The following is a 56,433-nucleotide window of genomic DNA, read 5'->3' as shown; positions in this document are numbered from 1 at the left end:
TCGTTATTCTCTACTAATAGTTAATTAAAGACTGTATATTATGGCTATTTTGCACATCCCTTTCAAGATTTTCAAAGGTTTATTGACATATCATACACAACTACGGTGTAGTTATGCAATGAATGAAAAACTTGGGTCACAGGTTCCTCAACAGTGCATTACAAGACATCTATCAATATGTGTGTACCTCCACCATTAAACTGTCATATTCTGCACATTTCTTATTCTATCTACATAAGAGTATAATTAATGTGTATAATATCAGTTAAAATAAGTGCTTCAACATAGTTAACATTGCAGGAAAGCAATATATTAGACGTTAATTACTTTGTCAGGCTTAATATTTAATATGTAATGTTTAAATAAAGGTTAATCCGTTTTTCTGTTTTGCACCTCCTCCTATTAATATCTGTGTACATCCTGCACTAAACTGTTTTATTGTAGAGATAACTTATAGTATCTTCTTGATTTTTTATATTCTATATTTATACTTTCCCCCTATGAAAGTATGTACTCTTAATATTTTTTTAATCAAATATAACACATAAAACAATAATTCAATAACGTGCTTTAACCACTAGGAGGTACACACGAGGTGCACACAGCCATAATAACTTTGTATTATTAGTGTGTATGTACAACATCTGAAGATGTATAGTTTTATGCATGCTTTCACATCATTTTACAGCATATTGCTATACTATTTCAGACTCAGTATTTACATTCTTACATTCAAAGAAAATCAGTAATATCTTTGGAAACTACAGTCCTTTTCTCTCAGCTGTGCACCGTTATGGTGTAAATATAACCTATCTATGAATTAGATCAAATATAAAAGTCAGCCGAATTAGTGTAGATACTGCAAGGAGACGTATTGTGTGAAGAGAAATTGAAGATGTTGTTTAATTGTTGATATATTTATGATCCACGTCAAGTATTCAGTTTCGGCGCCATTTCTTCCAGTTTTTCCAAAGGTCTTCTCATCAGGGCACTATAAATAAATAAAGTTCTACGGCAGATCTGTAATATGTAATGCAGCCGAACCGTGTGTTACAATGCCGTTAAGTGATGACTTTCAAAGAGAAAAGCAAGAGCACTCGGAATTAGGTATTATTTTATACTTTTAAAATGTTTTCCGGATTTCATATAATATAAACACCAAATCCCAGCATGCATTGCAGCTAACACATCCAATCAACGAGCTTAAAACCATAGCTGAGGATCTTGGGTAATCGCTCGAAATGCCTACGTCTGTTTCCGGTTATATTTATTTTGAAATTCAGTTCCTGACGGACGCCAAAAAAGCCCGAGATTATGGAATTAAACCAATAAATAAAAGCAAGGATAATTGAGTGTTATTGGTGAGTAAATAAAAGTGTGTTATTTTGAAAAGAACAACAAATTAGAAGGAAAACAAGATTTAAAAAATACAGATTTCAGTATCCTGAGGCTCTGAGCCCCATTTATTTTCCTCACAGACAACAAAAGTCCGAAATTATACGATTTAAAATAAAAGCAATAACTGTGGCTTGATATTGAGTAAGAACATGTTTTTATGAACCACACAGCTTCCGGTCTTCCACGACCCGACCGGAGAAAAAGACGTGCTGCAGCCTGCAGGCACGAAACACGTTACCAGTAGAAATACATTGCTTTTAAAATCGTCCTGTGCAACACGAAAAAAAGGGGCAAATCGTGATGGTGAACACGAATCAATAGATTAAAAATCGTGTTGGTGAACGCGAAATGCCGTGAGACTGGGTTGGTTAGTAACATGTAAACTAGTTGTTCACACTAATCCTAATATTATCACTTAATATTAGCAAATTCGATTTTATTTTTGAAAACATATTGATGTAAATACATACACATATCGATTTGTTGTATAAATATTGCAAATCAAAACCTTTATTCACTAATAATTACCAAAAATCGTAGTTCTATCTCCTGTTATCAATGCATTCACATTGCCCGCCATGAACTTCCGGGGAACGATCCCTCGTCTACATGAACCACGTGACGATAACCGTTTTTGGACTTCCGGTGTCGTAACTCTTCTATTAAATAGCTCTGGCCTGGCGTATGTTAGTACCTAGCGCCACTTGTTTTGATGTACGTTTTTGTGGATAACCTCGCGAGTTTGTATCTTTCAGTGTTGAGGTGGGCACCGTTAGATTCTGTGTCTCCTTGCGATCATAAACGATGTGTTGGATGTGCGGCTAGGATAAGTAATAAGGGAGCTATCGGTGCAGTAATAGGTTAGCATTTTCGCTCGGGGCTAATTCAGAGGCTCACTGTTAGCATTGTGTTTTTTAAATTTTTTTATTCCGGATCGTATGCTACTCTATTCGACCGAATCGGTTCATAAGCATAGGCCATGGGATGCCTGGTAACTGTAGATGCTTCCACATCAATGTCATCTCCCGACGAATAGTCAAATTCATCGTTCAAAACGTCGATCTCATTGCAAAATTCCTCCATCGCTGCCATATCTGCTACGTTGTGTTGACTTTCGGTGGAGCGAAAACACAGCCAGTGACGTCACCATTTGGGACTCCCCTAATGGCGGCGGCCTGGTCCCGGAATTCCCCACCCGGCCGGCGGATAATTAATTTTCTTTTGGCGAGTAATATCATATACATTGTAAAATGAATAAACTACCGGAATATTATAACTGTAATTGGTGTTTCCTTTCCCCTTTAAACAGAGGAACAAAGTAAGCAATTCTTCGAGCTATACAAACAACGTTAAGAAAGCATTAAAAACGTTTTAGCATGAGGCAATCTTTCTGTCGTAGAAAACGTAGGAAATCTAAAAAAATTAAATGTAAGGAAATAATGTGCATTAAAAGTATTTAAGATTGAATTAACGACAAATGCTGTACGAAGTTATTATGACACCATTGTTCATTTCATTTCCGGTTGATGCCCTTTGGACGTGCAAACAAGCTGGAGAGAAGCATCCTTTCTCCCTGAGGCGCAGAGCGCTCAGAGTCTGAGACCTGACCAACTGAAGCTGCTGTGAGACGTGCTGGAGCAACACACTCTCACTCCCTAAGCGTCCAATAACGACGTTTGGTCAGGGTCCCGAGGCGTCCAGTTGTGACGCTCCTAGGCTCCTTCAGCGTCATAAAGGGACGCAAATAGCTTTCAACTGATTGCAATGTATTCCCATCTGCGTCGGGATTTGACGCTCATGGAAGCACGGCATTCGTTTATGTCGGCTGCCCTTAAAGGTAATGTGAGCGTCCATTCCCAGGAGTAAAGGATGGCAGAAGACACTACACTACCCAGAATCCCCAGCTATCGTTTGGACTACACCATGTGCTCTGTTTGACAAACCCCGTGATAGTCCTCAAGCTCTGTGATTGGAGAGTGTGCTCCGAGGGTTAAGCCGATTCTCGAACAGCACTTGAAATGGGATGGAACCACGGCAGACTGTCCAAAACTGGATTTGAACGGGTCCACCGCGTCCCCCCTCCCCCACCCCGTCCCCAGAACTACACATGCTGGCTATTCTGTTTCGCAACATGTTCTCTATGGCACGTCTCAACTGGGAGTTGTAGTTTTAAAAGACGTTTTCGTATTTCCCATAATAAGAAGTTGCCAGTATTAAACTGTGTACATCCCTGGAGGTTTAGGGGACAGGAAACACTCACATTTAAAACATATAATTAATAAATGGGTGAAAATTGCTTGTGCCCATTATGGGCAGTATTAATATATATACCCACACGCCAGCTAAGGTCAGAAGAGCTTTATTTAACAGCTGGTCTTATGTGTGTGACCCCTGTGATAACATTACATTACATTAATTGATAATCCTGAAACATGCACTTGTCAAGGTTCAGAGGCACATTTTGCAAATATGGCAGTAGCCATCGATCAGCTTAAGATAAGATATACTTTATTGATCCCAAGTTGGAACATTTGCGTTACATCAGCATGTGTAACAGTTAAATATGCAGTTGTGTTTATTTGAAAATCATTTAGTATAATCACACAAATTCTGTGTTTTATATTCAACAATTCTGTGTTCTTTATTTATTGATTGTTCAATACCTGACAAGGCCGGAGATGAAATATCTACATACATCTTATAAGAGTATAATACATATGTATAATATCAGTTAAAATAAGTGCTTCAACATAGTTAACATTGCTGGAGGTATGCACACATATTGATAGATGTCTTGTAATGCACTATTGAGGAACCTGCAACCCAAGTTTTTCATTCAGTGCAGAACTACACCACAGTTGTGTAGACCTATATGATATGTCAATAAACCTTAGAAAATCATGAAATCTTGAAAGGGATGTGCAAAATAGTCATTACATACAGTCTTTAATTAACTATTAGTAGAGAATAACGAGTAATGAATATACTTTATAGGGATCGTATTAATATCTAATAATAAAAATAATTAAATTCAATAACATGCTTTAACCACCAGGTGTCCCTTTATATCAGCTGTGCACCTTTATGGTGTAAATACAGCCTATCTACCAATTGGATCAAATATAAAAGTGAGCCGAATTAGTGTTGATATTGCAAGGAGACGTATTATGTGAAAAGAAATGTAAGATGTTGTTTAATGGCTGATATATTTATGATCCACGTCACGTTTTCAGTTCCTCATGTTTGTCTTCTCATCAGGGCTCTATAAATACAGAACTACGGCAGATATGTAATATGTAATGCAGCCGAACCGTGTATTACAATGCCGTTATGTGATGACTTTCAAAGAGAAAAGCAAGCACACTCAGAATAAAGTATTATTATTATTTTTTTTAAATGTTTTCGGTCTGTTAATGACGATGTGCTGTGAGATGTGAGACTGGAATTGCACAGGGGGGAAATAACGTAGGCTATCTTTAGATGCGGATTTTGTTAAACTAATATGTTTAGGCTGTGGACCAACACTATACATTGATGGGGAAGGGGTAGCAATAAAGATAACACCATTAAACAGTTACACAACATAACAGAAATAATATCGATAGCAGCGTCCCTAGCAACCACCTTGGTAACAATGAAAACGTCGCGATTTCCTGAAGTAATCTTCGTAATAACTAGCAAACTAAAGATCATGTACATCCACTGCACACATAATCTGAAATAACAACTCATATTTCTCGCATCAAATGACATCAAAACGCATTTTAATGGCCAAACAAACTTTAAAATAGGCATTTTCTACCAAGAATAAAACGAATTTCGGCCATGTTTTCTTTTTCTGCAGGGAGAAATGTGAAGATCATGTGACATAGACGCTGGGGATTCTGGGTAGTGTAGTGTCTTCTGCCATCCTTTACTCAGAAAAAATATTTGTTTCTCCGAATCGAAGGGGAAAAATACAAAAGCATTGCACACAATTTAAACCAATCAATGTTGTGTAATTAACAAGGATAATCTGGTGTTTTTTAGTCGATGAGTAGTGCAGATATCACTGTAAAATCAATCGACAGTAAGAGGAATACTTACTTCCGGGTGTACAATTCTCCGTTATCCAATGGGAATGGACGCTCACATTGCCTTTAAGGGCAGCTGGCATAAACGAATGCCGTGCTTCCATGAGCGTCAAATCCCGACGCAGATGGGAATACATTGCAATCAGTTGAAAGCTATTTGCGTCCCTTTATGACGCTGAAGGAGCCTAGGAGCGTCACAATTGGACGCCACGGACACTGACCAAACGTCGCTATTGGACGCTTAGGGAGTGAGAGTGTGTTGGCTGGAGTGAAGCATCCTTTCTCCCTGAGGCTCAGAGCGCTCAGAGTCTGAGACCTGACCAACTGAAGCTGCTGTGAGACGTGCTGGAGAGAAGCATCCTTTCTCCCTGAGGCTCAGAGCGCTCAGAGTCTGAGACCTGACCAACTGAAGCTGCTGTGAGACGTGCTGGAGAGAAGCATCCTTTCTCCCTGAGGCTCAGAGCGCTCAGAGTCTGAGACCTGACCAACTGAAGCTGCTGTGAGACGTGCTGGAGAGAAGCATCCTTTCTCCCTGAGGCTCAGAGCACTCAGAGTCTGAGACCTGACCAACTGAAGCTGCTGTGAGACAGCTGGAGAGAAGCAAACCATATTCTTCCAAACTCCCTGCTGTAGTCTGACCACCAGCAGACTAATGATGTGTGTGGTGAGTTTGGTAGAAATATACTGTATAATAGTGAAGTGATTGAATATTATTGAATATTATTGTATTCTCTTTTTTGGGAGTTGCACTTTGCAGACGGTCCCTGAGCACTCGTTTCTTCTCCGGCTGCAGATAGAGCGCCCTTCTCACTTCTCTTATTTTTCATTTCCTCGCTCCTCGGTCTCACCGGAAGTTGATTTGTCTGCGCCATCTTGAGTAGCGTCCCATGGCTCTTAGGCCCATTCCCAAACCGCCCCCTACACCCTACCCCTACCCTACACCCACCCTACCCCTCCGTTTGCGCGTTCACGCGGAGGGTCCGCCATATAGAGAGGCGAAGTCCCTCCCTTTCCGGGAGCCTCCATGGGACCCCGGAAGCGTACAATTATACATTGAAGTCAATGGAGAGAGAAAGGTTATCTTTTGATCCCGTTTGAATTGTGCCACGAATGACACATATGATGTTTGTCAATTTAAAAGAACATTTTGAAAGTCAAAAAAATAAAAATGTGTCGTAAAACTGTGAAGTTACACATTTTTTTGTGTGAAACTGCTCAGTGAACTACAGGTCTCTGGTCTCGCACAATACGCGTCACCATCACAAAGACGGCCGTCACGTTAGAACATTTCACCTGTTTCTTTCAGAATGAGGCGTAAAGTATAAAATGAGGTGAACATCACTACAAGTCTGGACACGTTATGAGCTGTACATACACGAAAGGGAGTTGGTTCTGTAAGAGCAGCGGGACCGGCTTTACAAGATGTTGGTGAGTAACATGAGTGCAATGTGTAACGTTAATGTCAGCTAGCTAACATTAGCTAACAAGGTACACTAACGTGTTTTGTTTCAGGAACTAGTTTTCTCCTTAAGAACTTCGTGGTCTCTGTGTATGCTGTGGATAACATTAGTGTTCACAAGAACAAGGTACACTCCCGTGTTTTGTTTTAGTTGCTCTTCAGATTGAAGCGGCCAGTTTTATATCGACTATACTGTATGTGTGATCTCCTTTTACCTCTCGTTGTGTCATTTGAGTTTATTTGCTGTGTGTAGATTCAAGGGTTTTGGTTATCTTGTCAATTTGTTTGGTTATCCAGGCACAGCTGTGTGTGACTCCCTCGGGTACACTGGTATGTGTTTTCCTAATGTAGAGAGCATTGATTAATTAATAAACTACACACTGAGTCTCGATCCTGCTCATCGTTTTTTATTGTTGATCAAATGTTTTTCAAAAATGTATTCATACACATTTAGAAAAATACAATGTACAATCACAACCAGTACAACACAAATTACAAAAAATACAGAAAAAACAAACAATAACAACAATCAGACAAGAGGACAAAACTATGGAAAAATAACCCCTCCCACCCCCAGATCCGGACCATCCTTGTATTATTGCTCATTCAATCTATTATAGCATGCTAACAAACATGGTACTTACTTTATTTGTACAGATCTGCATGGGAGACGATGGCGCGATGCAGAGCGCTGTCTGTGATTGTGCACGGGGGATGTACAAATGCAGCCACGCTGCAGCATTGGCAATATGTGCCATGTGGCAGATCAGCTCCACAGATGTGGAGTGCCAGTGGAGGAAGCCTGGCACTTCCAAAGTAGTCCAGCCGGTGTCTCAACTTTACCAACAGTGAGAGGAGACATACAACCCACTGGCCAGAGACATCGCCACTCAGGATGTAGACTGGTTCAGGTCTGCACTGAGGGGCGCACAGTGTGGCATGGCATGGCTTTTGTCACCTGAGCCAGAGCCGCGGCCTCAACATCAGGCCATTGTCACCGTGCCGGAGCTGGTGGAGGGGCATGGGGGTCGGGGGCTTGATTTATTCTTTATGAAAATAGTTGACTGTTGGAGAAATGAATCCAAATGAAACGTTGGACTGAACTACAACTACGCCTTTAAATCTCTACGGACTGTTCATCAGTGGGATGGCAAGTTCCTATCTTTAAACATTTAATAGTTTTTTCTCAGAACAGATTTGATTTTCTGAAGTTAATTTAACTTAACCATGTAAGGTCATTATTAAAAAGGTACAATCAATTTGTTTAGGGTTGACTAAAATAAGGATAAACATTTCATTTGGATAATTTACTGACAGAATAAGAAACTCAATGATGCTCTACTCACCTGTTCCTTTTTATAAAGTGAAACCGTTGAAACGATAGATTTTAGTAAACTTAAAAACAACCTTCTCCAAAAGCTATCAAGTAATATACCGAATACTTATTTTAGAACTTTATTACATATTATTTGTATATAGTTTGAATGATCCATAATTGACAGAAGCTTGTGTTTACACTGACCTGTTACTCATATATTAATCAGTAATGGTTCCACTCCTATTCATCATTTACCTCCTCCCACTAGGCACAATCCTCCGTCACCATGGCATCCACTTTCACTTCTATGCTGACGACACGCAAGTCTATATCTCAACCAAACCCAACACCGCCCTCCCGCCCACCTCCCTCACCACCTGCCTCCAGGATATCAGGAGCTGGATGAGCAGGAACTTTCCTGAAGCTAAATGGTAGTAAAACTGAGGCCCTGCTCATCGGCTCAAAAAACACCCTCTCCAAAATCCTAACCACCCCACCCCCAAGCATCATGATCGACGGCTTCCCTGTATCCTTCACCAGCCAAGTCAAAAGCCTTGGCGTCATCCTGGACAGCACCCTTTCGTTTGCACCCCACATAAAAAACATCACCCGGACTGCCTTCTTCCATATCCGCAACATTTCCAGACTCCGCCCATCCCTTTCACAATCCAGCACCGAAATCCTGGTTAAGGCATTTGTCACATCCCGGATTGACCACTGTAATGCTATCCTCTCTGGCCTACCCACACAACTACTCAACAGCCTCCAAATCATTCAAAACTCGGCTGCCCGGATCATTACCTGTACCAAATCGTCTGACCACATCACCCCCACCCTCATCCAGCTCCACTGGCTCCCTGTTCAGCACCGGATTGACTACAAAAACCTTCTGCTTACATACAAAGCCCTCAACAACCTCACCCCCACCTATCTCTCAAACCTCCTCCAGGAATACACCCCCTCCCGCTCCCTGCGCTCATCCTCAGCCGGACTCCTGACTGTCCCCACCTCCCGCCTTAGCACCATGGGAGCCAGGGCTTTTAGCTGCACCGCACCCAGGCTCTGGAACTCTCTGCCTCCACACATCAAAGAGTCTGACTCCATCACGACATTCAAAACCCACCTGTTTAAACTGGCCTCCTCACTCTAAAACACATCCAACCTGCTATCACAGATCCCCCTCTCACTCCGTCACTCCACTCTCGTGTCCTGCCTGTTTTATGCTTTTATGCTGCTGTACTGCCTTGTCGGTTCGATTCAATTGTGTTCCGTTTTTGTTTTAGCTGTTTTAACACTTTTAAATGCACTGTAAGGCGACCTTGGGTGTCCTGAAAGGCCCCTCGAAATAAAATATATTATTATTATTATATATTAATGTCTTTGTAACTTCTTTAAACCACTACCTCACTCATTTCTTTCATTCATCACGGTTCAGTAAACTAAGTGATACATGAACCAGTTTAATCATTATAATAACGTAGGATTGCAACTCTTTGAAACTGTAGGTGGCTCTTAAAAGAGCTGTTGTGTTTGGGTGTGCTGGTCTCAGGTCAGTCTAAGCCCTCTCTCCGGATGCAGCGGGCCAGCTGGATGTCCTTGGGCATGATGGTGACCCTCTTTGCTTGGTTCATCTTACTGGGGGCAGCTACATGGATGTCGGTGCAGTCCACAGTCATTGTGCAGTTGAAGGCAGAATTAATTTATTATTGACTCCGAATGAAGCACAACTTCATGTCTTACAATACATTGACTTCATTTGTAATTGTGTAAAAACATATGAGCATTGATTAGCAAGCAGGACCTGCAGGAACAGAGCACGGTGATGGATGGAGCTGGGAAGAGAGAAGAATAAAGAAAACCGATCAACTTTATTATCGGATATTAAAAATTCAATTTCAAAACAAGTTGCCGCTCCTACAGTTTTCTAGTGTGTAAAGATGATTTCACATGACCTATGCAAAATATCACACAATACATGTGTGTCTCTGGGGGGTGCATTGTGCCTTTGATGTATATACATAATATACCATAACAAAATACTATTACGTACAGTGGAAATCAGGTTGCCAGGTCAGTCCAGTGTGCATGTTCCTCAGGGTCTCAGCAGTTACAGGTGAGGGAAAGGAAATAAAAGAGAAAAAGGTCAGTAACAACACTTTAAAGCAGGGGTGGGGAACCTTTTTCCTCTCAAGGGCCATTTCAATGTTTTCAACATCCTCCGAGGGCCGTACAAATTATTGACCTCTGCTTAAAAATACTAAAATCACAGCCCATTCAATTCGCCTTTCTTTCATGTTGTGCAAAGAAAAAGCAACCTCTTAATCCAGATATCTTACCATGACTCGCGTATGCATGCACGTGCACGGTTGTGGCATGACCACCAAAACAGAAAGATATGGACACAAGATGTGTGCAAATGTATTTAGTTTCCTATCCATGTGAACATGATTTAAGTGGGGGGGACCTAACCTTCTCTAGGAGGGTCCGGGGGCATGCTCCCCCCGGAAAGATTTTTTTTTTTAAATGTTGAAGTTAAAAGCATCAATCTGGTGCACTTTGAGAGCAACATTAGATCTACGTATGGATACATCTCTCAACACCCATATGAAACATAACTGTAAGCAGATTTTCTTTTTCTTTATGGATATTTTACAAATCACTCCCCTTTCAAACTGTATTCTTGTTTATTAATAACAACTTTTTTTTACTGTCATATAGTATTTTATACCTGTTTACTTTATTCTCTTATTTTTTTATAACTATAATGATCATATAAAGATGTGCCTTTACCTCACTGGTTGTAGAAAAAGCTTCTTATATTCGTTAGCATAGCTAGCTAACCACATGCTAATAACAACAAAGTTATTGACTGTATGATCAGTATGACAGATCGCCACTGGGTTTACAACTAAGACACAGCCACGCAAAAACTGCAGCATGTGTACGGCTCCTTATGGGTACTGCAATTTTTGGAAGTGCCGGAGCGGAGCTGCGTTCTGGTGCTCACTGCTCCCCGTCAGAACTACACCCCTGTCAGACGACATATATACCACGTGATGACACGTTAGGCTTGTGTTGTGTTCAAGGACCCTGACCGTGGCCAGGAAAAACAGGCACTCACTTGTTTAATTATTTTGCGGTCTAGATTTCTTTAATTTTTTTCTTTTTTGCGTGTGTTTATAAATTACCTCGAGGGCCACACCAAATGGTCTCGCATACGGCCCGGGGGCCGGAGGTTCCCCACCCCTGCTTTAAAGTAACAACACTTTGAATAATTATCTCTTCTAATAATTTTCTCTCAGTAATCACTCAACTACTGTCTTTCCAACAACCAGATTGACTCACCCTTACTGTCATCACAATGAAACACGTCCAGAAGAATCTGTCATGCAAAGCTCCCTGCCTGCCTGCCTTCGACTCCCTGACTGCTTCCATAGCACCCGGTGGATGGCGCAGTAGGCTACTCTTCAAATGTTTCACGAAATACTTACCATCATGACTGTTTAAAATGTTGGTTTACTTCATGTAATAAAATAATAACTTCATGGTAAGGCTACAAAAAGTGACAAGGCTAAGTAATGTAATGCTAACTAACGTGCTCGCTACTAGCTAGGTAGCTAACTTGACTATATATGTTCCATGCACAACATGTATATTACCTGATATGTCTGATCCAGCGACTCCTGGTCCTTTCATCAGACGGCAATCGATAGAACGAGCAAGTGGTATGATCACTTATGTGATTACAACCTGGTACAAAGCACACAGGCATCTTGTAAAAGTGAATTTATTTTTAGCAATCTCTTATTTATTGGAGGGAATAAATCAGTTATGAGATCTTCTTCTTCTTCTTCGCTTTAATTACGAGTCGCAACCACTTGGAGCATTATCGCCTGTGACATCACTTACGCGAGCCAGAATGGGATTTGGGATTTGGGATTTGTAGTCTTTGTAGTCGCGTATTTTTCATAGTCTTATATTTCAACAGTTTTACGACAAAATGTGACTTTTTTGACATGGAACTTATTGTTTAAGATTGACAAACATCATATGTGTAGTTCGTGGCACAATTCAAACGGGATCAAAAGATATGTTTTCTCTCTCCATTGAATTCAATGTAAATTTTTCGCTTCCGGGGTCCCATGGGCCGGAAGTAGATGGGCGTGACTTCGCCTCTCTATAGAGGGCTGTTCCAAAGCAACGAGTGTGGAGGGGGAGTGGGCTATCAAGCCCTCAAACAGCGAGTCTGCAGCGGTGCTGACTTGAGACCGGTCTCTACCTGACCGGAGTCACGCTGTGTGTGTCCTCAGGAAACACGCTGTTTACAAGTAGTTCCAGCAAACATCCACTGATAAACTGCGATGTTAACGACCTCATGATGACCTCATATGTTTTTAACTTAGGATCAAACCTGTGTTTAGTCTAGAAAAAGGTAAATGCGTGCATTTTATTATAAAGTTGTGTATATTTACAGACCGTTGCAAAAACTAAGAAGCTTATAAACATCAGGTTTAAAACTAAAAGAGCTTTGAAACACAATGAAAGATGTTTGGAGTTTTATTTGAGTTATTAATTTACATTTTTTGTCTAAGAGATGCTGATTTGAAACCGTTGTTACATACAGTTACGGCACTTCCTGTTTCTGCCGGAGAGAGGGGAGGCCGTCCCAAAGCTTGCTGCTGTGTTTACTCCCTCCATCTGACAGGAGGGAGCCTCGTTGAGCTGCGAGTGTGGCTACAGACGGAGTTCACTCCATCACGGAGGGGTAGGGTCGAGGGAGTGGTTTGGGATTGGGCCTTATTTTTGCCGGAGGAGCGAGGAGCGATAATAGAGGAGCTATAATCGAGGAACCACCAGATGAAATCCTCAGACACTCGCTCCGTGAGATCCACTCGCCCCGCCCCCTTACTGTGTATCGCTCACTGATTGGACGATGCAGTGCATGCACTGATCTGCTTCTTGACATGAGAGCAGGGGGGTATACTGCGAAGCAGGATTTTCGCTTAGCCGGCTAAATTCAGGGAAAACTCCGGCTTTCCGGTCATCCGAAGCTGGTTCTCTTTTTAGCAGGCTAGATCTCCATGGTAATATATGCTAAGCAGCTAACCTGGTCGGGACCAGGTTAGGTTGCAGGCTAAGAGATCAACTCAGTGAAAGCACCGCCTGCTGACCAATCAGAGCTCAGTGTGCGGAGTTTAAAGCGATCAAGTCATATTACAGGAGAAAGGAAATACAGAAAAACTGCCGTCGCAGGAAAGACGGCCGGCAAAAATCACCGACTGTGTGAACGTGAACATGAATAGAATATCACCTCCCATCTTCAGAGCAGTCTGACTATTATAACATTAGCGTTAAGAAAGCTTACTTAAATATCTGCCACAACATAAGTAACCGGATCAGAGTACATTAAGTACAGTCCGCGGCATATCACTTCATAATGTATCATATATCTCCTTATCTGAGTCAGCTGAGCCGTATCTGGCCGTGCAGCACTCACAGTGTCACATACTGGATGCAGAAGTATTATTTTAAGCAACACATTAAGTTGACGAAACACTCGAGACAAATGTAATTGAAGTCAGATCGTGTTTTAGACGGGGCAGTGATATCATAAACCTGTTAATGTACGCATTCAAACACTTTTTCTGTTCCCAGCTGTGTTCACCTTGCAGGTGCAGCTATGTGGCTTTTATCCTGGATAAAGTGTTTAAGTCATGGATGTTTAAAGTTTAACTTCTTCATTTTTGACTAGTATTAAAGTTCACTTTTCATTCAGGAAGTATGACGCTGCGCTGTCAGTGCGCTTGTCCATGTTTGTGATTGGTCGAATGCTCCAAAATACCACCCCTCTCATGTGAACGCGCACCTAACTAGATAGGACACGGCTGGCTTGAGCGATCCACTTGATAACCAGCGTCGTAGGACCGTTTAGCGAGAGCGCGTATGTTTTGGATTAAGCCAACCGGCTAACTCAAACATATCCAGGTTAGGTTGCACCAGGTTCGCATAGGCCCCAGTTTCCCAGCAGAGTGAAGAAAACACATGAACCTCACGGGACTCACTCCTCAGTTTATACCGTGTTTTGTTTCAATTAATGTTTCATTTAGTTACAAACATGTGATACATCTGAACAACAAAGTGGTCAACAATCATTTTATTCATTTGTTGGAAACATTTTCATGATCGCTTTTTTCGTTTTACATTTTCATTTATTGTCATTTCCATTCAGTCAGTCATTAAGTGCTATTAACATGTTAATGTGCTACATATCCACACAAACAAACAAAGTGTGCAATCCAATGAAAGTTGATCTAACTGGTTTTGATAGATAACATCTCTCTTTTTCTTCTCTCAATTATTTTATTTCTATTGTGCACTCTAATCAATATAAATCAAACTATTGTTCGTTTATACATTTTAAGAATGGCGTTTATCTTTTTTGAGAATGAGTTCTTATTTTATTTATTTGGGTCTACAACAGATGATACAAATATTTGTGTCGGTAAATGTGTACTAACAGAGGCGGGGGTGTTTGTGAACACAACGGGGACAGAGCTGCTGTCAGACGATCAGCTGTGCAGCGTCATCACAAACGGACGTCGCTTCACGTGACGCTCCGGAGGAAAGGACGTCCACTTGCTCTTAAAACTCATTTCCCTGCTTCTCGTGGTTTCCTTAGAGGCTTCTCAATTCTTAAATGTCTCCTCCTCGACTCCCCTCCTCGACTTCCCCTCCTCGAGACTTAGTCCCGCCCACAGGAGATGCGAGCGGAGGACCGAGGAGAGAGGAGGGGAAGCAGCAGACGTTTAAAGAAATGAGAACTCCTCTCCTCTGAGCGGTCATATTAAAGCGACGTCCGTTCATTATTACGTGGCAACAGCTGCATCAGCTGTCGAGTGTTTTGTCATATTTTATAATCTCTGTTAGATCAGCTGAACATTGTTCCCCCACATATTTACTTTGAATTCATTGAGAGTGCGGTATGATGAGACAATAACAGGCTACAGATGCGGACACACACACACACACACACACACACACACACACACACACACACACACACACACACACACACACACACACACACACACACACACACACACACACACACACACACACACACACACACACACACACACACACACACACACACACACACACACACACACACACACACACACACACACACACATATATTTATATAAGTATATGCAATTTAAAGTATGAGAGCACTCTCATAATAACGTAACACAATCAGAGACTGGATATACCCCCCCCCCCCCCTCTCTCTCTGGTCGCTGAAATGGGGAATTGAAATTACGGGCCAAAAGTTGTATTTGCAAGTATTAAAAGTAAGGACATCAAACCAACTGAGACCCGTCTGTCCGCGGCATCTGCGCACTGTACAACACACACCTACATACTGTACAACACGCACCTACACACTGTACAACACACACACCTACACACTGTACCACACACACACCTACACACTGTACCACACACACCTACAGCTCCTAAAGCATAATCAGCCATTGTGTATTTTATTATGTGAAGCACTAAATGGTTTTAGAAAAATATCGACTCTTTGTTTGTAGATATCTACTAAACTACAGCAAATAAAGAGAATAATGTAGGCCTGTTATACTGAGTACACTGCTCTGCTTTCTGCACGACCTCACAGCTGTTCTCACTGTAAACATCGCGTCACGATGAGAGCAGGGCTGAAGTCGAATAGTCCATTTAGCTTAGGAACCTTCCTAAAGGAGTGAAATGACCCGGAAGTCCCTCAGTGGCAGCCATGATAAGTGCCGTTCGAATTCTCTAGAATGATGAGAATGATAGGAAAGGAGGTTTCAAACTTCCTTTATAACCTCCTTTAGCTTAGGAACCACTGGACCTCCCTAACCGACAGGAGAAGCGAAAATGCTGCCCCACAATGCCTTGCAGCCGCAGCATTTGCCGTCACTCAACAGTCGGCCGTTCACGGAAACAACCGATTATGACCGAGAAATGATATCATGAGAGTTACGGTGCTTATTAAGCTTTTTAAAACATAGGTGGTAAGTTGCCAAAGTGCTTTGTTTTGAACGTTCATCAGTATTATACTCAAAAAGAGAAATATGAACGTTAGTTTTCACTGAAATTATCAAATAAAGTCAACATTTCAGTCTTTACTGAGCTGTGTGGGGTTTGTTCAACTTTTAAAAGATGCTTGAATGGTGATATACACAGTGATAGATGTTAAGGACTAACGTTTATAATAAATACATCTGTATTGATTTTTAGATCTTTAGTTCATACAATCATACGTCGTATTGGGATCATTTGTATTAATGTGGACCGGAGGGAGAGGGTGACGAGTATAAGTTTCACTTTCCTTTTTTATTTCAATTCCAACTTTGGTCATGAAGAATATGTTTCTCTGTTGTCCACGTTCATAAAGCAAAGCAGCAGCATCAGAGCACGGTGCAGAGTCTCTAGATGAGTTTACATCAGTCCCTCGTTCTTATTAAACATCCATGTTGTAGTCCGCTGTATAGAAAACTGTGGTTTCCATAGTTCCCCCACAGCAGCAGACGCAGAAAATGACGTCCGCTGGCGCATCATAAACACGTCGGATAGTGAAAGTGCATTCGGATTCTCTAAAGTACCGCAGTCTCTTCTCCTAAGTCCTTTTGAATTCTCCTATCCACTATCCCTTAACCCCGTGACGTTTCACTCAGAGGTCAAGGAATAGACGATAGGGTTAGAATTTAGGAGCTGATTTTTAAACTATCCGACTGCAGCCCAGGTTCTAAAATAATATCCAGGGGATGCATGCAGAGCTGTCATTGGCTGAGATAAGTCCGGCCGTGCGTCACGCCTCCACCGTTCCCGGAAATACATCCGCGGGGGAGCCGTGGAGGAACCATCAGTGTATCCTCGGTTATAGCTCCTCCAGAGAGCCTCCTCCACGCTCGATCCTCGGTGTGCATTTAGAGAAATAAGACGTCCTTCAAAATGGCAAGCTGAAATTCATTTCCGGGTCACTACCGGAGGACCGAGGAGTCGAGGAGGGGAAATTTGAGTATTGAGAAGCCTCTCTTTTGTCTCTCCATGCTTCCCTGGTGGGAGGGACTAGTCGCAGGGAAACGACGCAAGTGAGGGACGCAAGGAATCCATTTAACCGAAGTGAGAAGGGCCCAGAGACCAATGTAATATGTCCAGCTCGGAGGACGGCACGTATTGGCTTTTGTTGATCAAAATGTGATTGTAGTTCGTTGTCAACCTTACCACGGCACTTAGGAGTAGTGATGGCGAGATGAAGCCTTATGAAGCTTTGAAGCTTTCCAGCCAATTGGTTCGCAAAAGGCTTCATCTCATGAGGCTTCATCATGGGCTTCATCTGAACACAAACCCCCTGCTGGTCAAAGTGTGTAAAACAGGCAGATTGGACGTCTCAACAGTGTGCTCTATCTCATACCGAGTTCCCAATGAGTAAAGCCTTAGAATAAATCTAAACAACGAACATTAAATCATATTTTCATGTTAACAATATTTTATTTATTCCAGTTGAATGATTGTGATTGGAAAGCCTAAGGAGGCTGGTAAACATTGCAAAGAGGGATTTGTATTCCTTAATAATATTCATAAATTTAACCATGTTGTAGCTTGAGAAAGGCTAAACCATATCAAAGAATACATTTATTAAGTACATTGTCTAATTTAGCTGTAGCTTTTAAAAACAACAAACAATACGTATTGTTCAGCTGTTGAACCAGGGACCCTGCGGTCATGAGTCAACTGCCTTCCAGCTGAGCCACAGCACACACATTAAATCTTCCTGAAAACATTGACACATATGTATTCCTGTATTTATTCATTTATTTGTTTATGTTTTTATTCCTACATTTATTTATGCTTGCATCCATGTATAGGCTACTTATTGACATGTTCCAACCTCTATATAAGTGAGGGTCTCTCTTGATTCCATCGTGTCACCGGGCCCGGGACAGGAAGGATAATGTGATTCTTATTATACATCCAGGTATTATGAGCGTTGTGGTTCAACGGTTCAACGGATCTGAATCGCTTCGTGAAACAGTCACGTGGTATCGACAGCCTGTGATGTACCTGAACGCGTTCAATGAACGATCGTTCATGAACGCGTTCATATTTTGGGCGAACGTGAACTGAACGTACTGTATTTCCGCTAGATGAACGTAATTGAGAACGCGTTCATTCTCAGCACTGTATAACGGCGTTCAAAAGTGCGTTCATTCTCAGCACTGTATTATAACGGCGTTCAAAAGTGTGCCAGATTTCATATGCCTTTCAGCCGAAACCCCAGTTAAAACACACCGTAAACAGGCTTCAAAATAATGCGGAAAACTACCCAATCTGGCAACAGCAAGCTGCCTGTGACGCGTACGCGCCTGTCACCCCTGGCTGTCGCACTAAAATATAAATATACTAAATATATCAGACTCCTCACAACAAACAATGTGGAACCGCGGAACCGGCGAGCATTGAATGAATGAATTAATTAATTAGTATGGACGAAGCCGAGAGCAGCTGCAGCAGCACTCGCTCAGAGTGAGACTCTACGGCAGGGGTGGGCCGGAGGTTCCCCACGCCACGCCACTCCAGCACTACAGCACTTCAGAAATTGCAGTACCGATAAGTCCATACACATGCCGCAGTTTCTGCGTGTCTGTGTCTTTAGTTGAAAGCCCAGTGGCGATCTGCTCATCTGTCATACTGATCAGACAGTCAATAACTGTGTTGTTATAATTAGCATCTGGTTAGCTAGCTATGCTAACGAATATAAGAAGCTTTGTCTACAGTCAGTGAGGTAAAGGCACATCTTTATATGATCATTATAGTTCTAAAAAAAATAAGAGAATAAAGTAAACAGGTATAAAATACTATATGACAGTTATTAATAAAGAAGAATACAGTTTGAAAGGGTAGTGATTTGTCAAATATCCATAAATTAAAAGAAAATCTGCTTACAGTTCTGTTTGGGTGTTGAGAGATGTGTCCATCGATCTCCTAATGTTGCTCTCATAGTGCAACAAATCTTCCCAGGGGAGCATGCCCCCCGGACCCCTCTAGAGGAGGTTAGGTCCCCCCCACTTAAACCATGTTCACATGGATAGGAAACTAAATACATTTGCACACATCTTGTGTCCATAAATTATCTTTCTGTGTTGGTGGTCACGCCACACCGTGCACGTGCATGCATACGCGAGTCATGGTGAGATATCTGGATTAAGAGGTTGCTTTTTCTTTGCACAGAATGAAATGAATGGGCTGTGATTTTAGTTTTTTTAAGCAGAGGTCAATAACTTGTACGGCCCTCTGAGGATATTGTAAAAATTGAAATGGCCCATTAACATCGTACAGGAGACAAATAATAGCTCGCAGCAACGTATTGAAAAAAGAACTATGAACTATAAATTAGTTCATTTTTGAAACCATGAACTTTAGTTCAACATTTTGAATTATGAACTATGAACTGAACTAGTTCATTTTAAAATGTGTGAACTGTGAACTGAACTAGTTCATGTAGAAAGTGAACTTTCCCAACACTGTCGACAGGCAGCGAGGCTTCGTTTGTCATCGATGACGTCACTGGCCCAAAACGATACAAGCCTCGATACATGCTTCACAAAAAGCTTCGGGGATTACTCGACACACGCTCCGAAGCCTCGGCGCAATACGTAACATCACTACTTAGGAGATATAATTTGTGTCTGAATAACGTTTTGTTCATGCGTTATTGATCCGTGAAATCAGAATCTCCCAATATCGTTCCAACTTTACTCAACTGAAGGCCCGCTTTAACTGGCTCGAGAGTCGAGACAGAGATCTATGAATGCGAGGAAGCAATTCAGGCCGTTTTATTGTTTTTAACGTTGAAATGGCAAGTGCTACAGGTGAAGATGAAGTTGTTGCGGAATTGTTGTGAGTACCCCTTTTCAAGATGACAATTCAGTGAAAAGACGGACATTATAATGCCGTGGGGGGGGGGTGTCTACAGAAGGTCCAGTTGTGATAGCCACGGTTCGCCACTGGTACACAGTAATAGTCAAGGATATATTCAATATTCTGCACTTACACCAGCTCAGACGATATTTAAAACGTTTTAAACGACATTTGAGGATACACACAGGCTATTTATAGATGTCATGATAAAACACCAGTAATACAATCTCAGGACTCTTCGCTATGGCTTTGATTATAGGATCGTTTACTTTCAGTCAACAAATCCTTTGGAAAGACAAAAACAAAAACCAATATCCTGCTTTACCGCGACCGCTAAACTGCCGAAGATGAAGTCTATGACGCTATCGCGTAGAGCTACGTCGATCCTTGCGTAATGCGGAACTGGGTTGGAAAAACGATAGACGCCTCCCGGTGCCATCGTACAGGCACAGGGTCCTTCTCACTTCGGTTAAATGGATTCCTTGCGTCCCTCACTTGCGTTGTTTCCCTGCGTTTAGTCCCTCCCACCAGGGAAGCATGGAGGATGCAAGGAAACCACGAGAAGCAGGGAAATGAGTTTTAAGAGCAATGGGACGTCCTTTCCTCCGGAGTATCACGTGAAGCGACGTCCGTTTGTGATGACGCCGCACAGCTGATCGTCTGACAGCAGCTCTGTCCCCGTTGTGTTCACAAACACCGCCGCCTCTGTTAGTACACGTTTACCGACACAAACATGTGTATCATCTGTTGTAGACCCCAATAAATTAAATTAAATAAAAACTCATTCTCAAAACATTTAAACGCCATTCTTAAAATGTATAAACGAACAATAGTTTGATTAATATTGATTAGAGTGCACAAAATAAATAAAATAATTGAGAGAAGAGAGAGAGAGATGTTATCTATCAAAACTCAGTTAGATTAACATTCATTGGACTGCACACGTTGTGTGTTTGTGTGGATATGTAGCACATTAACATTTTAATAGCACTTAATGACTGAATGGAAATGACTATAAATGAAAATGTAAAACGAAAAAAGCGATCATGAATAAAATGATTGTTGACCACTTTGTTGTTCAGATATATCACATGTTTGTAACTAAATGAAACATGAATTGAAACAAAACACGGTATAAACTGAGGAGGGACTCTCGTGAGGTTCATGTGTTTTCTTCACTCCGCTGGGAAACTGCTCTCATGTCAAGAAGCATCAGATCAGTGCATGCACTGCCTCGTCCAATCAGTGAGCGATACACAGTAAGGGGGCGGGGCGAGTGTCGGAGGATTTCATCGAAGGATGGTCTGGTGGTTCCTCGGTTATAGCTCCTCCATTATCGCTCCTCGATCCTCCCTCCTTGGTCCTCAGGCAGAAATAAGGCCACTGACTGGGACGCTACTCAAGATGGCGCAGACAGATCAACTTCCGGTGAGACCGAGGAGCGAGGAAATGAAAAATAAGAGAAGTGAGAAAGGGCCACAGTCACACCTGATGTGACACATACATAACACAGGACCTTTACTGTAACAGAGTATTCCAACACTCTGGTACTTTTACTCAAGTTTAAGATCCGAGTACTTCTTCCACTGCTGGCTACAATCTAATGCAGTTCTGCTTTGAGACTGATCAATTATCAGGAACTCTGTGCTGGCTGAATGTTGGTCACGAGCCTGTGTTGGGTAGGAGGGAATGGTTGTGTAGTGTACAGTAGGTGTGTATACATTCTGGCCTCACTGCACTGGCTTCCTGTCCGGTTCAGAATGGATTTTAAACTCCCTTTATTTGTTTTCAAAGCCCTAAATGGGCTGGCTCCGGCCTATAGCAGAACCCCTCCAGCGCCACACCCCGGGCAGAGCCTTAAGATCCACTGACCAGCTGCTGCTGCCCAAGACCAGGCTCAACACCCGAGGGCACCGAGCCTTCGCAGCAGCTGGCCCCAGGCTCTGGAACACTCTGCCCCTCCATGTGAGGTCGGCCCGGACCCTGGGGGCTTTTAAATCCACTCTGAAGACACACTACTTCTCTCTGGCCTTCCAGTCAGAGTGGGGTCACGACCCCTGACTGTTCCGTGTGTCGCTGTATCTGTTGTGATGTATTGTCTCTTATTGAGATGTAATGTGTTTGTATGTGTTTATATCACATGTACAAATATTACATGTACAGCACTTTGGCTCCACCAGCATCGTTTTTAAATGTGCTCTACAAATAAATGTGATTTGATTTTGATTTGATACATGGTTGGTGTTGTAGAGAGCTGCAGCTCCCTGATCCAGATGAGTGTCTGTGTATTCAGCGACTGAACGGACTGAAGACGCAGAGGCACGTCGGAACCTAGTGTGTCTCTGCAGCCGTGTACTGGTGACAGGTCCAATGAGAAGTACAGGCAGGGCAGGCTGCTCTGCTGAGGCTGTGAAAACTATTATATGGCCGGTTGGCAAAATACTCTGATTATAAAACAATGCCACACTTCCTGACTAACACGCTGTTTTGCTTCAGATCGACTTCTGTTTCATTGTCACACCCCAAAAGACAGAGGAAAGGAAAGGTAACAATCTGCAGTCATCTTAACCCCGTGCTTCATCACAAGACAGCACGCCTGCAGGTTATCCCCTCTGACTGATAACAATGCATCGGGCCATCGCCTGTGTGCTTCCTCAGTGTCATTGTTTCTCCTCGTTACAATCAGGCGTGCCATCTGGATATGGAAACGCGTCGTGCTCCAGAGTATCCGGGTCTCAATCTACTCACGCTGTTGACTTGAGTCAAAGCCAGCTGAAGTCAGTGAGACGATGCTGAAGCGCTGAACTGAAACATGCCATTTAGAAGTGGAGAAGGATGTCAGCACCATTCTGTCAGGAGCAGTATACTTAGAAGTAATGGGTCCTACTCGTGCTGTAGCTCTGAAGCACACGCACTTTGATGTGAGTATGGATCAAAGTAAAGACATGTAATGCAGATGGAGCTGCAGGTGGTCCTAACAACAGGTTTACACAACATGTCTAAGGCTCAGTTCCCCAACTTGATTTAGACAACGTGTGGTTTAAAAGCAGAGAGGAGTTACTGATAACACCACACACTCATTCTGAAGGGCTCTGAAGGTAGGCTAACAACCAATACAGACTGAAAACATGATGTACTAAACCCATTAGTGAGAGCTGTATTGTTTATAAAGGATGGTCCTCGTGATGGGACACATAACTGCCATTATGCTAGGGTCAGAAGAATACCTTCATTCCTACACCAATGTTTCTCTCCAGCCTTTGTTGCTGGCTGTATTTCTCATAGACTGTCAGAACCACATCAAACTCGTGCACATGTGTCACGGCCTTCATGCTACAACACTTCCTGTTCAACAAGTCCAGGCCTATGCCCCACCATTTCTCTCTTTCACTTCTGTAAACACAAGCCTCTTCTTTGCTTTGTCGATCACGTCAGTCAAAGATCAATCAGTCTGACTGGTGGTAGTTGCGAATCTCAAATTGTGAACAGGAAGTTGCGCAAAACCTTCTCAAGTGCATATCTATGAGCACTGAAAGGAAAAGGCCTTTTCTATCAGATGTGATAAGGGACAGGAATGCTGCTGAGATCTGTGGACATGATAGACACGTTCATAATGAAGTCTAACCTAACCGTAACCATAACCAACGTCTTCACCCTAAAATTAACGGTTCCCCTTGTGGGGACCTCCAATCTGTCCCCATAAGGGAGGCGAGTCCCCACACGTGACTGTGTAAACAGATTTAGGTCCCCACAAGTATAGTAATGCTAGACACACACACACACACACACACACACACACACACACACACACACACACACACACACACACACACACACACACACACACACACACACACACACACACACACACACACACACACACACACACACACACACACACACACACACACACACACACACACACACACACACACACACACACACACACACACACACACTTACTGAGAGACACGGCACCTGCTAGCTGTTGGTCCTAACGCGCAGAGAGAACTGACCTCAGAACATATCTAAAGAGCTCGTTAGCCTGCAGCTAGCCATTCTGAGAACACTTACCAGAGGGAGAACACCAGGACAGCAAACGGGAAAGAAGCTTCCGCTCACTCTCGTGGTCACCTTGCTAGTGTGTCAGTGGTTAGCTAGCCAGCTGCACTAGTTTAGCAACAAGCCTTGCTAGTCACTTGGCCTCGCCACTTCCTGCTGCGCCAGGCTCATCACGGACGAGAGGACAGCCTGCTGGAGCTACTTACTCTTCTGACGTTAGCAATGCACGATCCTCGTCACATGGAGATACTGGTGGTCCCTCCGCCCACAGGCGATGTGCATATATCAAAGACACCTCCCACACTTAGGGCTATGGTATGTAATAGGTTGGAATAGAGCAAGCATGTTTAATCTTAAATAAACGTAATACAAGAGACATCTTTGTGACAGCCATCCCTTTGCCAATTTAATTGCATTTCATATTTCATAGGCCCAAGGACATACATGTTCTATTGGAGTCTCTTCTCAAAGCAGACTGTGCCATGAATAACATGAAGCAGACGGGTTCTGAGCGCACACAGATGTGGTGTTACAAAAAGGGAATGCACTTGTGTGTTTATAAGGACTTTCTGATTGCCAAACAGCAACACACACACGCACAAGGATGGAAGAGTAGAGGGGGCGATGGAGAGAGGGCCGGATACAAGTGTTTAACACAACGCAACAACCTGAGACTAGTGTGGGGGAGTCAAAGGGTGACAGAGGGAGTGAAGAGGAAAGGGAGAGAGGTGGAGAGATCAACACACGTATATGTAGAGGAGAGAAATAGTGCAACAGAGATAAGTAAAGCCAGAGACCTCTCTCAGCATGGCAGAGAGGAGGGGGAGAGAAGGTACAAGACAAGAGGAGGAGAGGACCCTGGGAATAAGGGGAGACGAGGACAAAGAGGTGAGATAGCAAAATAGTGGAAGAATTGAGACAGAAGAGCAGTCGTGCTTTCATGAGTATGGCTGTGGAACTCCATATCCTGGTCTGTAGATGGGTCTCCCTGTGGGGGACTGAGAATTGGAATACGGGGGCCCGGCAGGGTAGCTGTAGCCCCCATAGCTGTAGGAGGCCGGGTAGGGTGCGGGGCCAACATGAGAGTGGCTGGGGGTGTACTGGCCAAATGCTGAGCCTGGGTGTGGGGCAGGGAAGGAGGGCTGGGTGGGGTAAGGGCAAGCAGCTGGATCCGGAGGCCCAAATGCAGGCCTGGGGCCAGAGAAGCTCCCCGCAGGGGTGAAAGGTGAACCAGAACCTGGGTACGGAGGGAACTGCGATGGGGGGTTGGCTGGGCCGGAGCCTGATGCTGCCGCAGGGGGAGGGTTGGGTTGGGAGACAGGGTAGGGGCTGTAGGGGAGGCCAGCAGCGCCCCCTGCAGACGAGGAGGCAGGCTGCGAGGCGTTCTGGTAGCTGGAGGACTGAGCGTTGGAGTTTGGCTGCTGCGGATTTGATGATGTTGCCGTAGCTGTCTGTTGATTCCATGGGGAAGGTTTGGCAACAGGGTCTTGGCTGACTCCTATTGAGGAGGTCATGGCGTTGGGATTGCCATCGCTCCTCTGTCGTAGGATCTCCTGGAGTTTCTCTATCCGCACTCGTCTTTTGTGAGCGAGGGAGCGCAGGGAGAGAAAGCGATCCAGGAAGCAGTCCAATGGCAGAGAGCCCTCCAGAAACTCATCAGCTAGAGCCTGCACACAGACGCACAACAAGGGACAGAAACACTTACTGCTCAGCAGCTAATCCCAGTAACGAGTTCTCAAAACTCCCCCCCGCCCAGGAGCTTGTCAGTCTGTCTCCTGACGGTCTCACGGGCTGCTCACACAGCAAGAGGCTGGTTCATGTCCTGTCTGCCTGCTGGTCTCAATGCTCAGAGGAACAGTGTGTACCCTGTGCTCCTGTGCTGGACTGGGCTCTCCTTAGTACCTTAATAATGATCAGTGTGCTCATTGTTCTAATACAACTGTTTCCACTTTGCGTACTATAATACATAATAAACACAGTGAACTGTTTGTTACTGGGGGAAGCTAACTGTGGGTGAGGAAATAAACACCTTACTGTAGCATATTAGGGCGTTGTGTCAGAAAGCAACTGTCTGGCAGGAGCAGGGCATGTAAACCACTATGTATACTGCTATGTATACTGCTATGTATACTGCTATGTATACTGCTATGTATACTGCTATGTATACTGCTATGTATACCACTATGTATACCGCTTTGTATACTGCTATGTATACTGCTATGTATACTGCTATGTATACTGCATGTATACTGCTATGTATACTGCTATGTATACTGCTATGTAAACCGCTATGTAAACCGCTATGTATACTGCTATGTATACTGCTATGTATACTGCTATGTAAACCGCTATGTATACTGCTATGTATACTGCTATGTATACTGCTATGTAAACCGCTATGTATACTGCTATGTAAACCGCTATGTAAACTGCTATGTATACTGCTATGTATACTGCTATGTAAACCGCTATGTATACTGCTATGTAAACCGCCATGTATACCGCTATGTATACTGCTATGTATACTGCTATGTATACTGCTATGTAAACCGCTATGTAAACCGCTATGTATACCGCTATGTATACTGCTATGTATACTGCTATGTATACCACTATGTATACCGCTTTGTATACTGCTATGTATACTGCTATGTATACTGCTATGTATACTGCTATGTATACTGCATGTATACTGCTATGTATACTGCTATGTATACTGCTATGTAAACCGCTATGTAAACCGCTATGTATACTGCTATGTATACTGCTATGTATACTGCTATGTAAACCGCTATGTATACTGCTATGTATACTGCTATGTATACTGCTATGTAAACCGCTATGTATACTGCTATGTAAACCGCTATGTAAACTGCTATGTATACTGCTATGTATACTGCTATGTAAACCGCTATGTATACTGCTATGTAAACCGCCATGTATACCGCTATGTATACCGCTATGTATACTGCTATGTATACTGCTATGTAAACCGCTATGTAAACCGCTATGTATACCGCTATGTATACCGCTATGTATACCGCTATGTATACTGCTATGTATACTGCTATGTATACTACTATGTATACTGCTATGTATACTGCTATGTATACTGCTATGTATACTACTATGTATACTGCTATGTATACTGCTATGTATACTGCTATGTATACTGCTACTGTATGTAAACCACTATGTAAACTGCTATGTATACTGCTATGTATACTGCTATGTATACTGCTATGTATACTGCTATGTATACTGCTATGTATACTACTATGTAAACCACTATGTAAACTGCTATGTATACTGCTATGTATACTGCTATGTGAACTGCTATGTATACTGCTATGTAAACCACTATGTATACTGCTATGTATACTGCTATGTATACTGCTATGTAAACCACTATGTATACTACTATGTATACTGCTATGTAAACCACTATGTATACTACTATGTATACTTCTATGTATACTGCTATGTATACTGCTATACTGCAGGGCTACAGCTTTATCAGACACTGCCTACTATCTGTATTTGTACGTGTAATACTATGAGGGGCCGTACACGCCGTAATTCATACTGGTCCTCTCACACACATACATTCTCCTGTTACACGCGTATATATTGTCACTCACACATTCATACATTTTGTTCTCATATTCATATATTTTAATGCTCATATTTATACATTTTGCTCTCATGCACATTCATTCAATGTTTACATTTAATATTCTAAATAACACATGCATGTATGAAGACAATGTATGTATGCAAGAGAAGAATGTATGTATGTGTGAGAGAAAGTGTAGTGGAAACGGAAGGCAGGTCATTATCGCGCTGTGCGAAGTCCCGCCCATCTACTTCCGCTCCATGGGACCTTATTTCGGAAACTGTATGCATTGAAGTCAATGGAGAGAGAAAACGTATCTCTCGATCCCGTTTAAATTGTGCCACGAATTACACATACGATGTTCGTCAATCTTAACAAATCATTTCCAAGTCAAAAAAGTCACAGTTTGTCGTAAAACTGTTGAAATATAAGACTATGGAAAATACGCAACTAGAAAGACTACAAATCCCAGAGTCGCGTAAGTGATGTCACCATTGTTTTCCTCCACTAAGAGATAGCTAAGATCAGCGCCATAAGATATAATCTATCTATATGGCGCTGGCTAAGATAAGATAACTTTAACAAGATGCCTGTGTGCTTAGTACCAGGTTGTTATCATACCAGCAATGGGTCTTGCTCGTTCTTTCGCTTCCCGTCTGATGAAAGGACCAGGAGTGACCAAGTTAGCTACCTAGCTAGTAGCTAGCACGTTAGTTAGCATTACAGCCTTGTCATTTTTATTAGCCTTAACATGAAGTAACATCAAGTAACCCAACATGTTAAACAGTAAGAGTAGTAGTCATATTTCGTGAACCCTTTGAAGAGTACTGTCACCGGTGTGATCATTCTATAATACACGCAAAATGCTTTTCATCATTGTTCCACAATGTTTATCATCATGAAATTAATATCTATATATTTTATACTATACTTGCACTGCTTACCGTTTCATACTTTATATATCTTAGCATATTCATACACACTGTTCATACTTCTCACAGGCTGCTGTGTATATCTAGTGTATTCATACACACTGTTCATACTGCTCACAGGCTGCTGTGTATATCTAGAGTATTCATACACACTGTTCATACTGCTCACAGGCTGCTGTGTATATCTAGTGTATTCATACACACTGTTCATACTGCTCACAGGCTGTTGTGTAGTGTTAATTTCGTCAGCTATTTTTTTATTTAGTTTTAGTCTTAGTCCTGTGTTACATTTCCTTTTTAGTTTTAGTCATATTTAGTCACCTTCATCCTGTTTTTATTTAGTCAAGTTTTAGTCGACTAAAAGTCTGAGCATTTTAGTCTTATTTTAGTCGACTAAAACAGTAAACATTTTAGTCAAGATTTAGTCGACTAAAAGTCTGAGCATTTTAGTCTTATTTTAGTCAAAGAAAACTAATTATTTTAGTCCACTTTTTGTCAATGAAAACTGTTGAGTCTTTTTTAGTCATCAGATTTTATAGAACATTTCAGTCAAACTAGTCTAGCCAAAACCAATAATTTGTCATTTTAGTATATAAATAAGATTATATCTTGTCCTTATTTGATGAAAAACACAGGTTGAATGAATAAGAAAGCAGCTTTGCAGAGTGTCTGGTCAGGTTTGTGGTGTTTTTACCAACTGTGTTATGGCCACATTGCTTCCCTTCTGATGAAACAATGCATTCGCTTTTTTTCTCCACCTCATTGTAGCGAAAATGGGCCCAAATATCACATCGTTTCTTTCTCTCAAGCAGTGGTGGCTTTAGACTTTTTCGTTGTCAGTCATTTTGACGGACAGGATCGTAACATTTCCGTCATAATCCATTATTATCCGTCGAGTGCACAATGTATCACTCACTCGCGCTGACGGGGGGGTATTCGGTTAACGCGACCACTGCTCCTAAGCCCTGTTGTTGCCATTTTATTTTCTGTTAAATAAGGTTAGTTAGACCATGAGTTAGACCCGAGTCTTCCTGACAGTTCATACGTCAACGATATTGCCTGATGATTTCGTTACAGTTATTGTTTACTGCCGTCGGTGCCGTCTCGTCATCGTCTCGTTTTCGTCATGGAAAAAAAGGTCGTTGACGAACATATTTCGTCATAGTTTTAGTCAACAAAATTAACACTACTGCTGTGTATATCTAGTGTATTCATACACACTGTTCATACTGCTCACAGGCTGCTGTGTATATCTAGTGTATTCATACACACTGTTCATACTGCTCACAGGCTGCTGTGTATATCTAGTGTATTCATACACACTGTTCATACTGCTCACAGGCTGCTGTGTATATCTAGTGTATTAATACACACTGTTCATACTGCTCACAGGCTGCTGTGTATATCTAGTGTATTAATACACACTGTCCATACTGCTCACATGCTGATATCTAGTGTATTCATACCCCTCACTGTTTATTCATCATTCAATTCATTCTATATGTTATGCTGTAGATTGTGTACATTACTTTTCACTTCACTGCTTGTTGCTCCTGGTTAGAAGCTAAACTGCATTTCGTTGTCTCAGTACCTGTAATATGTGCAATAACAATAAAGTTGAATCTAATCTTGAGCAGGAACAAATGTATTTACTTAGTACATATCTGACATTAACGATTAAACACATGTGTGCATTCTTTATAAATGCAAACCGAGTCAAGCCGACTCTGGAGGTGGCGGTATGCACCTTCAAGTGGTTTGCAATCCGCCAAAAAACCAAGAGAAGAAGAAGAAGAAGAAGAAGAAGAAGAAGAAGAAGAAGAAGAAGAAGAAGAAGAAGAAGAAGAAGAAGAAGAAGAAGAAGAGAGCCGCAGCGCGTCTCAAACAAGCCTATTGTCTTCAGACATACATGCATTCTTCTCTTGCGTACATACATTGTCTTCATACATGCATGTATTATTTGTAATATTAAATATAAACATTGAATGAATGTGCATGAGAGCAAAATGTATAAATATGAGCATTAAAATATATGAATATGAGAACAAAATGTATGAATGTGGGGGTGTAAATATATACGTGTGTGAGAGTGAAAGTGTATGTATGTGAAAGGAGAATGTATGTGCGTGAGAGGACAGTATGAATTACGGCGTGTACGGCCCCTCATAGAATAGAACAGGACTGACATTACCCTTGTGAAGAAAACAGCCCTCACATTTACATTGAGATGTGGTGCAGGGAATACATGTGTGTGTTTACCTCGGACTCTCCCTCCGATTTGCTGCCCTCTGTCTGCAGTCTGGAGAACAGAGCCTCTGGGGACAACTGACCCACCATCCCATCTGAGGAGGAGACAGAGAGAGACGCAGGTTATAAGATGTCTTTTCAAATTCAGTTTTCTTTTTAACATTTTCTAGAAAAAAGCTCGGGGTGCCACTTGATTTAAAATATGCTGCAAAGCTTATTTAAACGTCTTTCCCAATCACGGCCAAAGTAGAATGGTGATCTATTATTGAGTCGTTTATGGGCATAGATTTGTCTCATAAATATTTGTGAAGATAAAAATTATGTGTGTAAATATGTGATTTGTAAATCACCATCCACAAATGTATTTAAAAGATTTGCAAACTCACAAATAAATGTGCAAATGTAAAACGGATCTGCAAATACGCTAAATATTTTCACAAATAAAAAAAGATCTGTGAATATTATAATTAATTTACAAATAAACAAAAGAAATGTGTGAATATCTCTTTAACATTGACAACTTTCGATCAGGCATTCATGAATCCATTTTGTATTTGTCGACCAAATCTCTGCTTGTGGATCTTCTTTTTACACACACAGAGTTTGGAGACAAACTTTCCGCCGGTCTCGACCGAAATCTGCTCGTGTCACTCGGTTATTTTCGGAAACCACGTGATGGCCTGCTGATGACGACATTTCATCTGCTATAAAGAACAGCAATACGTTCAGTGCATTCTGTATCACCATCATGTTATAGTGATACAGTTAGTTTGTGTTAGCAGGGATGCAAACTCATCAGGTATGGAAAAGGTGACAAGGACCCGAGCCCCCCGACCCCACGGAATATCGGCTTTAAAATGAGGAATAACAGGATGTTAGAACAACCAAAGCAACTAAAGCAGCAGTTAATAATAACAGAAACGCCAAAGAGTCACATCTAATAGAAATATATAAAAGCATTTATTTTAATTGTGTAGCAGTCCGTTTATCATTCTGGCAGCACTGTTGAGCATTTTGAAAATGTATTGTCATGCCTCTGTGTAAGGCTGAGTCTTTCTATCTGTATAGCCACTGGTGTTAAGTAACTAAGTTCATAAACTCAAGTACTATACTTGGGTACAATTTTGAGATACTTGTAGTTTTTATTTCAATGTTTTGCTACTTTGTTCTTCTTCTCCTCCTCTACAGTTCATAGGTAAATGGTGTACTTTTACTCCACTACATGTATTTAATACCTTTAGTTACTTCACAGATCTGGATGAATGATGTGAAATCTAATCAAGTGTTGAATCAGACTTTAGTTCCACCTGGAGTAAATCCACCAGCTACCCTGCAGTATACAAAGCCATTCAAACTAGCTGCACCTTCACCAGCTTTGAGAACACTTTGATGATCAATCATTATAAAACACATCATATATATTATTCTGAAATGGACCAATCTGCACAGTGACTACTTTAACTATATTTTGATGACAATACTTTTACTTGAGGAACATTTTGAATGCATACTTACTACTTTTACTGTAACAGAGTATTCCTACACTCTGGTACTTCTACTTTTACTCAAGTACAAGACCTGAGTACTTCTGTCGCTACTTTAACTATATTTTGATGATAATACTTTTGTACTTTTATTTGAGGAACATTTTGATTGCAGGATTGTTCCTACACTCTTTTTATTTAGATTTTATATCTAGATCTGGGCTAGGTTTAATTCATTTAAATGTGCGTAGTCTGTTACCTAAATTAGATTTTGTCCGTATTTGGGCGAGTTCGACTGATGCTGATGTCATTGTCTTATCAGAAACGTGGCTAGATAAATCCATTTTGGCCTCTGACATTTACATAAATGGTTACAGTGTATATCGTACTGACCGGCCTAGAAAAGGTGGTGGCGTTGCCATTTATGTGAAAAATAAGTTTTGTGTAACTAATATGGTTTCCAAATCTGTTAGTAAACAGCTAGAATTTTTAGCTGTGAATATTGAGGTAACAAAGGGTCAACAGCTCATGGTGGTGGGCTGCTACAGGGCCCCTTTGGCTGTCAAGGACTCTTTATCGTCTTTGGCAAAACTGTTATCGCAACTTTCCTACAAGGAAATAGTGCTGCTTGGTGATTTTAATTGGGACTGGTTAACTTCTGTGTCAGAGGATTTTAAAAACCTGTGTACCTCATTGAATTTTACCCAGATTATAGACAGTCCTACTCGCCCAAATATTAAGTCCCCAAATAAATCCTCCTTAATTGATCTAATTTTAACAAATGTTCCACATAAATACTCATCTGTGGGAGTATTTGCTAATGATGTGAGTGACCACTGTGTTGTAGCCACAATTAGGGACACTAAGGTCCAAAAGGTTAAACCACGTGTCATCACAAAGAGAGACAAAAAACACTTTGTGGAGCAGGGTTTTTTACATGATCTGTTTGATTTTGATTGGGGTAAAATCAATTTGTGTGCTGATGTAGAAACTGCATGGTCTTATTTTTATCTTGGTTTTATGAAAATTATAGATAGACATGCACCTCTGCGTAAATTTAGAGTGAAGGGACGAAACAATCCCTGGTTTTCTGCTAAACTGTCCAGTCTCCTTCATGAGAGAAATAATGCTTGGGCTAAGGCTAGGAAATCAGGCTCAGAGGTAGAATGGCTACGTTTTAGGCAGCTAAGAAATAGCTTCACATCCCAAATAAAAAGTGCTAAATCAAAGTACTATTTGTCGGTTACCACAGAAAACCTGAATAATCCTAGGAAATTTTGGAAAGCCATAAAATCGATTTCCACTGGTGATATCCCAAATGAGCTACCTCCGTGCCTTACCACAGCATCTGGCACTATATCAGACAGGGCTACTATGCTAAATTGCTTTAATGAGCATTTTGTGTCTTGTGGCTTTCTGTTTGGCTGTGTGGCTCCTGTGAACGCTCCAATCCTTGACTCTGAACAATGTGGTCTGGAAAACCCTTTCAGTTTTACTCCTTTAACTATTGGTATTGTTCATGAAGCATTATCCAAGTTAGATCCTAGGAAACCGGCCGGCCCGGACAACGTAGAACCTTTCTTTTTAAAGATAGCTGCAGATTTTATTGCTCCACCTCTTACTTCTCTTTTTAACCTCTCCCTCAGCACGAACACAATTCCAAAAGTATGGAAGTCTGCTTATGTCTTGCCTTTACTGAAAGGAGGGGAGGCAACTATTTTAAATAACTATAGGCCAATCTCTAAATTGTCAGTTCTGGCTAAGGTGCTCGAACGCTTAGTGAGTGAACAAGTAAAGGAGTTTTTATGTATAAATGACATCCTGTCTAAACATCAGTCAGGATTCAGAAAGAAACACAGCACCATCACTGCAACAATGAAAGTGGTAAATGACATTACTACTATTTTAGACAATAAGCAGAGTTGTGCAGCTCTGTTTATTGACCTTTCCAAAGCGTTTGACACCGTTGATCATTGCATTTTAAAGCAGAGGCTACTCAGTATTGGCATATCCAGCAATGCAGTGGGGTGGTTTGTGAACTACCTCTCTGAAAGGTCCCAATGTGTTCATTTTGATGGACTGTCTTCTGAATGGTTAAACATTTCTAATGGTGTACCACAAGGTTCTGTTTTAGGACCACTTTTATTCTCCATATATATTAACAGTGTAGGTGATAATGTGGATGAAGCTACTTTACATTTGTATGCGGATGATACTGTGATGTATTGTGCAGGTCCCTCCATTCAGGAGGCTGTTGTTAAATTACAAGCTGTTTTTAACACTATTCAGACTCAGCTCTCTGAATTAAAGCTTCTTTTAAATGTGGATAAAACCAAGGTAATGCTCTTTTCAAAAGCTAAAAAGACACCAGAGCCTGTTTTAGATATTGTAACTACGCAAGGAACAAAACTTGAAGTTGTTGCCTGTTACAAATACCTTGGTATCTGGCTTGATGATTGTCTCTCTTTTAAACTTCATGTCAATAACCTGCCACTGTGACCTTTTTACCTGTGGTGATTTGTTGTATATGAAAGACCTTTGAAAGTTGTATATGAAAGACCTTTTTACCTATGGTGATTTGTTGTATATGAATGCACCTGCCAAATACCTGAGCAAATTGGATGCTGCGTATCACAGTGCTCTGAGATTTGTCACAAATTGTAAAGCGCTTACACATCACTGTACACTGTATACCAAGGCAGGTTTACCATCACTCTCTGTACGGAGGCTCAGTCATTGGTACACGTTTATCTATAAAGCTTTGTTGGGTAAACTCCCGTATTATATCTGCTCTCTGATAACACAGAGAGTTGCAAGCAGCTATTGTCTGAGGTCACATGATGTAGTCTTGTTAGATGTGCCAAGAGCAAGGACTGTCCTAAGGCCCTGACACACCAAGCAGTCACCAGAGGACTAGCCGACGCTGAAGTCGGCTGTTGCCTGGCCGTGTTCTCCTGCGTTTTGGCCATGTGTCGCACGGGAACACACCGCACCGACTTCAGTGCGTGAGTGGCAATAACTCTCCTTACCAGCAGGCGGCGGTAGTGTGTATTGTCATTCAAAAGAGGCAACAACCGGAAGACAGAGAAGAAGAAGAGTATCTTTTCTCCGTAATATCATACAGAGCTGGCCTCTCCTGGATCAAGGTGATGAGCAGGTCTTCGTTTGCATCATTCCAGATCGCCATGATGAGATGAAAATGAATAGCAGTCTGTGTGTGCCTTCTTAAATCGTTTGTTTACGTCCCTCACTTCCGCTTCGCTTCTCATGCACTGATTTGCTAGCTGAACAGCCAATCAGAGTGATTATTTGGTCCGACTGCCAGACCCGATGCATGGCCGATTCAACATGTTGAATCGGTCATGCATCGGGTCTGGCAGTCCAAATAAGGCGTGTCACGGTCGACGGTGCGGGACACACCAACCTGACTACGGCGCCGCGAATGCCCGACAGCCTCTGACGGCCTCTGACTCCCAAAATCGGGTTGGTGTGTCAGGGCCTTTAGGTAAGACAGCTTTTATGTGCGCAGCTCCACTTGCTTGGAACAATCTTCAGCAAGAATTGAAACTGAGCAATCTCATTCTCATGTTTTTAAAGCTAGGGTAAATGAAATGCTTGCTGATACAATGGGCACTTGTAAATGTCTATAACTATGTATCCTGTAAATATAATGTATAATGTCCTTTATTGTTTTATGTTTCATGTGGAACCTATATGCTGCAGGTCTCCCTTGAAAAAGAGATCTATGATCTCAATGGGACCAATCTGGATAAATAAAGGTTTGAAATGAAATGAAATGACTCTGGTACTTCTACTTTTACTCAAACCTGAGTACTTGTACTTTTACTCAAGTACAAGATTTGAGTACTTCTACTTTTACTCAAGTACAAGATCTGAGTACTTCTACTTTTACTCAAGTACAAGATCTGAGTACTTCTACTTTTACTCAAGTACAAGATTTGAGTACTTCTACTTTTACTCAAGTACAAGATCTGAGTACTTCTACTTTTAATCAAGTACAAGATCTGAGTGCTTCTACTTTTACTCAAGTACAAGATCTGAGTACTTCTACTTTTACTGTCGCTACGTTAACTATATTTTGATGATAATACTTTTATTTGAGGAACATTTTGATTGCAGGATTGTTCCTACACTCTGGTACTTCTACTTTTACTCAAACCTGAGTACTTCTAGTACAAGTACACAATCCGAGTACTTCTACTTTTAATCAAGTACAAGATCTGAGTACTTCTACTTTTACTCAAGTACAAGATCTATACTTATACCACCTCCGTTTATAGCCTATGAAAAAAACTATTAGAAAACGAAGGCTAAAGCTAACGTTAGCAGATAGTGACAATGTATGCTAGCTAGCTAGCTCAACGATAATATTGCGACAGAAAAACTTTTCAGTTCACATCACGCTCTGCCGCTCCGCAGGGAGCTCTGCTCTGAACACCTGAACGGCCTGTTCTAACAGCTGTTCACCAGCGGTCAGTCTGTGCCACAGTGACTCCGGACCGCACAGTTAATATTAACGAACGCACCCGTATGTGGTTGCTGAAGCTCGACCATCATCGCGGAGCAGCAGAGCCGACAGGCAGGAAGACTCGAGCACACAGCTCGCGCTGCATTATAATATATAAAAAAAGAACACCATGCGTGTATGATGGCACATAACAGCTCGCGGCCGCCGATTACTCCGGGTTCCAGACCCCCCCCCATACCCCAAAAATATTTTTATTGCAGATCTACATGAATCACACAAACGACCTATTTTGGATTAAAAACGGCGCCGAAAGGTGACAAGTTTGCATCCCTGGTTAGTTTATTTGTTCAATACAGCCTATTTCGAGCACATTCGTATGCATTGATGTTGAAGTACATAGGCTACGCCACTTTCGGGTCCCGGGGGGCTACAGCTGGCAGCGAAGCAGCCCAGAGATAACTCTTTCTTCATATTGTTTGTGTATTCAGTCAAGCAGGTCAAAGTTACAAAGCACTTCACATCTTATTCATCTGTAGAAAAGCACCGTATTTAGGTCAGCCTTCACAGTAAGGCTAAATGTTGTAATATTCATCGTGTCTTTTCTACTGTTTATGTATATTCCTCTTTATTGCTTTTATTTGTATTTAATTGTATTATGTTAATACTTGTTTTCCATACATTTCCCAATGTGCCTACTGCCTGCCTGCCTACCTACCTAACATTGGGAAATGTGTGGGAAAAGGTGGAAAACAAGAATAAACATAATACAATTAAATACAAATAAAAGCAATACACAGGAAGTATATATACACAGTATACAAAATAAATATTACAACATTTAATGTAGCCTTACTGTGAAGGCTGACCAAAATACGGTGCTTTTACCTTACCACTGCACTGGTAAGGTAAAACTAGGCCGATTAATACGATGTGAAGTGCTTTGTAACTGTATCACTGTAACATGATGGTGATAAAGAATGCACCTAATGTATTGCTGTTCATTATTGTAATACAAAAACGGCGCAATAACCCTCTTGAGTCTTTTTTAGATGTCTCCTTAAATCACCTTTTAAATGTTATACATGGCACCAGGGGTGAAAGTGGTTTGAATTTCTTGCAGGTACTATAATGCTACCCCGACCTTCATTGGTTCATATTGTTCTCCTCCCGCCCCCAGCTTCATGAATCCCTGAACACAAACTGGCTATATAATGAATATAGGCTGTCCATGAATGCCTGGAAGTCCTTTGTTCCCCCTGTCACATCCAGTGCCTGGTCAACAGCAAGCTCCAGTCTGTGATTAAGGCAGTGCCATAGTATGATGCCTGCAAGTCATCCTGGAGCAACTTCCCAACACCTGACTTCACTCCCAGCATGACACTGGCCCCATCACTGCAAAATCCAATGAGGATTTCTCTCAGAAACTCAACAGTGAAGCCATTTTTAAGCAAGCAACCCATAATCTGTTCCTTGATATGAGCAGCAGACAATCCAGCTCAACCAGGTCCAATGGAAAGACAATGGGCTCCATGTCTCCATCAACACGAGCCTTCAGGAACACAATTAGTGTTGATTTGTGCCCAACACTGGTTGACTCATCAGCCAATACTGTGATGTTGCTCTTGGTCTCTATTATGTTTTTTAGAAGTTCCTTTTTCATCTGTGATGACACATGCTCAATTATGTCAACACAGACAGTTTTGCTATGCTGCAGGTCAATCAGACTCTCAAAGTCTGTGAAAGGCTTGTTGTTCTTGGCCACATAATTGGCTGTCATGAATACCTTGGCAGTAGACTCAAACAAAGACTCCTGACTCACGTTCATGTTCAGAAGAATATCTTTCTTTGCTGTCTGAAGAATCTTGACTGCTTCATTATGTGCTGCAGACTTCTTCTGCTCATGGATTTGTTTGCGCAGTGATGAAAGCTGGACATCCCTTGATTGACCAGCTGGGATTATCTTTCCATCAGCCCACTGAATAGCAATATTAACACCATGGGATGCCATGACACCTAGATCCTTCACATCATGGCATGGGGTACAGCCTAGCCTTCCATTGTGAGCATACATCCATTCATTTTTCTGTTTGAACTGTTCATATTGTTCTTCTTTCCATATAGAAGGGTATGCAGTAGGGCTAGCATCACCTGTGGTGGCTTCTGAGGGACCTGCTGCCACTTCTTCTGGCTGAGTCTCCTCTTCCTCCCTCTGGGCCTCAACTGTTATAAATTAGAATACAAATGTATAACTAAATTCAGCAGACAGTCAAAAATGTACAAGTCTCTGTCTTTCTTAGAATTTTCAGAATATTGGTTACATAAATTAAAATACTAATAAAATAAAATGTCTCAATGTATGCAACAATGTGCAGATTAAAATAGAAGATATCAAAGCAAAAATATTTAATGTTTATATTTAAGATATACAGTTTGCTAGTTAGCTAACGTATTATACATCATGGCCAGGTTCATTCTCTGGGCTAAATAAGCATCATCACCTGTGTCATCTGCGGGCGTTGTTTTTCTAATTTTAAGCACATTCTGAGTTTCTTCATCTCTCTCCTTTCTCTTAAACATCTGAAGAATCGTCGTTTGCATTTTTGCTTTAATTACCATGTAGCCTAATTTTCTAGTTGTCATTCAGTCACTATTCCTTTCTCCTCCCGCTGTTCTGATCAAGTGTGAAAAAGCAAATACCCGCTCTATCGAAATCAGTCGGAAGTCTCAACGGCTCATTTCAAAATAAACGTGGATTTGCGTAAAAAACTATTTTTTCGGGGTTCGGGTGTTTTATTTGATTTTAAACAAACAAAGTCTTGGCCATTCAGAATATGAAACTTTTATTTCCAAAATCACACGATAAATACATTTTTGAAGCTTGTAAAGGGACGAAGACAGGCACCTCTCCCTCGCAATCTGCTCTTCCACAGCGCCGCCCCCCCTCCCTCCGGCTGACATTATGAATGTAAGGTGTATAGTAATCATAGATAACACGGCAGGGTTCGTGACAGTTTGTTTTCATCTGATTTCAATTAAACAAAGTCTTGGCTTTCAGAATATTAAACTTGTTTCGGCAAATTCAGATGATAAATACAACTTTGAAGCTTGTAACGGCATAATTACAAGCGGAGAACGGAGTAATTTAACGTCACTGCAGGCTTAACAACAGCCGGTGTTTCTCGTGAGTGTTTCCCCCGGGAAACAAACACAATACGCACAAACGCAAACATACACAAACACACACACACGTATACACACACTCGCGAGCTTCCCCCAGACTAGTAATCCAAACCAAAATATCTTCCCTTCGTAGTATAAATTCCACGGGTGGAGCTGTCAATTCTTCCTGGTCCTCCGGACCGCCTGGAAATCTCTTACCGGTACTAAGGACCGGGTAGGACCGGCACACTTTCACCACTGCCTGGCACCCCGTGTGTTACATATCAAAGTGTTCAGGACAGTCTCTGTTCTAGGTATAAAGTCACTCACCTTAGAGCACTGTGTGATGAGATAATTAGCTCTAAAGCTGAACATTTGACATCTGATTTTTTTGAATTCTTCAAAACTCTTATGAAAACACAGACTTACTCATTTCATCCATTTTTCTGGAGGTTTAGATTTGGTTTATCAAAGTCTTAGGTTCACAAAAGTAGTGTAATATATGACGTACACTGCAGGGTGCGAACTGGAGGGGAGCAGGGGGAGCTATAGCTCCCCTAGTGGTGACATGAGCTCCCCTGGGAACATGGTTTGTGAAATTTGGGGGGAGCTCTCTAAAATACTGATATGATGACCAAATAAATTTGGGCATGTTTTTTTTTTCAAAGGTGTAAAATAAGTGAAATAAAATTATATTTAGAGTTTATGATTCATGAAAAAAGTGTCGCCTGCTTGCACGCTGCCCGCAGCTCCACCCACTACCCACTCACTCACAAGCTCGTGTAGTTAGCACTGCATGTTTACCTGGCATTGTTGCTGCTGCTGACATGTCGAAAAGAAAAAAACAACTTACCTTGGGCAATTTCTTTAAAAAGACGGCCAAACAACCTGATCAAGAAGACCAACCGAATGTAGCTGGTGGTAGCACATCGTACGTTGTGACTGCTACAACAGAACCGAGAGAGGAGGGAGCTAACGTCAGTGCTAGTGCTAACTTGACAGCTAACGTTAACTTGGGGGCTGAAGAGACACAAGAAGACGAGCCGTTGTGTAGTGTGTGTGGCGTCGCGTCTCTCCAGGCAGTGAGAGGGTTGTGTTGTGCTATAGCTGTATTATTAATATTATTCATGGTTGGTGCCGCTGGCTGCTCTTATCGCGTGTGTTCGGCTCTGTGTAGGCTACAGCCATAATAGGCTATAGCCCAGGGGTCGGCAACAGGCGGTCCGGATCCGGACCCAGACGCCGACCTATACGGACCCGGAGCTATAATCAATAGGCTACATTAAAAAGGGGATTTTTCGGCGCCTCCCGCTTTTTTAACGCTGATTTGGGTGACTTGTGTAATTCGTGGAGAACCGAAGAGTTTTCGTTTTGGGGGTGGGGGGGAGTCAGTCCGACAGACGGACAACTTCTCACTTCAAAAAAGAAGAAGAAATCTAGACCGCAAAAATAATTAAACAAGCAGTACCTGTTTTTCCTGGCCAAGGACAGGTTCATGAACACAACACGAGCGTAACGTGTCTTCACGTGGTATATGTCTCGTCTGAAAGGAGTGCTGAGCACCGGAACGCCGCTCCAGCCCTTACAATATTGCAATACCCATAAGGGTACACATGCCGCAGTGTTTGCGTGGCTGTGTCTTTAGATGTAAGCACAGTGGCGATCTGATGTTATTAGCATCTGGTTAGCTAGCTATGCTAACGAATTTAAAGAGCTTTTCTACAACCAGGTGGAAGAGAGCTATCTCCTGAGAGGCTCAAATAACCTCAGCTCAGTGAGGTTAAGGCACACCTTGATATGATCATTATAGTTATGAATGAGACTAAATGAAAAACAGGTATAAAATACTATATGACAGCAACAAAAAAGTTGTTAAAAATAACAAGAATAGAGTTTAAAAGGGGAGTGATTTGTAAAATATCCAAAAAGGAAAATATGCTACAGTTCTCTTCCATATGGGTGTTGAGAGATGTATCCATAGATCTCTTAATGTTGCTCTCAAAGTGCACCACATTGATGCATTTAACTTCAATATTTAAACATTACACATATCCACAGTATTTAAGTAATGTTAATTGACAATACATATTGTTGTTTTTGAATTGTACTTTCTTTATTTGATTGGCAGTCAGTTGTTGATTACATGCAGACGTTGATAAAGCTACAGGTCACTTCAATATATATCACACTAATTCATGAAGCAACTTAGACATTTTGATGTTCCGGACCTTTGCATGGGGAGATTTTCTCTAACTGGACCTCATTGAATTTTAGTTGAAGACCCCTGCTATAGCCCATGTGAAACAATGTAGCCTGTTTTTGAGTCATTTTAAATTGATTTAATTAAACAGTCAAACGTTACATTGGTGGTAAATAAAAAAATCCCGGCTCCCCCGGAGACCGTGGTATAGTTCGCACACTGGTACACTGTATATGCATTTGTAATTCATGTCTAAAATGAAAATGTTTAAATTCGAATTTTGAGTAAAATAGTTGTTTATCAATTGACTTTCCCCACAGCAGGGACTGAGACCCATCAGGACTGAATGCCTTCATATGACATACCAAGGTTGTGTGATGTGTGCAAATACAAATTCAGCATTAGAACTATTTTCCAACCAACAATTTATTATGAATATGTTTTTTTTTTCAACCAACTATTTATAAAAAATATAAGAAACTGGAAAATCTTACAATTTACAATATCAGAACTCTTTCTACAAACAACTCATTATAAATGTAAAGACAGGGGGAGCAGTTGCAGGGTCTTTGTCCGTCTTCCAAGACAGTGGGGCTGGCTGCTGTGCAGGTGGGGGTGATGGTGCAGGGCTGCTGGTGGCTGTGTGGGGGGTACGTGTGCTCTACGAGACCTCCTTTCTGGCCGGGTTGATGCTGGTGGCTGTGTGGGGGGTACGTGTGCTCTACGAGACCTCCTTGCTGGCCGGGTTGATGCTGGTGGCTGTGTGGGGGGTACGTGTGCTCTACGAGACCTCCTTGCTGGCCGGGTTGACGCTGGTGGCTGTGTGGGGGGTACGTGTGCTCTACGAGACCTCCTTGCTGGCCGGGTTGACGCTGGTGGCTGTGTGGGGGGTACGTGTGCTCTACGAGACCTCCTTGCTGGCCGGGTTGTTGCTGGTGGCTGTGTGGGGGGTACGTGTGCTCTACGAGACCTCCTTGCTGGCCGGGTTGACGCTGGTGGCTGTGTGGGGGGTACGTGTGCTCTACGAGACCTCCTTGCTGGCCGGGTTGACGCTGGTGGCTGTGTGGGGGGTACGTGTGCTCTACGAGACCTCCTTGCTGGCCGGGTTGACGCTGGTGGCTGTGTGGGGGGTACGTGTGCTCTACGAGACCTCCTTGCTGGCCGGGTTGACGCTGGTGGCTGTGTGGGGGGTACGTGTGCTCTACGAGACCTCCTTGCTGGCCGGGTTGACGCTGGTGGCTGTGTGGGGGGTACGTGTGCTCTACGAGACCTCCTTGCTGGCCGGGTTGTTGCTGGTGGCTGTGTGGGGGGTACGTGTGCTCTACGAGACCTCCTTGCTGGCCGGGTTGATGCTGGTGGCTGTGTGGGGGGTACGTGTGCTCTACGAGACCTCCTTGCTGGCCGGGTTGATGCTGGTGGCTGTGTGGAGGCCTTTGGTGTATCTTGACCTGGGGCAGGCACAGCTGGAGGTTCTGGCTTCTGGATAACGCCGCCTGTGGGCCGCTAAACCCAGGCAGATGTGAAACCTCTCTGTAAAAAAAATTAAAATGTAGGACAATAATTACTACTAAGTTCATTGAAATAAAGTTCAAGTGGCATGTTGCTTAATAACAAGGCACACACACACACGTAAATAAATCTATAACAAAGTCCCCTCTGTACAAAATGTCTATAGCCACTGTAAATGTCTCCGTTGTCGGACGAATAAATGATAATCTTTTCATCTACATGTAACATCAGTTTTACATATCAAAATAACTTTTACATATAAAAAACGATAACACAGAGTAAAAGTTAACTATTTGAGAGCCTATTTTGTCCCAAGAAAAAGTTCAACAAACCTATTGTTCATTTTTGCGGTATTCCACACAAAGTGAAAGTACACTATTGCTGTAATATTTACACGTACCCATGTCCACATGGATCCTTGTTGTCCCTGTATTCTTCTTCTTCAGAAGGGTTGAAGCCTCCTGGTTCTGATGCTCCATTTTCACGAGTGCTAGCGAAAATAATCTCCAGCGTGTCCGTAACCGTTATGTTTATTTTAGCCATTTTCTCAGTCCCTCTCTTGTTTCCTCACATACGTTAACTGATGGGAGACACGTGGTTTATGTTTTTTTCTTGGTTGGTAGGTCCTTAGTGATTTGTCCATTTGTCATTTCAGACCAGCATAGCTGCAGAGCCCCGGCCGAGATTTACTTGACCGACATACGATACAACCAAATCCCACACAGTGTAACGCAAAGTCAAGCTGCTTTGAGCTACCTTATTGGCTGCTGTGAGTCGTCGGGTAAAGTCTCACAATAGGTACCGCTGGAGAACTACAGTTTTAGCGATTCGGTGGTTATCTGCATGATATTTGTACTCCTTATAATCAAAAAGATCTGAATAAATACGTAGAATATGCGCACTTCGACCCGGCGCTGCGAGCGTCGACTCCATCATGCTCTTACTTTGAAACTTTGAAACCTTGAAATGTCGTCATCAGCAGGCCATCACGTGGTTTCCGAAAATAACCGAGTGACGAGCAGATTTCAGTCGAGACCGGCGGAAAGTTTGTCTCCAAACTCTGTGTGTGTAAAAAGACGACCCACAAGCGCATTCTTGGTCCACAAATACAAAATGGATTCATGAATGCCTGATCCAAAGTTGTCAATGTTAAAGAGATATTCACAAATTCCTTTTGTTTATTAGTCAATTAATTATAGTATTCACAGATCTTTGGTTACTTGTGAAAATATTTAGCGTATTTGCAGATCCGTTTTACATTTGCAAATGTATTTGTGAGTTTGCAAATCTCTTAAATGCATTTGTGGATGGTGATTTACAAATCACATATTTACACACAAATTATTTTTATGTTCACAAATATTTATGAGACATATCTATGCCCATACTCGTTGGTCGACTCATTGACTGTGTGCAGCTCCGGAGGGAACAGCATAAGACCCTCAGTCCTCTGACCGTTGCTAGGGGAACGCTCCCCACCCCCCCGACTGGTGGTGGAACAAGAGAAGAAAGCCCAGCGCGAGCAGCAGAGGCAGGGCCCTGGCCTGGCACACGCACGCACACGCTCAGAACTTATGAAGCTCCGCCCTCGTGAACACAAGCGAGGCATGTGAGAACAGAGGAGTGCTCTGGTCTCACATGGATATCGTTCACTTTTAAAAACATGCACCGCCTCGTCACTTTCAAACTGGGCTGTCTGATACTCATGGGACCTGTCACTGTGAACAGAGTCTGTAACCTGTACCCTGTACATTATGTTGTTGTCGTCCTTATTGTTGTTCTGTTGTTTCTATGTTGCATGTGTAACTGATGTCCGGCAGGTCGCCCTGAAGAAGAGACCTGTTGACCTCAAGGGGCTTCACCTGGTTGAACAAAGGCTACACACAAACAATCATAGACTGGATAGGCAAAGGGCTTAACTGTTAATATCAGATGTTCATTGAAATGTATTAATGCATCTCTAATGTCTATATTTATGAGACATTTACTGTATTTATATTTCCTTTACCGGTAAAACCAGCTGGAATATACAATATATTCTTCAAACTTCAAAGTGTCTGACGTGTAACTAATAACTAAAGATACGCCTGGGACCAAAGCCCTTCTCAACACCATAGTGAGTGGTTTACTCTATTGAGAGTCTTTTGAATGCGTATCCAGCCGATGTGGTTTCACGTGCTTCACTCAGTGACCATGATGTCCTCGCTCTCAGGCGCACTGAGGAGAGCTTGGAAGCATTGTCTTTGTAGTGACATTTCTTTCCACAGTTGGAAGCGTCACACTCAGGGTCACTGGGTCCTCTCCCATTCATTCTCCTCCCTGAAGACCAAGACTCACCTCGTTGTCCCGCACGGTGACACCGCCCTCCCCCCTCCCACTTACCTCTGAGGGAGCAGTGTTGTCTGTAGGTTTCTCTGATGGCCTCGAGCTGAGAATATCTCTCCACCAGCACCTCCTTCTCTGACTCCACACGGGGCTTCATGTCCAGGTTCTGCTCAGCCAGGCTGCGGTTTGAGGCCAGGGCCATCTCTCTCTCCAGCTGGATGTTCTGGATCTGAAGGGAAAGGAAAGGCCTAGGATTATGGCACTTTTACATTTTAGGATATTTCTAGATAGCACTACATTGAGAGGGGTATTTGTGTTCATGTTTTGCATTGCAAATAACAGTACTACGTAGTGTGTACAACTGGGTCAATATCACAGCATCAAAGGTTCTGTTAACGGGGCTTCTGCTGGTCTGCTGCGAGGACCAGCACAGCGGGCCGTGTTCTATGCTGTGCACATGTATGTGGGTGCATCTTCTAAGAAGAAGAAGCAGTGCGTGCGTGAAGGCGTGGAGCCCTTCAGTCTGTGCAGATCGGAAGAGGGGAAAGAACAACCTTGAAGAGAATTGGAAATCAAATAAAGGTGGAGCAGCATATTGCAATAGCAAACTGAAAACCCTCGAAATCTGATGCAGCAGCCTGTTGTGTTTATTGTTGCCATGTCAATTTGCTTTGTTGATATTTATAATGCCATTGTATTGTTGACACTTGGTGGTGGGGATTAGCTGCACAGCGTTAGCCGAGAGGAGCCGGGAGGCTGCAGGGGACGAATGTAAACTATTGCTCTTTGTGCTTCTGACGTCGGACCAACGGTAACACGTCACGTCAAGTAGCTTCCTGTCTGCTGCTCGTCCAGAGCGCCGGCTGCTCTCTGGCGCCGCAGTCTGACTTTCATTTCATTGTTGCTTTTATTTCTTTATGATTGTTGCTGCTACATCTGATATATTACACAAACACAAACGTGATTAGGGGTATTGAGTTTTATCCAGAAATACAGGATGGCTTGCAAAACACTTTCTCAAATGTGTAAACTAATCTAGAGATGTTTGGTAAGCAGGCTAACTTTGATATGGTATCGTTATACAATATGAAGCTAACGGGTCATTACTCTCAGCAGCGCCCGATTGATCTCATCACAGACCTCATCACCTCTTATGTCCTGTGTCAGCGGCGTGAGCCCGGTGCTGCCGTGCACTCAGTGCCGCAGAAGGCTGCATTAGAAGTGTTCATTTACTCAAAAGAAAACATGATTTTATGCACGCAGCAAGTGGTTTTAAGATTTAAAACAATATTTAAGATGATAGGTGCTGGACAGAAGAACATTTAAAGAAACTACACGTTAGATAATGCTTTGAGGAAACGTTTATAACCCACTGTCTTTAAGATATGAAAGTAAGCCTGCTTACCGCATTGTACTATTTATTTCTTTAGATAAATAAAGCAGCGTGTAGCTTATATTCTATTGCATAAGAATGCCTTCAAGCAACACATTCATTTAAAACAATACTTCAATGTAATTGGATTCGGATCTCAGGCTAATGATATTATAAACCGTTTCATTTCAACATTCACAAAGCCTGGATTGAATGTACACAGTATGCTTGTGCATGTACACAGTATGCTTGTGCATGTACACAGTATGCTTGTGCATGTACACAGTATGCTTGTGCATGTACACAGTATGCTTGTGCATGTTTTGAATGGTCATATTCATATAACTCTTTGTGCGCCCTTTTTATGTGAACACACTCATATCCAGACTAAGAAACCCTGGCTTGACTAACCAAGTTGATAACTACCATCGTAGTACAGTTTAGCAGGATTGCATTTGTTAGGGTTAATGAAGCCAGATAGCACAAAGATATCCTGGGTATACTATGTTGAACTGTGAGCGGTCTTTATTTCAAGTGCAGGGTGTGTGAAGGAATACAACTAAAAGGGCCACACACTTACATAAGTAGGAGGTGTCCATTACAAAAATATTTGTGAACATTTTCCACAGTGGTTACAAGGGAAAGCCTTATGGACTCACTCCCCCCTCCAAGACTGTCCAGTCACTTCGGGGTTTGAAAAACAACAAGCACTTTTTGTTATTAGAACTGCATTTTGGATGGTTTGTGTTTTTTTTTACAAATACTCTTTTTAAGAAAACATATTTAAGAAATAATTAATCAAATCCACTCTCCATAAATTCGTTCATTTTAGCTCGAGCTTATTTGAAAGCTATTACATACTGTATTGTAAAAATGGAAGCCTTATATGATGTAAATCCCCACTTTTTACCTCGTCAGACTCCAGAGCCATAGACTCTACCCTCTCCGGGTTGTCCAGGAGCTCCTGGAGCTCTGATTGGCTCAGGTCCTGGAGCTTCTCCATTTGATTTGCCAGGATGGCTGTCCGTCATAAAGGAACCAGGAAATAAGAGTTAAAAACAATGTTGTGAAACGGAAAGTGATAGTCAAAGGCCTAACGTTTGTATTGTCACGCTACTAACCTTTAATATACAACGATTAGCAATGTACTAATCAAGACATTGATAACAAATCAAGACAAAACAGACCCTGTCCCCTGCAGCCACTCCCTTAATAAAATAGCAACCGATGGTAACGTTATATGACACATTTCGGCAATTCTGGTCAAAAGTAAACGCTGGTGATTTCGAATGCTACATACCGTACACTGATTGTTTACTTTATAGTTTTTATTTAAAAAGCATTCATTCAAACTATCGAGGCAAGTGACTGCAGCAGGCCACGAACAGAACAGGCTGTTCAGACGAACACTGTGGACAGCAGAGCAACAACACGGCGGAAAATAAAGTGGTACTTACATGACGTTAGCAAACCCAGTTCAGCCTGACACTGACTGCTGGTGACATCCAACACCACCTCGGTATTTCCACTGACAGCTGACGTGACACGTCCTCAGAATCTCCGACCAGCCCTAACTCAATCCCGCTGAACGGAATGCTGTCGAGTCCTTTTTCGACGCACTTAAACCGGCAGGCCAGCTAGTTCCTTGGCCGACATGCAGTCCGCCCTGACGGCTCAGCTTCAGTGATCTGATGACAGCAGTCCGTATGAAGCCAATGTCAGGCACTGACACTCCGAGGGAAGCCCAGCAATTCCGCGACGGAAAACGGAGTCAAGAATGTCGCCACTCACTCCTGACGAAAACTGTCCAACGCCTCTGTATTCCGGTAATGCTTACTGTAGTAAACAGAAGAGTTCAGTCGACCTATAACGACAGAAAATGACCAAATGTTGGTTAAAAACAGGAAAGTTTCACTTCACACTGACAGAAACGGCTGCCATTTTAGGAACCATCGACGTTCCACAGTTTGAGGGGGGGGGGGGGGGGGACACATTTAAAATATTTTCAACAACACCGTTAAACCTTAACAAACTCCTAGTGTATATTAACTATATTCAAATACTTACTGTTGGGTAAAAAATGTTGGTGTTTATATGTTATTCCTGGGCCCGTTATCCCTCTGGTGTCCCCTGTGTCGCAGGGTAATGGTAGGTTCCAGTGCTCAGCTGATGTAAGGGAAACCCCTGTGACGGTAATGTCCGATCTACTGCAGCCAGTGCTACTGTCAATGGATACCTTTACAAATGGCTACGTATTTTTCATTGAGCCACTCTTCCAAAATGCATTAACTATTAAATCATCTAAACTCAACTACCTCCTAATTTGCACATTTACAGCTAGGCCAATATTCTTAAAATCAAAATCCGAATCGGATTTATTCCCAAGTAGGTTTACACATACGAGGAATTTGCTTTTGTATGGTGCATATAAAGACACAGAAAGAAGAAGTCTATTATAACAAATTCACAATTTTTATATATGATATGACACATACTATACTGTATTTAAAGTGGAGAGCTGTGCTGTTTAAAAAGAGGTAGTGTGGAGAAGAAATGTGCAAGATGTTGTTTGCATGATGTGATGTACATTATTGTAATGCGTAATGTTTATCTGGGGTGGATCAAAGTCAGTGTCAGAGGGGGTCGTGGGCCTTGTTGATGAGGCCGGTAGAAGAGGGGAAGAAACTGTTGGTGAGAGGTTTTGGTCCTGATGGAGTGCAGCCTCCTGCCAGAGGGGAGCGGGACAAAAAGTTTGAGTCCAGGGTGGGAGGGGTCGGCAACAATCTTCCCTGTAGTGCAGCGTATCAGATGGTGATGGAGGAGGTGAGTTTGGACTCGATGATGGCGGTGTAGAAGTTCACCACAACCATCTCCACTGTCTGGAGACCATTGATCTCCAGATGGTCGATGTCCCACCTGGAGACAGACTCGTCCCCACGAGTCTGCCTATTTGTCTACCTGGTGATGAAAACGGTGATCTAATAAGGACCAACCTGATCTCACCAGAATGCGTGACTCCACCACGACTCCTTAACACCACAATGCGTGGTGGAGTCACGAACTTTGTTACATTTACGTGTCGGCACCACGCAAACAACCCCAATGTAAAGTGAATGAGGCTCCTTTGTCGTGGTGCACACACGCATTTCTACAACGTCCCGCAGTGAGCTTTTATTCTATACAACGTTTTTTAAATCTACTTTATAGCTTGTAGTAACTCACGGGAGGCTTCTTTTATTTTATTTGTATTCATAATAATTTTTATTTTTCGTCAGAATGTAAAAATTACATTAGTTACGAATTTGTGTTCTCAAAAAGCAGTGCATTGTTCGTAATGCAACTGTGATTTTTATTAAATTAGTTAGTTTTTAAGGAAGGCCAGAGCTTCAGCTGTGTCAAATAGATTGTTCCCTTTAGTTAACGTTATTTAAAAGATAATGATCATGTCCTCTGTATTGTATTACGAGCGTCCATTCCCATTGGATAACGTAGAATTTTACACCCGGAAGTAAGTATTCTCCTTACTGTCGATTGATTTTACAGTGATATCTGCACTACTCATCGACTAAAAAACACCAAATTGTCCTTGTTAATTACACAACATTGATTGGTTTGAATTGTCTTCGATTCGGAGAAACAAATATTTTTTCGGAGTTTTTGGACGGCAGAAGACACTACACTACCCAGAATCCTCAGCTATCGTTTGGGACTACACCATGTGCTTAGCTTGACAAACCCCGTGATCAGTCCTCAAGCTCTTTGATTGGTTGACCTCCAACTGCATTCCATATGAAAAAAAAAAAAGGTTTCGTAAAAGAGAAAATCATACTTAATTCAGCAGTGCTTGCTTTACTCTTTGATAGTCATCACATGAATGCATTATAATAAATAGTTTGGCTGCATTAAATATTACACATCTGTCGTAGTTCTTTCTTTATCTACAGAGATCGGGCATCAGAATAGACCGGAAACTATTCTTTTACCGTTCTGTTTTAATTTCACAATAAAGTTAATAGTAATATTTTGTTTTGAGATTATTGTTTTTTATTAACTACTAGACGACTGGGTCATGTTAAGACCATCTTTTTGTTGTTGCTATGGGTTTTTTTCATCGCTTTTGTGTTACAAATATCAAAACAATAACAAAATAATATTCGTCGTAAACTAAACCGGAAACAGCAGTATATTTTATTTTGTTAACACTGTAAACTTGACAGCCATTTAACCTATGCTTTTAACCATAGACTGTATATATAAATGGACGTAGGGTCCGTGACGTCACCCATAGGATTCTGCAGAGTTGCCGTGAAGCCCTTAGTAGGCGGAGTCGGCCACTAACGGCTCGACAGCGACGTCAGAGTCTAACTCCCGCCTTCTCCCGCCTGCTCCAAATAAGGGCAAAGAGGCGGTGCTGAGGCGGAGCCGAGGTTGGACAGGGCGGGACCTGCTGCCACCGAGCGTGACGTTCCAGACCTAGCTCAGGCTAAGAAGCTAAGCTAACATGCTCTATTCAGTATTAAGCTAACAACCTATGCTAACAACCCAGTTTGAGGTCACTGCTCCTCGTTCCCGGCATATTCTGAAGGTAAGATACCCTGTAACTTTACAAAACGTGTTCTTTTGATTTAAATGTTCTTGAACCTACACTATACAATTGTTTTTTAAGTGCTTCACCGTTTTTCAAATATAAATGTCATTTGTAACTAAAATTTGTAAACTAGCAGAGATATGGCCAGTGTTGCGTGAATTAAATGTGATTAATGAAATATGACTGTAGAAAAAGAAAGGTGCTTTTATATTGATTAAACCATTTTTATTTATTTCAGCATTAAGAAAAATGAAGATGGCAACCTCCTCCACGCCAAACTGCACAACCTGTAAGTTGATGGTCCTGGCTTACTTTACATGACTTCAGATGGTTGACATTACACACAAACATACTATACATATACATGTGTGCACAATTGTAGATAAACAGCACACAGTATATAAATATATATATATAAACTGTGTGCTGTTAATCTGTTTTTTGAGGTTTTGCTCTCTTGTTACTTTTAACCATACAGGTGTGATTTCATAGTTATTTTGCATGTTATTGTCAAAGGAACAAAATGAGAAACCCTTTATAATTGATTTGATATTCCTCATGATCTGAAGCATTTGTTGCTCTCATTTATTTTCCTCCCATAGTGACTGTATGGATAATCGGAGACAGCTATGTCCGGCATGGAGCCCAGAGAGCTACAGAGACCATCGGCAGCAACCTTGGCCTCGACCTGAGGGTGTGCTGGTTCGGTTGGGGTGGACTGCGCTGGAGAGGTGTCCTCCCTTTCTTTTCCTACTCCCTGCGAGGAAGAGCAGTCCCGGATGTCCTCCTCATCCACTGTGGCGGCAATGACTTGGGGGATGTGCCCAGTGTTCAGTTGCTGAACCAGATGAAGGAGGACCTGCACCAGCTTCACCATCGGCACCCTGGCATGAAGATCATGCTCTCCCAGATGAACCAGAGGCGCCGGTGGAGGGCTGGTGCAAATCCTGTCAAAATGGACAAGGCCCGGAAGTTTGTTAACAGTGTTATGGCTACTTTTGTTCATAGCCTAAATGGTGCCATTGTTGACCACTCCAACATTAGACATGACAGTCCTGGGCTGTTTTTGCGAGATGGAGTTAATTTCACCCCTTGGGGAAATGATATTTTTTGTAAAGTCACTAGCCAATTGCCTGAAAGACCACCTCCAAAGACTGTGAACTGCTAAAATGTCAGTATCACTGTTTTTGGATTTGGCCTTTAGAGTATGTATTCTAAGGCCCAGACTGTCATGGCTAATGTTGAGTTAGATATTACATCTGTAGCCATAACACTGTTAACATGGCTGCTCTTCCTCTTCCCCACATCCCACCCCCCCTCTTCCCCCAATGGACTCTGCAGCTCTCCAGGCCCATGCTGGGCATGGCTGTCTGTCAAACCTTTTATTTTGTATTTGTTATGATGTTTTTTGTTATTTTATTTGTTAAAATAATTATGTATTTATGTAAATATTGAAAATAAATTACATTCATATTTTCACTTCTTTGTCTACTGCTTACTGAAAATGTTAGCTATCACATCCAAATGGGACTATCAAATGAAAGGATAAGCTTACCATACAATACAGAAAACATTACACATTAAGGCTCAAATCTTTTCCCAAGCCGGAGCAGTCTGAAAAGAGTCCCAAGTTTAAAAACACAAAATCTTGACAATGAATACTACACTGTCATATGTCAGTGACAATGCAAACAACAGGAAGGTCTCCCCTAGTCCCATGTATGTTGGCATCAATGTCATAAGCATACCATAGAATGTAATTATGAAGTGCAATACCCACAATCCCTACAGGGTCGTACCGTCACAGAAGATAATACCTTTTAGAGAGTTTCTAAATTGTTCAGTATGCAGATAAATATTTGTTTTACAATAGAACATTTTTTCTCTATAAATGTTCCCACATGTTGTGAGCATCTACTTTAAATCTTTTGTCAACAAATAAAAAACATCTTAATTTCCTTTAGGACAACATTTTGTTCATAACACCACTACATTAACAATAAGCATAGGAAAATGATAACTGTCAACATTTAAGATTGTGCTTTTACTCTTTATTTAATCAGATCTATTTACATTGAAAATGTGATAAATACACAAGCCACATTGAAAGTTACATCTTGCATTTTATGAAAAGTAAAGGTTTCGAATCATTGTATGACTTAAAGGGATAGTGGAAATCCGCGAATTTTGGGTTTAACTTATGTATTTTTATTAAAAATAAGCATAATAAACCATTTTTTTTAATTTCATGCGCCTAGTTTCATTTTATTTTCAATTTTACTGCTCCCGACCACGCCCTCTCAATGAAACGAAATACTTCGGGAATCTTCGGGTGATGACGAAAACAAAGGAAGACGGGCACAAACATTGGACGAGGCACGAGTATTTTATTATGTTTTCTGGCTGATTTAATGCATCATTAGCCTGTACCATTGTGTACAACGCCATTTATTGCCTGTCGATTAGGCGACCGGAGGCCTCGTCATCCGATAATCCGGTACACAGTGTCGAATGTGTACACTACAGTCATCATATAGACATGATAGACTAACAGTACTGTGAGTACAGCCTACACTTGACAGGCAGCCTGGCTAGCCTAGGATTAGGACCATACTACGTCAAAAGACCGATTGGCTCTAGCTGTATATCATGCTAGTATACAATTCATTTAAATGTATTCATGTAATTAATGCCCATAAGGCTGTTACATATACAATAATAAATGTGACAAGATAATTTATGTGAACCTGACCCTGGTATGTTATGAAATGTACCCTACATGCAGTCATCCTCGGGCATAGCCATAGGCCTACAGTGCATGCATGCCAACTTTTGCAATATATAATATAGCGCCTAGCGTGAGCTATGCTTAGGGACCTACCAGTCAAGATTATTTGTGCGTAGGGGTGCATCATCTGGCGCCTGGTCCTGGTCATCCTCGCCATTGCCCATGCCGTGAACTAACTCCATCACCTCGGGCTCGAACAAATAAGGACGTAATGGTCCATCGTCTGGCTCATTATTCTCACCATCGTCGCTTACTGAACCGGATTCAGATTCAGTTCCTAAAACTACATTTTCGCAGGAAAGCCGAGAGGATGTTTCTGACTCGCTATCATCACTGGATACCTCGTACAATCCTTCTTCTTTGTCTGGTATATTTGCCCTTCCACGTTCATTCTGCATAGACGCCATGGTTTGTTATTGTTTCGTCTTCCTGAGTTTTCCTCACTTCCGGTTTGGCTGACTCGATCATTTCGTTTCTAAAAAAGTTCGGGGAAGCTGCAATAAAGTGCTTCTAACATGCGTAAGGCAATTATTATATTTTTTTAATCAGGTGTGATTGTTTTGGTACGTAATTATGCTTGTATATAAGTTAAAACGAAACTATTTCGGGTTCAATTTCCACTATCCCTTTAAGTACACTACAAAATAAATTAAAGATGTGCAACAACTGTATCAGTAATTAAAATGATATAACTTATGCACAGGCTTGGGAGGGCTACTTGCCAAAAACACAACCAGTAACTTCATGTGAGTATCAAGATATAAAAGTAATGTAACCTGATAACTTTCTTTTTGTTTTGGATTACTTCAATATCAAATGTAATGCAAATAAACACAGGAGAGAAGAAATATGAATATGATTTTTTTACTTAAAATGTATAATATAATACCATAAAGCAGATTCAGGCAGTAGGTGTAGAGATTCACAATGAAAGTATTATCCTCCAGAACAGTACGGCTTCCAGAGAAGAGATACCATTTGATCATTTTACAACAACCACTATCTGCTCTTTTTAGGTTTTGAATAAGATTGTAATCCTGAGTTTCCCTATTATTAAAAAAAGTAAAACTAATCCGATTACATCTCTTCCTATGTAACTAAGGATTACACTTTCATTTTTTTCTATACGATCTTGATTCGTGTTCGATGTAATCCATTACTATCTAAGCCAATACAAGTCATACCTTTTGGAAAATTGTCTCAAGTTATAAATGATGCCTTCAATCTCTTTCACGTGGAGAAGACATCCCATTGGCCGAGGCGTTGCAACTTCCCTCAAGCGTCCTACATGAAAGAAAGATCACATGTTAGAAATGTGTGCACAAACTATTCAGTATGACCCGTCTTAGTTTAAAGCCCAAGTGTAAGAGTGAACAGAGGCGGAGTCTGTTTGTTGGCTGCTGCTGCCCAAACCAACACCCTCCTCACAAGCATTGACTGT

At 41.9% G+C, this 56,433-nt stretch overlaps 1 protein-coding gene and 2 long non-coding RNA genes across 4 annotated transcripts; 1 reads left to right on the top strand and 2 right to left on the bottom strand.

The window, feature by feature from the left end:
- Positions 1 to 9,931: 9,931 nt before the first annotated feature.
- LOC139433677 (uncharacterized) lies at positions 9,932 to 10,415 on the bottom strand. Its single transcript, XR_011643067.1, has 2 exons — positions 10,299 to 10,415; positions 9,932 to 10,080 (listed from the first exon to the last, which is right to left on the bottom strand). It is a non-coding gene; the product is annotated as an uncharacterized lncRNA (long non-coding RNA).
- A 14,248-nt stretch (positions 10,416 to 24,663) lies between these two features.
- vps37c (VPS37C subunit of ESCRT-I) lies at positions 24,664 to 50,060 on the bottom strand. Of its 2 annotated transcripts, XM_034080190.2 has the most exons (6): positions 49,684 to 50,060; positions 49,074 to 49,480; positions 48,527 to 48,636; positions 46,302 to 46,473; positions 31,091 to 31,173; positions 24,664 to 25,950 (listed from the first exon to the last, which is right to left on the bottom strand). In XM_034080190.2, the coding sequence occupies exons 3-6, from the start codon at positions 48,617 to 48,619 to the stop codon at positions 25,222 to 25,224; spliced, it is 1,077 nt and encodes a 358-aa protein (XP_033936081.1). In that variant the 5' UTR covers positions 48,620 to 48,636; positions 49,074 to 49,480; positions 49,684 to 50,060; the 3' UTR covers positions 24,664 to 25,221. The 2 variants fall into 2 exon arrangements, with proteins under 2 accessions (XP_033936081.1, XP_033936080.1); XM_034080189.1 differs by lacking the exon at positions 49,684 to 50,060 and having other exon boundaries at positions 49,074 to 49,566.
- An 864-nt stretch (positions 50,061 to 50,924) lies between these two features.
- On the top strand, positions 50,925 to 53,577 carry LOC139433676 (uncharacterized). The gene is made up of 3 exons (XR_011643066.1): positions 50,925 to 52,201; positions 52,443 to 52,493; positions 52,807 to 53,577. It is a non-coding gene; the product is annotated as an uncharacterized lncRNA (long non-coding RNA).
- Positions 53,578 to 56,433: the final 2,856 nt, after the last annotated feature.

The sequence above is a fragment of the Pseudochaenichthys georgianus genome, unplaced genomic scaffold, assembly GCF_902827115.2.
Source record: "Pseudochaenichthys georgianus unplaced genomic scaffold, fPseGeo1.2 scaffold_933_arrow_ctg1, whole genome shotgun sequence".
In the NCBI taxonomy this organism is placed as follows: domain Eukaryota; kingdom Metazoa; phylum Chordata; class Actinopteri; order Perciformes; family Channichthyidae; genus Pseudochaenichthys; species Pseudochaenichthys georgianus.
The sequence above is the reverse complement of the archived record's forward strand: the minus strand, read 5'-3'. Positions and strand labels throughout refer to the sequence as shown.

Coding starts and splice junctions, on each gene's coding strand:
- vps37c (XM_034080190.2), bottom strand. CDS start 48,619: ATGGAGAAGCTCCAGGACCTGAGCCAATCAGAGCTCCAGGAGCTCCTG. Junction 46,474..48,526: donor TGGCTCTGGAGTCTGACGAG/GTAAAAAGTGGG, acceptor CTTTCCCTTCAG/ATCCAGAACATCCAGCTGGA. Junction 25,951..31,090: donor AATCGGAGGGAGAGTCCGAG/GTAAACACACAC, acceptor GTCTGTGTGCAG/GCTCTAGCTGATGAGTTTCT.